Source organism: Procambarus clarkii, chromosome 19, assembly GCF_040958095.1.
Source record: "Procambarus clarkii isolate CNS0578487 chromosome 19, FALCON_Pclarkii_2.0, whole genome shotgun sequence".
In the NCBI taxonomy this organism is placed as follows: Eukaryota; Metazoa; Arthropoda; class Malacostraca; order Decapoda; family Cambaridae; genus Procambarus; species Procambarus clarkii.
In genome coordinates, this window is record NC_091168.1 from 20476208 (window position 1) to 20548296 (window position 72089).

At 44.1% G+C, this 72089-nt stretch overlaps 2 protein-coding genes across 2 annotated transcripts; one reads left to right on the plus strand and one right to left on the minus strand.

The window, feature by feature from the left end:
- Positions 1-1065: 1065 nt before the first annotated feature.
- Positions 1066-22710, minus strand: LOC138366216 (angiotensin-converting enzyme-like). Its single transcript, XM_069327083.1, has 17 exons — positions 22520-22710; positions 20044-20173; positions 17981-18088; positions 14953-15057; positions 13112-13219; positions 12668-12760; positions 12449-12562; positions 12245-12297; positions 11215-11359; positions 10475-10584; positions 9111-9218; positions 8400-8515; positions 5350-5494; positions 4109-4238; positions 3852-3943; positions 3312-3496; positions 1066-1489 (listed from the first exon to the last, which is right to left on the minus strand). Exons 1-17 carry the CDS (start codon positions 22597-22599, stop codon positions 1392-1394), a joined length of 1920 nt encoding a protein of 639 aa, XP_069183184.1. The 5' UTR covers positions 22600-22710; the 3' UTR covers positions 1066-1391.
- A 5885-nt stretch (positions 22711-28595) lies between these two features.
- On the plus strand, positions 28596-53113 carry LOC123757694 (alpha-glucosidase). Its single transcript, XM_069327087.1, is given in 15 exon segments — positions 28596-28735; positions 33257-33406; positions 34641-34756; positions 43065-43244; positions 43521-43681; positions 43993-44118; positions 45957-46035; positions 47404-47548; positions 48730-48889; positions 48891-48938; positions 49213-49333; positions 50493-50627; positions 51449-51644; positions 52207-52362; positions 52614-53113. Coding segments are annotated over 14 exon segments (1788 nt in total). The 5' UTR covers positions 28596-28735; positions 33257-33320; the 3' UTR covers positions 52693-53113.
- Positions 53114-72089: the final 18976 nt, after the last annotated feature.

Here is a 72089-nt window from a genome sequence, read left to right on the forward strand (position 1 = left end):
TGTTTATAATACATCTGAGTGGATATAACGGAGATAACCTAGACCCATGGAAAAAAATCTGGTATAATTGTTAACTGCAGACGATGAGTCGCAATAACGTGACTGAAGATATGATGACCAATCCACACATCAGAAGATGAAGATATGATGAAGATGTCTCTTCATCTTCTGGTGTATGGTTTGGTCGTCATCATTTTTAAATACCTAAGTTAGAAGAGATCATCTTGTACTACCAGCAAGGTGATAATCATCAAATCACAACTTGTTGTTTTTCCAGATTGTTTGAAAGTGCTGTACTGTATATATTAACATTACCAGACAGAATAGCAGCAAAGGGGGTTGCAGGACCCAGCCTTCAAGTTGTGCCAGGAACAGCTTTGCATGTAATGTGTGTGCATGTTACATTGCATGCCTATGTACAGTACTGTACTCAGTCTAAGTTTTTTTTATTATTTGTGTAAAAAAAAGCTTGGGGTACTAACTTTTTAACCTTTTCTTCTAACTTTGCTGTGTGTTTGACTAGATATGGACTCCACACTGGAGCTGCATAGTCCAATATTGGTCTGATATACGAGGTATACAAGAATCCGAATGATTCATTACATAAGTTTCTAAAGGCAGTTCTTATGTTTGCCAGCCTTGCAAACATAAGAAATTGCTGGTCTTGCTTTCCTAATGTCTCTTAGGGTCATTTGTTCCTCAGTAGTATCCTGGGTGCATCAGATACATTTGACATTGATCGCCTCTTGTCCTTTTGTTCTTGTATTGGCATCCTCGGTGATATTTATTGCTCTGAAAATCCTGCAACTCTCAGTTCTAGTGTTTACTGTGATAATGTTCTTTTAATAGTCTATTTCTCTCTTGTTCCTTCCTCGATAAAAATCCTCAGTGGATCTGATATGTTTAGATTTCGCTCGTCTTATGTGCATTAGGTTTCACATTTCCATCTCGAATGATATCCAAGACTAACTGTTTTGTGCCATAGATGGCACTACACAGTCTAACAGGCTTGGAGCTTGTCTTTAATATTTATTTAATGGTGGTAGTGAAAATAAAAAGTAGGAATGGTAGTGGTACTAGTTGTATTAATGGATAGTACACAGAAAAACCATTTTAAGCATATATTCTCAACTGTTTGGCTGAAAGGCCTTTATTAACATGTAACAGTACAGTATTAGTAGTATTTGTAACAAGTCCTAATACTGTACAACTTCGCATTTTGACTCATACTTCACCCAAGGCCAAAAAGCGTCTTGCTAGAAAATGGAAGTGGCTCACAAAATTGACATTGTCCCATTTTGTTTTGGGTCCTCTGGTAGGTTAGGATAAGGACACTTTTGTTCAACAGTTTCCTGACGTTGGGAAACCTTAGGAGGACAGGTTGATTTATGTTAGTAACTTACCAACATGTAATACAGTACTTGTAGTAGTGACAGCAGGAGCAGTAATGGTGTGCACTGTCCCTGGAGCATCCATGTACCAGCTGAACCTGAAATAATGCAGTGTTTAGAAAATAAATGCCATAAATAAGCAGTTACCAAAAATGCATAAAGTCTGGTAAACTGCAGAAATTCTTAACATTATTTTATGAAAGATACGACGCGTTCTATAATTATAACTAAATGTTGTCGATTTATGGAATTGCAATGGAATCTGCAAGAGGATCAGTGACACTATATGCCAGAAAATCAAAACCGTCATAGTGCTGCAGGAGACACTGGCATAAGGTGACTATTCCAATGTTCAATGGTTGTCTGAGGGAAGCAAAAAAATTTAGTAAATTTGTTTAAAATTTTGCCCCGAGGGGCAAGTTTATTGGGCAGCGCCACTCATCTTGTGAGTGGACATACCACCAAAGCAACATGTACAACACTCCCCAAAATAAAGAAAACCCGCTGGGTTGTTCATCCTGTCACTTGTACCCAGACACAGCTGGGACTTGCTTAACTGTCTCAAGTGAACAGCTCCTCAAACAAGAAGATTAACATCTATCAACCCTTAAAAGCTTACGTTATCTGGCGGGTGCAAAATGGGGGAATCTTTTAAGAACAGTATCAATATTTGACAAATAGTGTTTTCCTAACTCAAACAATGTGGGGTTTATATTTCACATATTATATACTACACTTTAGACTACACATATTTCTAATGTCTCTCAGGTGTTCACATTCACGTAGATAGTGATCAAGGCGGCGTCCGTTGTGAGGGGATGGTTCACCAGCTCACTTACAATGGTGCTCTTCTGGCTGTGGAAAGTCAGTACACTTGCTAAGTGCACTTGTTAAGTGCACGGACCTAAGTTTGGTAACCAGTACCCGAAACATCTTTTGTTTGGGCTCATGTGAGAGCCCCAGTCATCAGCATTCCAGGCATGTTACCCTGGTCGGGGTAGCACGTATGTGAACAGAGTTATAGCCAATAGCATCATCTCATTGTAAACTTGGAGGGAGACAAGTTCGTGCGGGAACAGTGAGGCCGCATGCTGGGCGAGCGTGGGCCTCCCGCTAGCTCCAGCACTGTTGTCATTGCAACAGCCGCCATATTAGCAAACATCTGGGGAGTCAGCCATCCTAAAGTTGCCCCAGGGCCATGCTACACCGTCTTTGATTGGTTGAGAGGGGTAGGCCGTTATGTGCCTCCCTCTCATTGGTTCTTTCGAGGAGACGCGGGATCGCCGGCGTGTTTCAAGTCATCATTCTGCTCCAGTCACCACCATAGCCTGACGTCTCTCTCTTGCCCATTCGGCCAAATTAGGCAAGTAAGTAATTATTAAAAGAAGGCACCAAACCGGGAAGGCTATGTAGCACCATCAAATGCGCAAAATAATCAGAGGGCGCTAAATATCACCAAGGATGCCAATACGAGAACAGAAACGCATAAAGAAATGTGTAAATATTTAATGTAAAAGATCTAAGAAATCTTGACAAATCTAAGAAATATCGCGTTTGCTAACCATAGGTGATTTGTAACCTTGCCACACCGCCCTCTGGATGGAGTGATGAACATAAGCAAATAAAATTATGAAAGTTACAGACCAAAAATATAAGTTGCAGAGATTAAATCCTGTACTTACGGTCGTTCTCTAACCCATTACCGATATACAGTAGACCGTATAAGTAGCCTATCGAGACGAACTTGCTTAGCTAAATAAATTTTAAAAGGTTCAGTTCCGATCTCATTGCGCCTCTAAACCTTTTCCATTATCGCCACAAGACGAGTGTCGGGTGCGTAAGAAATTAATTAAATTCATGGCACTCAGTCCTAAGACTCATTATGACAATCTTACTATTGAAGATTGTGGAGGATCTTACTATCGAGGAGGGCCCAGGAGTCACCCCATCCAACTCCATCTCCGTCTTTAATGTTGTCCTCCAACAGCCACTGCTGGAGAGGCTGGAAGTACCGCAGGAGCGGCCGAGGGTTCATGTGTCGCTCTCCCGTCATAACCTCCAGTACATCCTGCCAGGGCTTAGAGGATCCCATCGACAGCATCTTTCTGGAAACAAAAATAATATACTTGTGTTGATATATGGACGAACCTGATTGGGAATTACAACAGCGTGATATCAGCATATGATACGTGATGATGCGTGTGCTCTCATGAACCAGGGCTAGACGACAAAAACCCAATACACCACCTACGTGGAACTAGTGCTAGTGTGTGCAGCTGAAAGTCCCAAGAAGCGAAGTTACTTGTAACAGTAGACAGGAAGGATAGGAACCCCCCCCCTCCCACATTTACCTTGATCTTTCCAGTTCGATTTTAAAAATTAAAAAAAAAAATGGCATTTAACTAACAAATTAACATTTAATATATGCAATACAGTGGATACACAGGAGGTGGGTCTTACGCTAAAAGGTTCCCCGCTTCCTTTGACCCATAGAAGTCACAGGTGTGGAGCGGCCCTTCATGCCCCGCCGCCTCGCACAGCTTCTCAAGGAACTGTGGACGCGCCCTCAGGTCAAAGGTCACAGCCCACGTCACAGACGGAGGTCACGCAATACGTGAAATAGAAATATGGTCAGTGCAGTATGATTTCATGCAGTTGTTTACATGTCAGAACAAATTACTATCTGAAACGTGGTATGAAGTAACATTGTGACCTACCTGGAACTGCAGGATGGTCCTGGTGAAGTAGCGGATCATATCATAGTCGCTAGAGATGTGAAATATGGCAGGAGGATCTAGGTCCTCGTCCGTCCGGTTCACAGGTGCCTCCACCCCCAGGTACTGCTCCCTGTGTGCGAGGAGAAGCTTTCAGTGTTATAATAGTCCCGACCTGAAGTCACTAAAAGTGCCGGGCCACTCGCCTTCTTAGCAACGCTTAATAAAAGAAGGATCCGAGAGAATATGTAACAAAAACCTGACGCACGAAGAATTCATTAACAAAACCTCTGCAGAATATGACTAATTTTCAGAAAACTAAACACAGGCCTTTAGAGTCCTATATATCACTTTAGTATGCAGCACTAGCATGGAATGCAAATGAAACAAATATCTGAAAAATGATAGAGACGTAACTAGACTTTTTCTAAAGCTGAGGGACCGAGAAGGTCGAAAGAGCCCAAGGTTTCTACCTCAGAGAGTAGAAATAGCCTAAGCTACTCTATCCCTTTGAGATGTATTTTATTGTCTCAATAAACGTACTTAAACTTTAGAGATGAAGCTCACCAGGGTGGAGGCAAGGTGAACCAAGGGAGGATATAATAACATGCGTAGCATTAAGAGGAACAGGTAGGCGGGACACACAGGTAATGTTCAAAACGAGAAACGATAAGATCAGAGGAGACGGGTGAAAGCTGGAGATGCAGACGAGCCGCAGCGACGTCAGGAAAAACTTCAGAATAAGAGCCGACAGCAAATGGAACGAGCCACAAGAGGAAATCGTCGAAACAATTTCAATAAACAACTTCAAACGGAAGTTCTACTAGAAACTGATGGAATTAAAGTCATTGTATTATCTGGCTATTTCTAGAGCTTATAAACGCAACTTGGAGAATATATTATAACTATGTTTTTGACCATTAACTCTGCCATATGATAGTGGAGGTCAGAGTAATTATTCCTCTGGAACGCCTGGTATTGCCTCCATTATAGCTGTGCACACGACCCAGGATGTGGGCTTGTTATCGTTTTTTAAAGTAAAGTTGCCAAGACGCAACTAAATTAAACTTTGGCAACTATATTAAAAATTCTAACAAGCTTCACAAGATTGTCCCTTGCTTAGCTAAACGAACCATGAAGTTCAGTTCATGAACCCCATTATATGCCTCTGTAACCCTTTCCACCACCGAACCCCAACTAGTTACTTAAGCAGACACCTTAACCTTAAGCAGAAGAACACGTACTTGAGCTTCCAGTAGTTAGTGTTGTAGTCGCGTAAGTCATACTCGCCCCTGAAGGCCCTCCAGCGCCACAAGTCATTCACAAGGTGGAATGGCAAGGTCGTCACAGATAGCAGCGCCGTCCGCAACAGGAAGTTTATACTTGTCTCTGCAAACATAATTTTCGGGTATTCTACTGCTATAAGACACGTAAACAAATTTACCTTATTTTAAAACACGTGTGAAGATATCTGTCTCAATTAGAGTGGCCTTAGCCCTCCTATGATTAATAGTCCTTAATAATCTTCCTGTACTTGATAAGACTTCAACCTGAATTTGAAGATTAAAACAAACTTCATATCAGTCTCCAACGTATCCTCGTGCGACTCCACTTTACAAGAATGTTAAGCCACTAGTAAGCGCAGCGTTTCGGGTAGATCTTTAATTTAACATATAATTGGGCAGCTCCACTCGTCCTGCGAGTGGACATACTGCCATTGCAGCATGTACAACAACCCCCCCCCCAATAGGAATTAAACCCACTGGGTTGTTCATCCTGTCACTTGTACCCAGACACAGCTGGGACTTGCTTAACTGTCTCAAGTGAACAGCTCTTCAAACAAGAAGATTAACATTTGTCAACCCTTAAAATCTTATGTTATCTTCCGGGTGCAAAAAATGGCGAAAATCTTTTAAGAACAGTATCTATATTTGACAGCATATTCTAAGAATATCTTTGTAACATCTCACAGGAATGCATAAAATAACCAGGAACACAGAATGACAATAATACAGATAACAAGGCACACAGAACAATTTAACATAGTGAAACAAGGAACAATAAAAAGTTACAGTGGAACATACAACAAAAAAAAAAAAAAAAGGCTGCACAACCCAGATGGGCGCGCCAGAAGTGTCAGTAACGACAAAAGCGTACAAAGAAACAATTAAACCAAAGGTAAAAAACTAAACAAAAAAATACATATACATTGGAAACCAAAATACATTGGAACAGGAGCCAGAAACAAACACCCACACCACATACGCGCACACAAAAACACGCACCTGCGCACACAGGCACCGGAGAAAAAAAAACAAAACAAAAAAAACAAGTAAACAAAGACAAACACCCAACCACACGGACTACTCATACTTAACCGGATATTCCTGCTCCGGGAAACTTAAGCAGTAAGCCTCCCAAACAAACTGCTCGTCATCAGAGACTGGACGGCCAGGAGCGGCACAAGGCCGAAGCATTAAATTTGGGACCCCAGTGACAAAACCCCACACCTGCGGAACCCAAATAGACGAAGAGTTCCACGGGAAAGGACACACCAGGTCTTCAAAGCCACACCTCATAGGACGAGTCCCATCATACACTTCCCCGGGCGGGAAAATGACAGGGAAGGGCTTCCTTCGAGGGAGCCGGTCACACGGCTGCGCACGGGGAGGCACACCGGGCAGCGCACAAGGCCGCACATCAGCTTGCACACCAGGTCCCACATCGGGCGCCGCACAGAGCCTCACGCAGGGGGGAACTGTCCCTCGCCACCAGGAACAGGAGCAGAGGCCCCTTGGTGCACATCCTTTGTTAACACCAACACGAGGTCGCGGTCACCAGGGGCAACCGCCCACGGCAGGGAGCCACCAGCAGGAGGCGCCGGATCCAACACACGAGGCAGCACAGGGGCCACCCACAGAATCGTCATCCACATCTTTCGCATTCATCAGCCCACGCACGGGGAGGCGACTCATCCCTATCCTGACGAGAGCGCTTAGGGACAGGCAGCTGATGGTCGGAGCCGTCACCCCCCTGCAGGTGACGCCCGAGAAGAGCCTTCGGCCGGCCGCCCCAAAGCCGAGGGAGCACGACCACACAGAACGTCAGCCTCATCGACGCTGGGGATGAGGCCGCCACCCACCTAGAACACCGGAACAGAACAGGCGCGGCAGGTGGTAGAGGAGGGACCCGCACAGGCGAGGGAGCTCGCGACGACGATGATACGGCCGGAATAGAAGAGGCCCGTATGGGTGAAGAACCCTTCGGAAGCGTAGACGATGACCGTAGGGGCGGGGCCGTACCACCTCGTCCGTCAAGAGCACCACCACTCTTATCCACCGGCCCAGCAGGCGGCGGGGAAACCTCCCCACCCTCACCATCACAAGACGACAGATCCTGCACCACCAACGGAGGGAAACAATCTTCTCTAAATAAATTAACAGGAGCAGTCGCCACCCCATTAACAAGCGGCCACTTGTGCCCCTCAAGGCTACAACGAAAACATTGACGAGGCTGCCCTGCGTAGAACGCTCGCATAGTGTAGCCCGTCAAGTTTTTTTTGGAGGGAATAGGAGACTTGAGCCGCAGGCCGAGAGTCCGGGTCCCACACGAGACTCCACGCCACCTGCCGGAAGAGACAGTTCATCCGGATGGAAACTACAGTCCCAAACCGGCCAAAGCACCGTCGAAGCAAGGCCTCCGTGAACTCAAACGGCACACCATGTAGTGCCACATACGTGACGGAGCAGCACCGGTCAGAGAGTGACAGTACCACCGTCCCCAGGGAGAGGAAAGGAGCGCCCATCGTAACAGGCCAAGAAGTCCTTATAGACAGCAGTAGAGTTAAACTTTCCCATGGGTGGTAAGCAGTTGGAGCCCGTACACATCAACAACACCAACACATAGCATATCTATCAGAACATCTCAAGGGCAAGGCAAGACGCAAGTCCACAAAATTCCAGACCCACGGTCTCAGAGCGGGGAATAGGGGGGAGGGGGGACCCCCTTCAATGGCGCCGACGCAACAACACCCCTCCCACACGGAACGCCTAGCAAAGACTCGAACTGTACTTGTGGTTGGTCTCGAGGCCAGTGTTGATGTGACTATGTGCATTGAATTTTGTAACTAACTCATCAAGACCATAACTTGCTTAGCCAAATTAATTTTGGGGTTCAGTCCGAGTTCATTGTGTACTTCCCACTACCGCCCACAGGATGGGTATGGGGTACATAATAAATGAACTAAACTGGTTAGGGCAGCATTCAGAGCGGTTTTACGTTTAGCAATCCTTACCCGTGTTCTCGGGAACATCCTCCAGAAGACCGACCTTGGCCAAGTGCTTGCGTGTGGACATAGACATGGACATCAGCTCCCCGATGGCTTCGTGGAAGCCATCGTTAGCGCCGCCCCTGTAGGAGATGCGAAGATGAAGTTGGACATGGAGGAGAATTAAGAGAACTGACTGGATGGTGAGAGAGAGAGAGAGAGAGAGAGAGAGAGAGAGAGAGAGAGAGAGAGAGAGAGAGAGAGAGAGAGAGAGAGAGAGAGAGAGAGGAGGAGGAGAGAGGAGAGGAGAGGGGAAAGGGGGGGGGGGCAGAATAAGGGATGAGTAAAGGAGTGGGTGAGGGAAGGAATAGGAGACTGAAGGAGAGGGAGGAAGGAGAACGGGGTGAACAATGATAGCTGTCACAGGCAGCGAGAGATTACCAGTTCTGTCCACATTAAGCTCTGAAACAACTAGGGGAACAACCAATATACCCGATTTGACTATGAAAATTGCATGGGGGAAATCTCTATGAATGGCAATATTTCTTAAAGCATTTCACTTGTGCTCAACCCGACTCGTCTGACACAACCCCTACCCCCATATACACTTCATGTGAGGAAGATTGGCGAGGCTAGCCCTGAGCATCTGGCCTCCAACCTGAACACACACTCTCTTATTGATATAGATGACTTACCGCGTTTTCCTTACCAACTGACGAGAGGTGAGTGAGTAACTACCTGTAAGTGAGAGGCTGGTGAGCGTACTGTATAAAGTACTGAATGTGTCCCAACTCGTGGTGGATAGTGGCCAGGTGGTCAAAATTGACCTCGGTGCACATCTTGATCCTGAGAGAGAGAGCGAGTCGTCAGTCACCGTCTTATCAAGCATTTGGGATCTACTTAAGAGACCTGTAGATCTCACTCATTGTGGCTTTGTTTCCATTGATTAAATTTAGAACGCATTTTAATCACTATAAAGATTAAGTATTTTAAAAGCTCCTAACCCGTTTAATAAATACAAAGTTGCCAAGAAAAAGTATTTGCCAGGGGTCGTTAAGGAATGTAAAGATGAACTTTGTTATGCAAGACGGGGGCTGTTTAATTAATACAGCCAAGGGGGCTTTGATCTTTGTGTTGCAAATGCGGTACCGATTTTCAAGCAAAGGATTAGGTCGCAACAAGGGACTAAACTACAGTGTAGTCAAGAAAGATGGCACCAAGATAAGAGATGGGGGGTGACCGCCAGAGCGCTGGTAAAGGGTCTAACTACTATGGTAATCACTCGGCAGGTCAACTACAATTTGAATTAACCATCCCAGAAAGGCTGCATATGATTACTGGCTTCATAAAATTGCATGCACTTGATACGGTACTCAAATCATTAATGACAAAAAATTGCAGCAAGATAAACATTGTAATTTTACCAGCCGCAGTAACATTCAGCGAGGATCTTGGCTTTACATTACCATTATGATACTTTAATGGACATGGAACTGAACGAAATTGATATACGTGGCCATAGAAGGCAGAGGAGCGACATGCTGTAGTGGAGGAGGAGGATGTAGAGTTGTTAAAAGTATATCAATGCTTGTTAAAGTCTGCACTAGACACTACAATACGCTGGTATAACAATTGCTGGGTACACGAGATTCATGAAAACAGATACTCTCTGGAGACATCACCTGTGAGTGACACATACATAATGGGTGTGGGGGGTGTATGGGTCCAGTGAGAAAGATGGGCGAGTGAGGGACATGGGCGTTGATGGCTGTACCCTACCCCCCCCCCCCCCCCAAATGTTCCAATATTAACACTCATAGTTTTCATTATAAAGAAAAACGGAAGACTTTCCCCCCAAAAGGAAAAAAAAAGTCCATCTAATTCATCGTGATTCCTACGGAATCTACAAAAAATGAAACTTATTAGTAAAAAAATAAAGCCGCATAATATTTACGTTTTCTGATCATCAGCCTCGACAGGTCAAGTGCAATGCACGGGGTTCATACGTGTCTGGTCACGCAAGTGGCGAGAACTGGGATTAGCGACACAGGTCGAGAACGTTTAGAGTAACTAGTATATTAACGGAACGTGAAGGAATGTACCTAAAATCCTTGCCGTCAATGAAATCCCAAGCCGTGGGGTGGCAGGAGACATTGCGGCCATCCTGGGGCCGTTCCAGCATGGATCTCTCCCAGAAGGTGGCTGGAAGAGGCTGTAGAGAGAGAGAGAGAGTAAGGAGATGTCAGGCTCTGGGTGGGGTAAGTGCCTCTGGTGGAAGCCGAGGAAGGAGTACCTCTGGTGGATGAGAAAACTGTGAAAGAGTCAGGTCTTAGCAAGTATATTTGGTGAATTGAAGAGAATTATAGATACCAATCTGAGAATGTGGCACCGTCCGTATTCTTCACATCACACTTTGCACCAGCAAGAATTACCGAGGGCGGGAGAAGACTCATCGAAATTGATCTTAATCTGAAAGTGGATGGCAAGGAGGATGACAGAAGGATGGCCAGTGCTGACGATGGCATTCAAATTCACATCTCCGAAGACTGTGACGTCGGCAATGTACGGGACAGCATCTAAGCGATCAGCAGCACCTTCAGGAGGAACTATGGCAATGCTTGTGCCAGGCCGGTTGGGACGTAATATGACTGTTTGCATCAATTCCATGATGAAACATTGCACGTAAAATTCATTTGATAGGGGTGTTATTGTCACTATAGAAAGATACCTAAATACTTTCACCGTTTAGGTCTTCCAAACAAGAAAATTAAGCAGGGAAAATAAATTGCATATCATATATACCAAATTGAAAAGCTCTACAAATCACCCAGTCGCTCCTTACCTTGAGCCCCATGGACGTAAAGAACTCCTCTCCCATGGTAAACATTCGCTTCACAGTGTAGTTCTGTTTAAGCATGGCGCTGGTTACGTCCATGTCCGCCGCCTCAGAATACGGCGTCACCAGAGGGAATATGCTGGTCCAGAACCTGTTGGGGAAGGGAGGCACCTTTGCACTGTTAGGAGTCATGTGTAGCTGGTCAGGTACACAAACCCTACAACACCTTAACCCTGTCAGGGGGGGCAGAGGCAGCTAGGGATTAACCTACAGGTGGACTACCTAAATTATATCAGGGCAATATTTCTGGGGAGTCCTGTGTAGGAGAAAGTAATCTAATAGGACCTGATGGGAAATATCCATCCCTCAAGGCCTGTCTAGGGATGGATATTTCCTTGACCACACCAAATGAAGGAGCAGAAATGCAAAAACTCCTCATAAGGTTATATGACCATTAATGTCAAGATCCAAACATGAAGTACAGCTCCCCCATAACAATGGGAGTCATGGCCTGGGTGGCAGTTATACCCCGAGCGTCATGACTCCACAATTTGTGTTATATATTTCAAGACCTGATTTTCTTCCGCCAGTCTTTTAACAAGTTGTATTTGGGGGTTTTCTAGAGGCTGCTATATCATTCCTTTTATCAGGGTGTTAGACTTTAAAGAAGTTGTTCATGCACGAGTGTGTTCACGTGCTTATCTAGGAGTTTATTTAACTGTTTTGCTGGACTTGTCGGTTCAAGTTGAAGGGGGACTCGTGTTGGACTAGTCCCCCCTCAACGTCCATCAACACATTTGTACACATGTAAACACAGCTATAAACGTTATATTCAACTACTTAGAACCAATTCTCGAAGCAAATTACAGCCATTGTCATATTCTTAAGCATAACTGAAGTTTCCATTGTCTATTATTAAATTAAATCAGCTGAATATTAAGTTTCAGCTGGTCGCTCACATTGGTCAAGTCAGGAGGTGTGCGCCAAGTCAATGTGGAGGCATTTCACTATCATTAAATTTTAGCTAGACACTGACCTTCCCCACATGTCCCCCAGTACGCAGGCTGGCAGGTGACCTCGAGCCTTTATCTGCAAGAGGTCAAGGGGTCAACCATTAGCTTTATAGTCAAAGAATAACAAACATTTATTCCATCTGACTGCAAAATATAACATATCTTACGCGTACTGACACGCACCCAACCCTCACGATAACAGATCCACATCACACTGGAGGACTTACCTGAGGGTAGACGAGGCGAAGTCTCTTCCTGACAAAGGCGTGGATGAGACGGTAGAGAGGATCCAACTCTTTGTAGAGGTTCAGCATGTCCTCCTCGAACGTTTTCGTCTCGTACTGAAATGGTTGGAGCATGACCCGTCTGTGTGATCCGACTATCAAGGCATTGTCTCTTTACGTTAATAAGGTATTTCTCCCCTCCCCTATATGACCCCACCTTACATGCATACGAAGTTGGTCGCCATAATCGGTGTAATCATTGAGTACAGCCTTCTTGTTGGCAAGCTCCATGTACTGCAGGTAGAGCGGCCGCATCTGGTGAAGACGGTACGTATTGGTGGCTGCACCATACCAAACAGGGCAGGGTTGGGGGAGATAGAGAAAGGGGGGAGGGATAGCGAAGGATAGAGACACGATAGTAAAAAGAGTAAAACGGATAGCCATACATCTGAATCCTCTAATTTGTATGACCATAACATCACAATGCGACCATTGAATTCTTTCTCAGTCTTGCAATTATCAAAGTCATTTTGCTTCCACATCTCCCTGAACGTCATGTAGCGCCTTCAGAGTATCTACATACACCCTCATACACACAATACACAGATAATACTGAACAATACTGGCTTCACCATTATACTCTCCTCCATATTAGGCATTTCATACCTTCCTGGACACATTAGTCCTCCAGCTCTCCCAGATAAATTTGAGTTCGTCATAGTTCCTGGACTCCGCCATCTTCCTGGTCAGGTCAGGATCCAAACTGACGCAGCTCTGAAAATGGAAAAAAAAGGTTAGTGACCTCAATTACTGACTAGAAAGGAACTGGATGAAACTGGGTTATCAACTGTGAGTTAGTCTTTGGCTCTTGATAACTTATGCGGATGGGGAGAGGGAGGTGGGGGGGGGGGTGAGCTTGAAAATGCAATATGTTCATTTTTATTACGTAAAACACACACAAAGCGGGGGTTGAGCTTTGGCTCTTTGGTCCCGCCTCACAACTGCCAAAAGTATGGGTACATTTGGCATAATATGCGTTGTCAAATGCAATAAACTTGTATGTTTATGTTGGTTACAAACATAAAAAAAATTATACAAATGCACACACAAAAGCGAACACAAAAAGCGAACTTTTCTTCTACAAAGTAGAAGAAAACCAAAGCATGTAGTAGACAAAATATACAAGACAGACACAGTATAAAACACGGACATAAAGCACAGAATGAACACAGAAACACAGAACTCGAAGTATTGTAAGAATAACAATGATGTAGTTAAACCCATGGAAAAAAAACTTTATTAAACTGCCGATAATACCCGAGGACACGGGTGATAAAACCCTCCCCCCAACTCCTCCAAGCCACACCCCTCCTCCCATGCCAGCCCCAAAGCTCACAAACTTTCTCCTCTCTCTTCCCCTTCTTGCATTGTTCTTAAATGTTGTAGTTTGTTGATGTGAGCAATGTAGTCATTGTGCAAAAGATAGGGATGGAGGCGGTGCCGTGTTGCTCTCCTGTCTTGGACTACAGCTTGACGCGCACCTTTGCTTCTCCCTCCCTCCCCCTCCCCTTGTGTTGCCTCGGCGTACACCTGTCGAACTAGCTTATGAAAATGGTCCCTATGGCAGTGTCGTTAGCACTACCCTTCAACGTGCGTTCTCCCACACGTCCGGGAGGGGATTTTATAACTGTCGCTGCTGCACAGAATTTTCCTAATTGTGAAACTGGCCGACACACAACCTTTCCTACTACCAAGTTCCCTCCCTGTCCCCATCTCCCCCTTCCTCATGCAGGGAGGTGGGGGGTGCTTCCCTCCTCCCTCCCCCCAAACGAGGCGGACAGCCCACCTGCTTTCATAACTCGGTATTTCCCATTTTTAAATTTTCCCTTCATCTGTGCCTCTCAATCCTCGGTATTAAAAAGGTGGTGGTTGTGGTGTAGTGCCCATTGCCCCTCACTCCCGTACTTGTGGTGGTGCTGTCGAGTGATGATTGTTGCAGACACATATTGGATTAAACAAAATGGTACCACCGTATGGCACAACCAAAGGCAATTATTAAACTGGTACGCAAAAAGAGGGTGTGCCATAAACGCATCCCGGCTCCTGCTACTGTTTATCTTAGCGTGGAGGTTGGTTGAACAGGAGAAGAGGTAACAATATCATCCCCGTTTTTTGTTTGAAAACACGTTATTCTCACCGTTTCCCAAATAGGGGCGTGACACACCGTCAACCAGGTTACACCCACCGTTTACCCGGCTGTTCCCCCGGTTCTCTTGGCATGTACCCACACGACAAACACGTCTTATCGTCTCCTACATTGTCGTCAGCCTGGACCATCCACCACAACCCTCCTGCCCCCCTCTCCACAGTGGTACATCAACACACACTTCACTATACGTCTCGCCTGACGTTAAGCCACTTTTTATTTATTTAGTTATATACAAGACGGTACATTGGGCTGGTGAGGATACATAGCATGATATTTATAATCTTGTAAAGCAACTTGCCTTCGGTGTGAGGCAGACGGTGGCCGTGGAGTAGATGGTGGAGAGAGAGGTCAAGATACTTGTCAGGTTCTTGGAGTCCGCTGGATCTAATTGGACTGAAAATGCCTGGAAAGTAGTAATGATTACTTAGTTTTCATTTGAACATGTGAGCTATCAAATTAAAAATTATACCATTCCCCAACCTTTATTACATTATTCTTTGAAAAGATACTTATCGTATTTAAAAACCACGTAATAGATAGTTTTAATTTTACAACAGATTACTGCAAGTAACGGGTATTTTGATTTAATATAAACTCGAGAACAGATATTATAATTAAATGTTTTTAATTTATAATTGGCATCAAAACCCTTGTTCAGCCCACAGACAGTATGGAGGATCACCCGGTGATAACTATGATTTACCAGGTAGAGCTTCAGCTCTTGGTATCCTGTCTGTCCATCTATTGTGTTTATTTGTGAAAGACTCCAATATTCCCCCCCCCCTCCCCACGGCCTTGATCTGGTGTTACAGCCATCTAGAGGTGTAGCGATTTACCTGAAGGCGGCCTCTAGAGTTTTCCTAGTTTAATACCCCAGCCTAGGGCGAGGCTTATTTGTTACAGCGTGTTTCATCAGGCTCTTACTTGTAGTAGCCCGCACACCCATTACTGCAACCCGGCTGCTCCGGCCAGTCTTGCAGACTCGAATCCCACAGAAGATGGAACGATTGGGCACAGTTTCTACACTTATTACCGATGCAGTAATTCATATGGCAGACGAAGAGCAGTGGCGTCTAACAGACTGGTTGATCTGACCATAATCCAGGAGGCCGGATCAGAGACCGGGCCGTGGAGACATTAATCCACAAAAACCACTCCAAGGTCATGTTACCTTGTAACTTAAGTCTCAGTCCTTTGGTTAATTCACCTGGACACTATCAAAAAGCACAGTGGACGACATATACCCAATATATCATTGGTGCGGTGGTCACGGTACTGTGCACGTTTAGGGGTGATCCTGGACGGCATGGGTTCGAATCCTGGCCGGGTCAAAGAGTTCTTAGTGATATACGACATATGAATGAGGAACTAGTCAGAAATCTTAGTAATTCACTCACATCACACTTGGAAACTATAAGACCGCGGGTCAAATGAAAACTTAATACTAGTACTTAGTATAAACTTAATACTAGTATAAACTTAGTACTAGTCTTGTCCTCCTAATAGCGTGTCGCATTTTAACATACTTTACCCAAGGGCTAAAACTCTCGTACTAGAAAATGACAGCGGCTCGCGAAATTGACATACTGTCCCGTTTTCTGTTTGTGGGTCCTCTGTTAGGTTAGGTTAAAGCACTTTAGTGCAACAGTTCCTTGACGTTGGAGACGCGGGCGAGAACGGGTTGAATAACAGGTTATGGCTGACCTACTCCTGAGGGAGGTGGTCACCCACTGGCCCCCTAAGCCACCATCCTCCTGACGTCACCCCCGTCCAGTACTTTTATTGGCCAACGACGGCGTCAATCGTGACGTCACTGGGCAACGCGTTGTATGGTAGTTTGGGTTGTTCTGGTTTGGGGGATAATTTCCATTTTCAATGGTGAGCGTCTAAATCCAGAGAAAACTTGCAGGGTGGACTATCGTATTCCTGACAGTCCGCGATAGTGACAGGCACAGTTACAGCCCCGCTGCTCCTGTGCCAGATAAGTCCACAACGGGCTCACCGTAGCCCGTGCTACTTCGGAACCTTTGTTCCGAGTAGCTGAATCTAGCACAACAGCGACAGTGACCTAATCCCTGTGCGCTCAGGAGAGATCAGAACATGCTCTTGGGGAAAATAAACGTGGCGCTGGATACGCTTCTGTTCTGCTTCGTCTCCTTAATTTGCATCGCCAGTCAACATTGACATCGAGGATCCTGTAATATTAGTTATGTCGCTGACACTATCAATCCAAGTACTGTAGTACTCTGTTATTTTCCAAAATTTACCTTATTTCACGATTTCCTGGTCATTTACATAAATTTTCCTTCTGGTGAGGCTAGCAGGTTATAGATTACATATTCAACCTTTTCTCTGTTCTAGTTAGGTCGGTCCTCGTCTATACTGCTCTTCCTCCACGTCTTCCGGGCTCTTGTGCTTTTCTTTCTTGCGATGGTGTCGTCAACAGCATCAATGAAAATAGGTTGAGTGTTTTGTTGACCATCAATGTCTCCTCCATCATGGCTGAAGTCGCGGTCAAATCTAGTTGGTCAATCTTCTCCTCTTTGTTGCATTCCCTCTTGTATATGTTGTGTTCGTATCCATTGGTATCTAGCAACCTTGTTTTCCGTGTGTGTGTGTGGTTCCTTGTTTCCCCATTATCGGTGACAGGAAGACAGCTAGATTTATCGAGGTCCCCGCTCCAGGAGGCAACCCACAACAGCTGTCTAACTCCCATGTACCTATTTGCTGCTATGTCAATAAAGGCATCAGGTGTAAGGAAACAGACTCGTTTCTTCCCCATGTGGGAATCTAACCTGGTACCTTCTGATTGTGAATCATCTGTGCTGCACATTGTACAACAGAACGTTCCACACTATGTACTTTAACATGTATTTACTTACTATGTACTTACTCTTATGTAAGGCTTTGACACGGGTTTCTATCATCCCAATCTACTTCCCGCGTGATTTAAATCGCCTATGATTATAAGATTATCGTTATTCCGTGAGCAGCTGTAGCTGTCCCTCGAGTGATGTATATTACTGTTCCGTCAGTATCGTCATATTCCTGCCTGGGTCTTCTGGTAATTACTGGTGGGTTGTGTATATATATAGTTACCACTAGGCCTACTGTCTCTACCTGCACCTATGGGTTCTGTCAGGCTGTATTGGCATTTGTAGTGGTGACTGAAGCGTGACTAATGTAGTTTCGAGCACCTCATCCAGTTCGTTGTTTTCAAACGTTTCTGGTGAGATGGTAAATTAATCTCATTGTGATTCACTGTAACTCAACATCACCATAACTCACCATCACATAACTTATATTAACTCATCACTATAACTCACCATACGCATGGCTCTGGCGGTCTCCGGGCTAAGGTCACTACGCAGAGAGACCTGGACCTTGTTGTTCCACTCCTCCTTGAACTTCCTCACGATCAACGACCCTTCCTCCTGCAAGGTCAGGTAAGGTCAAATGAGGTCGTAAGAGGTCAGGTAAGGTCAAGTATGGTCAGATTATGTAAAAATAAATATATACTTGCCCTGTTCAGGAAAGTCAAAGGAAGGCAAGGAACACACACACACACACACACACACACACACACACACACACACACACACACACACACACACACACGAGGTGATATGACCACGACTTACAAAATATTAACAGGAATCGACCAAATTGACAAAGAAGAATTCCTAAAACCAGCAACTTGAAAAACAAGAGGACACAGATTCAAGCTAAGGAAAATAACAGTGCCGAAAAAAATATTGGAAAGTTTTCTTTTACAAACAGTGTGGTAGAAAGTTGAAACAAGTTAAGTGAGTAGGTGGTGGAGGCCAAAACCGTTTGTAGTTTCAAACTGTTATACGACAAAGAGTGCTGGGAAGACGGGACACCACGAGCGTAGCTCTCATCCTGTAATTACACTTAGGTAATTGTCATCCTGTAATTACACTTAGGTAATTGTCATCCTGTAATTACACTTAGGTAATTGTCATCCTGTAATTACACTTAGGTAATTGTCATCCTGTAATTACACTTAAATAATTACACACATTTTTTCAGTGTTAGTGCTGTCAATAAGTGGAATAGTTTAGACGTAAAAGTCGCAAAAAGACGTAAAAGACGTAAAAAGCAAACATAATTATGGAACAAAAACATTAAATGCAAACTTACACTCACAGAGTGAGTGTAAGTCCTTTGTCACACCCATTGACAAAGTCTCCGTGGCGCAGTGATAAGACACTTGCCCGGCACTTCGCAATTAAGCGATTTGACCTGGCATCGAATCCTGGCCGAGGGAGAATTGATTGGACGCCAATCCTTAACTGTAGCTTCTGTTCACCCAGCTTTAACAAGGTTGTTAAACGATTTGGCGGATCGTATTCCGGGGAAAATTAGGATTAAGGACCTGCCTGAAACGCTATGTTTGCTAGTTAGTGACTTTACAAGAATGCACGAAACAGTATAGAGAGAACTACACCAAGAGAGATTTGCAAACACCAAACATCCTTGAAAGACAAACACTCCAAGACAGGTAAACGAACACAAAAGACATCCAACGAGGAAAAGAAAGACCGAGAGAGAGAAATCGGGCACAGAAAACGGATCGACAAAGAGAAAACTGACCCAATGAGAAATGAACCCAAAGAGAAATCGGCCCCAAAGTAAACACTCACAGATATGCAGGCGATGAGTCACAATAACGAGGCTAAAGTATGATGACCAGACCCCACACTAGAAGGTGAAGGGACGACGACGTTTCGGTCCGTCCTGGACCATTCTCAAGTCGAAACGTCTAGCGTGTGGTCTGTTCATCACACACAGATAACTGCTCCAAGAGAAAACGATCCGAAAGAAAATGGGATCCAAAGAAAAGGATCCAGAAAAAACGGATACAGCGAGACAAAACAAATCAATTCAACAACTTTATTGATAAACGGCAGTACATTTATCATTCGGAAACCTAATTATAAAGTGTGTATAAATACCACATTAACTACTTAAGAGTCACAATAACAGCCTGGAACGTAGACATTGCCATTATCAGAGTCAAGAACTTAATCCAAACAACTTAAACAAATGATTTGCAATACTGACTGCACTAAACCAACCCGCTCAAAACAGTACATATATTACTTATTACTTGTAGTCATTATTTGGCTGATTAATAAGTACATATGTGGTATATGCCAAGTTATATTTTGTTTTTAAGGTAAAAACTCTTCCTATAGATTTGCTAAACATCAGTATATAGCAATCTAAACCAAAATTACATTTTAGAAACCAGGTTAAGTGACATTTAAGCAACAATTTACAAGATGATATATTGTAAAGACAAAGTGAGGTTTAACATATTGTGTTAAAACGAACAAAAAGATATTAAGGGGTCGCATCTTACTTTAATCTTCCTGTTATGGTCGGTAATGTTGGTGTTGAAGGCCCAGGTCTTGAGAATGACAGTGTTGTAGACCTTAGCGGCGGCCTCCTCGAACTCCGCCAGCAGGGCCCGGGCCTCGCCGTCCGTCGCGCTGACGAAGGTCACCTGGCGTTAGTATTGCATGGAGTATTGCACGAGAAATATGGAAGGAACAGAGACGAAGGTCTACGCTAAAAATCTGAAGGTTCGCCCCGGGATTCTTCAAGTATCGATGGAGTCACTTACCTTTTATCTGAACCTTGATTGTGGGTGATTAGTCTGAATGTTAATAAATAGTTTGCGAGCTCCAAAGCGCTACGAGGTCGTCCTTATCATAAGGTTACGAGCTCCGAAGCGCTACGAGGTCGTTCTCATCATAAGGTTACGAGCTCAGAAGCGCTACGAGGTTATTCTTATCATAAGGTTACGAGCTCAGAAGCGCTACGAGGTCGTCCTCATCATAAGGTTACGAGCTCAGAAGCGCTACGAGGTCGTCCTTATCATCAGGTTACGAGCTCAGAAGCGCTACGAGGTCGTCCTTATCATCAGGTTACGAGCTCAGAAGCGCTACGAGGTCGTCCTCATCATAAGGTTACGAGCTCAGAAGCGCTACGAGGTCGTCCTTATCATCAGGTTACGAGCTCAGAAGCGCTACGAGGTCGTCCTCATCATAAGGTTACGAGCTCAGAAGCGCTACGAGGTCGTCCTCATCATAAGGTTACGAGCTCAGAAGCGCTACGAGGTCGTCCTCATCATAAGGTTACGAGCTCAGAAGCGCTACGAGGTCGTCCTCATCATAAGGTTACGAGCTCAGAAGCGCTACGAAGTCGTCCTCATCATAAGGTTACGAGCTCAGAAGCGCTACGAGGTCGTCCTCATCATAAGGTTACGAGCTCAGAAGCGCTACGAGGTCGTCCTCATCATAAGGTTACGAGCTCAGAAGCGCTACGAGGTCGTCCTCATCATAAGGTTACGAGCTCAGAAGCGCTACCAGGTCGTCCTCATCATAAGGTTACGAGCTCAGAAGCGCTACGAGGTCGTCCTCATCATAAGGTTACGAGCTCAGAAGCGCTACCAGGTCGTCCTCATCATAAGGTTACGAGCTCAGAAGCGCTACGAGGTCGTCCTCATCATAAGGTTACGAGCTCAGAAGCGCTACGAGGTCGTCCTCATCATAAGGTTACGAGCTCAGAAGCGCTACCAGGTCGTCCTCATCATAAGGTTACGAGCTCAGAAGCGCTACGAGGTCGTCCTCATCATAAGGCTATTATTGTTGAGGACGACCTCGTATAGCGTCTAGGAATTCGTAAACCTTGTAATATCAGGTAAAACGTACACCTGGCATCTCTTAAGTGGACGCGTAAGAGATACAGATCTCGTAAATGGCCACGTAAGAGGCCCATTAATAAAAGGACATAATTGGCTACACCAAAACTTGGCTACACCAGTGTACACCAAAGCAGCTTGAAACGGTGAAAGTAATTTTCTACAGCTTGCTGGTCCATACTAGCTACTCTCTCGCCCTCATATGGTCAGCAGAATATATGAGTGCATGAATTGGTGTGTGTGTTATGTGTGTATTCACCTAGTTGTGTTTGCGGGGGTTGAGCTTTGCTCTTTCGGCCCGCCTCTCAACTGTCAATCAACTGTTTACTATTTTTTTTTTCACCACACACCCCACACACACACACCAGGAAGCAGCCCGTGACAGCTGACTAACTCCCAGGTACCTATTTACTGCTAGGTAACAGGGGCATTCAGGGTGAAAGAAACTTTGCCCATTTGTTTCTCCTTGGTGCGGGAATCGAACCCGCGCCACAGAATTACGAGTCCTGCGCGCTATCCACCAAGCTAACAGGGTGTGTGTGTGTGTGTGTGTGTGTGCCTACAGGAACGAGCTCCTGCCTCTCAAGTTTACGTAGTAGTCTGCTGAGGAGAAGTGAGTCAAAGTCTTTAGGCACTCCAGAAATACACAATTTGTCCAACCTTCTATGTCTATTGCTATTTTGTTTATGTCATACAACTCCAGAAGGTTCGTTAGGCATGATTTCCCTTCCCTGGACCCATGTTGGTCCTTGTTTACATACCTGATCCTCTCCAGGTGTTTAACTAGTCTTATCATTATGGTCCTTTACTAGTACCTTGCAGGGGCTGCTTGTTAGTCATGCTGGTTCACCCGTCACACTCCCCCCACTTACAGGGGGTTAGTGACCTCCCTCGTGTGGGGTGGGGGTCACCCTCCACACCGCCTCGCCAGTGGCATAGATACGTGACCATACTTAATGATAACCTTACTATACAATCTCATCAACGTACAGCCAAAGGTAAACAGAACATCCTTGTATAACGTTTCCTTGTAAGTCTGCCTGGAGGAAACAAAATCCACGTACAACAATTAGCCAAAACTAATCCACGTTACATTAAGGACTGAAACTCTTTCATGTCTAATAACACTCACCTCTCATAAGCCAGAACCCAGGAACACAACCCCGCCAACACCACCAAACACACCCTCGTCATCGTCCCGCGAGAATACATTTTCCAACCGCTTCAGCAGGACGCGACTGACCACTTGTGAACCACACAATGTACCACCTCTCAATAATAAGAGGCTCCAGCGACACACCCTCACCCTTCCGTTGCCTCGACCTCACTGACTCGTCTGCCAGGCGCCGGGTCTCCTGTCAGGCGACCTGGGTGTTGCCACATTCGTTGTTTTCCGTACTCTGTTAATGCGAAAATGTGGTACAAACTCCATGTATAATAAACCATCCTGCGGTATGTCACATATGCCTAGCTAGCTCTCTAGTCTCTTTTTTTTCCTCATGTGAATAACAATAGAAAGTATGTTGTTTATCCCCTCCCCCCCCCCCACATACACACTATACATGAGGCAGTAAACAGGTTTATCCCGGCCCAAAAGAACAAATGAGAAGCAAGAGAAGAATCCATGGCTTAATAGGGCATATTAAGGCTCAGCATTTGATTTTGAACAATGGAATTCAAAAACCAAATACAATTTTTTTTTTTTTTTTTTTTTTTTTTGAGATATATACAAGAGTTGTTACATTCTTGTACAGCCACTAGTACGCGTAGCATTTCGGGCAAGTCCTTAATCCTATGGACCCTGGAATACGATCCCCTGCCGCGAAGAATCGTTTTTTCATCCAAGTACACATTTTACTGTTGCGTTAAACAGAGGCTACAGTTAAGGAATTGCGCCCAGTAAATCCTCCCCGGCCAGGATACGAACCCATGACATAGCGCTCGCGGAACGCCAGGCGAGTGTCTTACCACTACACCACGGAGACTGCCTACACAGTCTGCCTAAATGCCTAAATAATAAAATACTGCCTGCCTAAATAATATCCAGGACTAAGGCCATAACGCGGAGAACAACGTGTCTATAGTAGAGATGCGACAAATTTCCCAGGTGAGAGTGCAGGAACTCTGTATCATCTCTCTGATTTATATACACAAATGTACATACGTGTGACACGTGAAGAGAGAAAGATACAGGTAGTGACACACCCTTGCACAAGGCCCCCTAATACACACCGTTTCAGGCATGACTTAAGGTAAAGGTTGATCAAAGGTGTGACGCGATAGACACTTAACACTAACAAGAAGGCTGGCGGACATAACAGCTATTGAAGACATTTTGCAAATGATATACGAGCTTTTATGGGACGTATAAATGAAACGAAGAAGGATAAGGTAGACAGATGTTATTAGGGAATACTTAAAATTAAGGGCGATATGGGAACATAACTAAATTGTTGAAAGTTTTGAAAATAATTGATAACTAAACAAGAGGCCGTTTATAAACTACAGCGGCTTTAACAGTACATGTAAAGTTATACATATTTAAATATTTAAATATATATAAAATTCAGACAAGTTGTTTAGGATATCCAGTGTAACTCACATAAAGTACAACAGCCTACAGGTTATCTTGAGGTTATCTTGAGATGATTTCGGGTCTTTTTAGTGTTCCCGCGGCCCGGTCCTCGACCAGGCCTCCACCCCCAGGAAGCAGCCCGTGACAGCTGACTAACACCCAGGTACCTATTTTACTGCTAGGTAACAGGGGCATAGGGTGAAAGAAACTCTGCCCATTGTTTCTCGCCGGCGCCTGGGACCGAACCCAGTACCACAGGATCACAAGTCCAGTGTGCTGTCCGCTCGGCCGACCGGCTAGTCCCTACATGACTAAGGACTGGAATATGAGGACAAAGAGCTGGGATTCAAAGACAAGAAGGGATATGAGAAAAATAAACCACAACAGCTTCAACATTATAATATAGGACAGAAAAGGAGAGAGAGAGAGAGAGAGAGAGACAGAGAGAGAGAGAGAGAGAGAGAGAGATGTTTTTTCACCCAGTAGGTGATAAACCCATTCAATCGTCTATCCACCGAAGCCATAAAAAGCCAAAACAGTACTTCATTTAATTTTAAATTTAAAGTACTTCAGTTAAAAAAATTAGCTACAAACAAAATTCTCAGGAATAATAGGGGGACCTTTGATAAGCCATTGTCCTGTTTCCGTTGATGGCTACTGGAGGTGGCGGCCCTCTGGTAAATTGAGTATAGTTTATCCTAAGATATTTATAGAAAGTGGAATTGAAGGACGTGAGAGAAAACGTTAAATTAAAAGGGTGTCTAAGATAGATTCTACAGTGGCCCGGCGTTGGCAGGGCTCCGCCGGACCCCTCCACTTGGCCAAACAATGTTAACCTCATAGAATGTTACTGTATTATATTGTTAATTTACCCAAGGTATAACTTCCACCAATGTAAGTCCCCAGTGTTAGACTTTCTGGAAGTCACCCATGATTAAATTTACCCTTTTTACCCTTACCAAGTTTAATATACAAGGTTAATCTCACGATGTTAAACTTCAAGTCATTTTAATTCAACAAGTTACAGTACCTTAATCTTGTTTGTTAACTTACAACGTTAATATTACCACAAGTTATTTTACCCAGGGAAAAAAACTTTCACCTAAGTTAATTACCCTTATTATACACTGAAAATTATATCATTTATAATCTAATTTACTAATAATTAAATTTATTTATAAACTTTAGTCGCCATAGCGTATTTAAATCACCGAGTCGAACAAGCAAAAAATATACCCCATAATCAGGCCCTGAACGACCAGTTTGCTTCTACAAACACCTCTAACGACACCATTCTTGACACAGACATTTTTTGTTTGTTTTTAGAGTTTTGTAAATATGTGTTTACGTTTTAAGACTTCCAAGACTCACAGAGCAAAGCTTACGACTCTATGATAGAATTTGGGAGTCTTTCGTCCAAGAAGATTAATGTATTTTCTTGAACTCTATAATTTGGATGCAAAGGTGATTACGAGTAGAAAGGTAAGGTAATTTATCAAGAGAAAGGTAGGATAATTATTAGGAAAAAGGTAAGGGGTAATTATTAAGAGAAAGATACGGTAATTAACACTAGCTAGGGCTGGGATATGATGACAATGAGGTGAGATATAAGGCCAGGAAAAAAAGATAAGGCAAGGTGAGGTAAGTATTAGGAGAATTATAAGGTAACTATTAGGAGAAAGATAAGGTAAGATAATTACAAGGAGAAAGGTAAGGTAAGGTAAAGCATCAACAGAAAGCGTTAAGGTGGTACAACTATATTGCATTTGTAAGGGATATGAGGCCAAGGAGCTGGGATATGAGGCCAAGGAGCTGGGATATGAGGACGAGGAGCTGGGATATGAGGCCAAGGAGCTGGGATATGAGGACGAGGAGCTGGGATATGAGGACAAGGAGCTGGGATATGAGGCCAAGGAGCTGGGATATGAGGCCAAGGAGCTGGGATATGAGGACAAGGAGCTGGGATATGAGGCCAAGGAGCTGGGATATGAGGCCAAGGAGCTGGGATATGAGGCCAAGGAGCTGGGATATGAGGACGAGGAGCTGGGATATGAGGCCAAGGAGCTGGGATATGAGGACGAGGAGCTGGGATATGAGGCCAAGGAGCTGGGATATGAGGACGAGGAGCTGGGATATGAGGCCAAGGAGCTGGGATATGAGGACGAGGAGCTGGGATATGAGGACGAGGAGCTGGGATATGAGGACGAGGAGTTGGGATATGAGGACGAGGAGCTGGGATATGAGGCCAAGGAGCTGGGATATGAGGACGAAGAGCTGGGATATGAGGACGAGGACCTCGGATATGAGGACGAGGACTTCGGATATGAGGACGAGGAGTTGGGATATGAGGCCAAGGAACTGGGATATGAGGCCAAGGAACTGGGATATGAGGCCAAGGAACTGGGATATGAGGCCAAGGAACTGGGATATGAGGACGAGGAGTTGGGATATGAAGACAAGTCCGAAACGCTTTGCGCAATAAAGGCTTCAGGCATTGTATGTACTAGCTCTATCTATAAATCCATCAATGTTTTTTATGTCACCTTGTATGTATGTACTGTACCTGAATAAATGTTTGATTTGATTTGACAAGGAGCTGGGACAGAACATATGGTGCCCAACCGCTTGAACCATCGGGGATCGAACCCTCCCTGACCTGCAAGAACCCTGGCCCTACCAACCAATCCAAGCGGTTCGACTAATTTGGGCGTACTTTTGTCCCAATGATATTGTTAATTGAGTGACTGACACGGATTTTAGCGTTGGGCAATGTGGTGTTCAGTGCAATGACGGCACTCTTGCAATGTTAACAGGACATTAGGGTTGCACAGTCAGGTGTCCGATATGAGTAATTCATCATGATTGCATAATCATTGCCATGATAATGTCTTATACTTGGTATTGGTTAATGCTTGTGATGCAGTTGAGTGAATGGTCACAGGCAGAGAACAAGGCCCTGTAACAAGTGACGACGTTGGGTCTGTCCTGGACCCCTTATGTGACCTTGTGTGACCTTGTGTGACCTTATGTGACCTTGTGTGACCTTGTGTGACCTTATGTGACTATGTGACTATGGTCAATAGTGCGATCTGTCTCAGCTTTGTGACTCTCTCTCAGCTCTCCTTCTACCTCTTTTCTTCCCATCTTCTTATGTCACTTTTTGTTTCTCGTATCCTACTTTTCTTGTCGCATTTCTCCTCCCTTTTCTGCTTGCATTGTCTACCTGTCATCAGGGCTTTTACAGTTCATTTATTTTTATGTTAGCTTCGTTTTCGGGCTTTACAACTCTCCCTCTTACCCCCTCACTTTCCCCTTTCCCTCCCACTTTGTCTCCTCTCTCTCTCCCTCTCACACTCCCACTGGTCAAATTTCAGACGATTCTTCAATCCAATTTTTTTTATATAAACATGGATACAGTTCTAACATATGGAAAAAATAGCGATATTGTTATCAGAATAGAGGATCTGACTTGATACAGTCTCAGAATATCGGTTAGACTGTCTCGGTGAAAATGTCTGTCAATGCACCTCAACCCTAAGTTAGTGTCTCTTAAATTGTGACTCCATCAACTGCTACAATCACACTCCATCAACTGCTACAATCACACTCCATCAACTGCTACAATCACACTCCATCAACTGCTACAATCACACTCTATCAACTGCTACAATCACACTCCATCAACTGCTACAATCACACTCCATCAACTGCTACAATCACACTCCATCAACTGCTACAATCACACTCTATCAACTGCTACAATCACACTCCATCAACTGCTACAATCACACTCTATCAACTGCTACAATCACACTGCATCAACTGCTACAATCACACTCCATCAACTACTACAATCACACTCTATCAACTGCTACAATCACACTCCATCAACTACTACAATCACACTCCATCAACTGCTACAATCACATTGGTTCTGGAACCTATATATACCAGTTGACTAAGGGTTGAGAGGCGGGCCAAACCCCGCCACCATGTAATCCACACCTGGTGCAACAAATGGGGGCTTTGGTTTGAAGCACCAAAATTTAACCAATATAAAAACATTTGCAACAATGTTAGTGCCAGAGCTAAGAGAGTTGAGCTATGAGGACAGGTTAAGGAAACTGGACCTCACAGCCCTGGAAACAGAGGGAATATGATCGTAACATACAAGATACTGAAGGGGGAATTGTCAAGATGAACAAGGACTGCTTTTTTGAAATGGAGACAGTAAATCAAGAGGACACTGATGGAAGCTGAAAAAGCAAATTTTGCCAAAATCAAAGGAAATAATACAGAAAAGTGAAAAAAAATGTAATGCACTGAAAGAAGAAGGTTTGGAAGCCACCTTCATTCTCAATTTTAAAACCAGATTCGACATAAAATTCGCCAGTCAAAACAACTGCATTATAATACAACACAGGTATAACAAGGCTAGTAGGAGAGGCATAAATAACTAGAACTGGCTCTATAGTCACTAACACGTAACCACCACTACCACCACCCACCTCTCTCCCCTCTCTTACACCCCCATCACCATCCCCTGCCACCTCTTCCCCCTCTCCCTCAGCACTGAAAGATGTAATATCATTTCCATATATAAAAGTATAATGAGGAGCCAGAGAACACCCACTCGAGGCAGTTCTAGAAGCAGCCAGTACCTCTCATCCCACACTCACTCTCCGCCAGCCTCACAGGTCTGTGGATCGCTATCACTTCATCTCTCGCTATCCAACTCACGTCGTTACAGCATTCTTCATATCCCCCCATGTGGTGAGTGACCCCTTGACTCATACTGATACATTGGTTCGTTTGGTGTGAGTGGTAGTGGACCCCATACCCATCCTGTGAGTGATAGTGGACCCCATACCCATCCTGTGATTGCTAGTGGATCCCATACCCATCCTGTGAGTGATAATGAATCCAATGTCCATCCTATGAGTAGTAGAGGACACTATAGCCATCCTGTGAGTGGCAGTGGACCCCCATATCCATCCTATGAGTGATAGTGGATCCCATACCCATCCTGTGAGTGGCAGTGGATTCCATACCCATCCTGTGAGTGGCAGTGGACCCCATACCCATCCTGTGAGTGGCAGTGGACCCCATACCCATCCTGTGAGTGGGAGTGGACCCCATACCCATCCTATGAGTGGGAGTGGACTCCCCCCCCCCGCCCTCATAGCGGAAAAATATGTATGGACTTAAACGATTGATTATGTGAACTTAAACAAGTTTGTTTACTCGTAACTGAGAGTTTAAAGCAGTCTGCTCACAATCGACTGGACCCGGATTTGATTTCCGGCCAGACGGAGACGTTTGGGCACGTTTTCTTTCACCTAATGCCTCTGTTAACCTGGCAGTAAATAGGTTCCTGGGAACTAGACAATTGTTGAGGGTTGCGTCCTGGGGAAGTTAAGTCGTCAGCCTAGTCCCAAGAGGGACTTCGATAGGCCGAATAGACTGCTTCTCCTCTGCAATGATAATTCAAAGCCTAGGCCTAGCAACATTTTATCAACAATGCCGCATAGGCCTATAGGATAACGCGAAACAGCTTTTGTTGACCTGTGTGAGGTAGCTCCTATTGGCCCATACGAGGCAGCTCCTATTTATCCTCAAATTCATATATTTGTCTAACCTGCGCACGAAACAACGCAGCAGTTCCAAGTCCGTTATATCACCGTGTAGTATGTTCTATAAAACAACAATCCAGTTTCCAAATTAGTATTTGTCTTGGTATTTTCTGAATCAAAATTTTGTATCCATTATTTTCTGAAACAAAATTTGGTATCCATTGTTATAGTATTTTGTTCTGATATATATTAACTTTATTTTTACGAAACTTATGTCTAATAATCTATTTGTATAATAAACATTTACGCCTTCCCCATTGTTCGTTAAATCCATTCACTGTGCGTTAGAACCGTTCTTTGTTCGTTAAATCCATTCACTGTGCGTTAGAACCGTTCTTTGTTCGTTAAATCCATTCACTGTGCGTTAGAACCGTTCTTTGTTCGTTAAATCCATTCTCCTGTTAGTCTAATCCATTCACTGTTCATGCAATCTATTCACTGTTCGTTAAATTCTTTCAATGTTTGTTAAATCCGTTTGTTGTTCGTTGCATGTGATCACTGTTCACTGAACCGGGTGATGTTGTTCCCTATTATCTTAAGATTTTATTTAATTTATTTTTATTTATATACAATAAGGTCCAATGGGTTGAGAAAGTACATACATTGAGGAGTGAATGTCACAATGTTACAAGAGCAACCAACATGCCTTGTCTCATTTCCGTGCAGTACAACGGACTATAAATTCCTGTTTATTTTAAGTGGTATACATGACGTTCAAAGCACAGCATTAAAAACAGATAAATTGCAAATGCAATATTACCATGTTGCGTGTGCAAGACTAAGCTTGTTTCTGCAACACTGAGAGTGAAACACAGCTTCCCTTGAGAGTGAACTGAGAGTTGCACAAAGGCTAGTAGGTCATGAGTAGGCTATGGGATATGAGGCCAAGGAGCTGGGATATGAGGACGAGGAGCTGGGATATGAGGCCAAGGAGCTGGGATATGAGGACGAGGAGCTGGGATATGAGGCCAAGGAGCTGGGATATGAGGACGAGGAGCTGGGATATGAGGCCAAGGAGCTGGGATATGAGGACGAGGAGCTGGGATGATGGGATTAATGCTGAGAGCAACATTGCAATCAGAACAAGCGAATTATCAACCCCTGTAAGACCATACACAGAGATCACACTAACGTGATGCATCAAATGAACAACAAATACGGGATCCAGTAAGTTCAGTAGAACCTCGGTTTCAATCCTTTTTTAACCCTGTCGTAGCTCAGTCGATTAAGGCAGTGTCTGGGATGCTCCCGGACGCAGGTTCGAATCCTCGTCACGGCCCATGTGGATCTGTTCCTGTAAGACCATAGCTGCCCAGCTCACTAGCTTCACTAACCAGTTCACGCAACGTCATCATATATACAAATCACACCTCATTATCCCAAGATGTCAAGATGTCACCCCTGCGGGGGGGAGGGGGGGAGGAGGTGTTGCAATCGACTGGCGCTCCATACTACAAACTGAGGAACACTGAAAATCGTTTTTTTTAAGAACTGGTTCTGTCTTCAGGTCTCGTAACTCGACTCTTAAGTTACGATGTTGTTCGTGGTTCGTTGTGCGGTAATGCAAATGTAAACAAAGCCGCTATCATTGAGAACAGATCTACGGGTTTCGTAAATGGTTGCGTAAATATTTGATGAATTCTGCCCTGGGTGCGTGACTCATCTACCACACCCACACCTTCCTCTGTGTGAAGAGTGACCAGGTGTGGCTGTGAGTGACCAGGTGTGGCTGTGAGTGACCAGGTGTGGCTGTGAGTGACCAGGTGTGATTGTGAGTGACCAGGTGTGACTGTGAGTGACCAGGTGTGACTGTGAGTGACCAGGTGTGACTGTGAGTGACCAGGTGTGGCTGTGAGTGACCAGGTGTGACTGAGAGTAACCAGGTGTGACTGTGAGTGACCACGTGTGGCTGTGAGTGACCAGGTGCGACTGTGAGTGACCAGGTGCGACTGTGAGTGACCAGGTGCGACTGTGAGTGACCAAGTGTGAGGTGAACACCAATATTGTATTCACCTGCATTGTATTCGTCAACATTGTATTCACAAAGAAATCCTATTAACGTGATGTATCAATGAGAAAATTAGAATCCATGTGGAGGATTCGAACCTGCACACTGGGTACACCCAAGCACACCCCTTAGACCATTTAACCATGACATGGTAAACAGCACTGCAACCTGGGATTCAACTGAATCCTCTAGGGGGTTCCTTAGTCTTCAGTTGAAGCCTCAGGACTCTTAGTGTTCAAGATTTTAAACACCTGATTAAGAGTTCAAAAGTGTTTGAAAACTAGACTAGAGAGTTCAAAAGCGACTTGAACACTCAAGAAGAGTTCAAAAACGCCTCAAACACAAAAATCCACAGCAGATGCATTAACCCAAGCATTTACATCACAATCTGGGGTCATTGATCACGCTGACTGTTGGTGGAAGCATTACACACACACACACACACACACACGTGACGAGTCAAACTAAAGGTAAAACTAACTGGACGATGATGAGGGGGAAATGCTTAAGTATAAGATACAACTCAAGCGGTTTCTGCATCCTGTACTGTCTATCAACAGTACTCGCTTGATTGCTGCTTCTGAGTACTTCCACTGCTATTTGAGTACTTGACTGGGTATTACTTTTGAGTACTTGACTGGCTATTACTTTTGAGTACTTGACTGGCTATTACTTTTGAGTACTTGACTGGCTATTACTTTTGAGTACTTGACTGGCTATTACTTTTGAGTACTTGACTGGGTATTACTTTTGAGTACTTGACTGGCTATTACTTTTGAGTACTTGACTGGCTATTACTTTTGAGTACTTGACTGGCTATTACTTTTGAGTACTTGACTGGCTATTACTTTTGAGTACTTGACTGGGTATTACTTTTGAGTACTTGACTGGCTATTACTTTTGAGGACTTGACTGGCTATTACTTTTGAGTACTTGACTGGGTATTACTTTTGAGTACTTGACTGGCTATTACTTTTGAGTACTTGACTGGCTATTACTTTTGAGTACTTGACTGGCTATTACTTTTGAGTACTTGACTGGCTATTACTTTTGAGTACTTGACTGGGTATTACTTTTGAGTACTTGACTGGGTATTACTTTTGAGTACTTGACTGGCTATTACTTTTGAGTACTTGACTGGGTATTACTTTTGAGAAAATAAATGTAAAAATAACCTAATATATGTATAGATTTTGATTTGATTAAAGTGAGCTGATTTGTTAACATCTTATATAGCTTAAGTAATAGAAGATTTAACATGTGTTAAAAATGTTTATTTAGTTACTATTGTATGACAATTTATTTACTACATTCTTTAAGTACCGACGAAGCTGCAAGTCATTTCATAACATAATTTGCTCAACCGTCTTAGTGGTTGTCACGATATATTTGAGAAATACTTTAAATACTTTATATCAGGTTGAAACTGACCAATGTTAATCCACAGACGCACGGCAGGCATCTCCCATTGGCTGAAATCCCACTTGTTTAGGTCTCATTGGCTCTGCAGATAACAGAGTCTATCCTGATTGGCTGACTGCTGATATTAACGTAGCGACGACGATGATATCTTCTCTCTAATGCATAGTGGGCTACGTCAGGAGTTTTTACTCCCCGAGACATGATTTGCAAGCAGTATTCTCCCCCCACCAGAGAAGGCGAGAGCGGAAGACACCTTCGAGGCTACACAGGTCCCTGAAGGAGGAGTAAGGAAGCCATGGGGAAGGACACGGCGCTGCTCATCTTGGTCCTGCTGCTGCTGGCCGCTATCATCGCTATCATCATTGTCTGCTTCAGGACCACGTAATGTTAATTTTCATCATTTATCTTCGTCTAAGAGATTAATGGCTTGGCGGTTTCCCTTGATAATTCCTTCCTTCCTTCGTCTAAGAGAGAATGTGGCTGTCTGCCTGTTTGTCCAGTAATGGCGGACAGACGCTTGAAGCGCTAGCTTCACTATTTAGGTTTTCAAGATGACACGTGGCTGGGATGGGATTGTCGTAGGCTGATCGGAGTTGGAAACACAGTGGCCCCCCCTTAAGAGACATTTCCATATCATATTAGTTTGATCTGAACCTTATTCGTATGGTTTTTGGAATGGGGTAACACAAATAGTAAGGTAAATTAAATTATTTATTTTCATCTTACGTCTGGCAGTGACTACATCATTTTAGAAATGAAATGTTGAATGTTTGAGGGAGAGATTTTCAGGCGGCAAATGCTGCTTGAAAATCTAAGGCAAAATCAAATGCAGAATGCACTTAACAATTTAATTAAATACTATGTTAACTAAATAAAGATATTATACACAGAGATCACACTAACGTGATGCATCAAATACGGCCCTTGTGGATTTGTTCATTTAAATAAAGATATCTTAATATGGAAAGAAATAATGTTTATATGGTAAGGAAAGCTTATCTTCTGCTGATAGGCCTTAATGGCCTTCCCGCGGGTGATAGGCCTTAATGGCCTTCCCGCGGGTGATAGGCCTTAATGGCCTTCCCGCGGGTGATAGGCCTTAATGGCCTTCCCGCGGGTGATAGGCCTTAATGGTCTTCCCGCGGGTGATAGGCCTTAATGGTCTTCCCGCGGGTGATAGGCCTTAATGGCCTTCCCGCGGGTGATAGGCCTTAATGGCCTTCCCGCGGGTGATAGGCCTTAATGGTCTTCCCGCGGGTGATAGGCCTTAATGGCCTTCCCGCGGGTGATAGGCCTTAATGGTCTTCCCGCGGGTGATAGGCCTTAATGGTCTTCCCGCGGGTGATAGGCCTTAATGGTCTTCCCGCGGGTGATAGGCCTTAATGGCCTTCCCGCGGGTGATAGGCCTTAATGGCCTTCCCGCGGGTGATAGGCCTTAATGGTCTTCCCGCGGGTGATAGGCCTTAATGGTCTTCCCGCGGGTGATAGGCCTTAATGGTCTTCCCGCGGGTGATAGGCCTTAATGGTCTTCCCGCGGGTGATAGGCCTTAGACACGACGTTACATCCTCTTGACTCCCAGTGGCTGGTTGGGTAATGAGAGTCGTGTGCCCACAGGTACGGATTGCGCCCCTTGGAGGAGGAGGAGCCCCTGTGGAAGACCAGCGTTGTCCATCAGGTCCACGCTCGCTCCCTCTACGATGTCCACCCTAATGGAACAGGGGACATTGCCGGTAAGACTAGCATTAATCAAGCAATAATATGTGCACTTACGAAACCTCTGCATTTTCCTCAATCGGGAGGAAGAGATCCTGGGAGACGCTGCGAGATCCTTCACAACCCAAACTTATCATTGTTACAGAAACTTCTAAGCGCTTCCCACCTCGTAAACTATTTATTATATGTAAGCTATAGCCGCCATGAGTGAGGGAAGATGTACAGGTTTCGTAATGATTTTTACCTCAGTTAAATATGTGAATAATTAGTTTCGGTTACGTATAAAGACTCATCTAAAAATCAGTAATCTTCCAAAGATCTGTATAATTGGTCTATAAAATAAGGAATTTCTAGCACACTTCTATTAGTATAAAAAAATACGAATAAATGAAACGGAAGCTCCTATTGGCCCTTGAAAGTCAGCTCCCATTAAACTATACGAGGCAGCTCCTATTGGTCCAAGCGAGGCAGCTCCTATTGGTCCAAGCGAGGCAGCTCCTATTGGTCCAAGCGAGGCAGCTCCTATTGGTCCAAGCGAGGCAGCTCCTATTTATATCCAACAAAACTCATTCAAATACATGTCTAACCTACGCTTGAAACAATACATCAGTCCCACGCCTATATGGAAATTTGTTCCATAAGTCAACACCACTGTTTCCAAGCCAGTATTTACCCAGGGCTTTCCTGAATCTCAACTTAAATTTATATTCATTGTTTCGTGTTCTACTGTGTTCTAATTTTAAATATATTTATAAAGTCAAAATGTACAAGTGTATGTATGTGTGGTATTTCAGCTCTTTGAGTATACACCTTAATGTCATGCCATTCAATTATCAGCTAGGAAATACATTATACATAAAGCTCAAATAAGCTATGAATACTTATGTATATGTTTATAAATAATATAATCTAAAGTCTGAGAAATTAACAAGGCCTATTTACATAGATGCACGAGAGAAATTATATTTTTTTATAAATTATAAGAACATAAGAACAAAGGTAACTGCAGAAGGCCTATTGCCCCATACGAGGCAGCTCCTATCTATAACCACCCAATCCCACTCATACACTTGTCCAACCCGCGCTTGAAACAATAGAGGGACCCCAGTACTTCCTATTCTCAAGAAGTACTCATAATATATAAGAAGTTCCAACTAAATGCATTACTCAAAAACCTACAAAACTGCTTCTAATATTTCCCCTTAAATATTCTATTCTTCTTTTGTGATTTATTCTCTAATCTCAATCACTCAGTTGACTCGAATTGCAGTGTTGTTTACCGCTCCTGTGCCAGGTAAGTCCACTACGGGCTCGCCATAGCCCGTGCTACTTGCAACTTTTTTTTGTTCCGTGTAGCTGAATCTAAAACACCAAGAGCAGTGTTCTTCTCAACTGTTGTGGAAAGAGTCTTCCACACCGGGGGGGGGGAATTAGGAGTTGGAACGACTTAATTACCTGTTGGAGCGACTTAATTACCTGTTGGTACTACTTAATAACCTGTTGGAACTACTTAATTACCTGTTGGTACTACTTAATAACCTGTTGGAACGACTTAATTACCTGTTGGAACGACTTAATTACCTGTTGGAACGACTTAATTACCTGTTGGTACTACTTAATAACCTGTTGGAATGACTTAATTACCTGTTGGTGCTACTTAATAACCTGTTGGAACGACTTAATTACCTGTTGGAACGACTTAATTACCTGTTGGAACGACTTAATTACCTGTTAGAACGACTTAATTACCTGTTGGAACGACTTAATTACCTGTTGGAACGACTTAATTACCTGTTGGAACGACTTAATTACCTGTTAGAACGACTTAATTACCTGTTGGAACGACTTAATTACCTGTTGGAACGACTTAATTACCTGTTGGAACGACTTAATTACCTGTTGGAACGACTCAATTTCCTGTTGGAACTTGTTTGCGATAATAATTTAGTCCCGAACTCTGCTTAGGACTAAAGTATTCTTACCGGTTGGTCAGTAAGCTGTTATGGTGGCTGTTTATAATTGGCTCTTATCACGTCATCACGTGATAAGGTCCAGAACAATATAGTTATTATGAATGAGTTGTGTTCATAGAGTTCAGTCAGGTTGTTGTGACTTGCTCTCTGCCTCTATATATATATATATATATATATATATATATATATATATATATATATATATATATATATATATATATATATATATATATATATATATATATATATATATATATATATATATGTGCATAATCTTGAATTAATTTCTCAGATTATAAATTGTATTAATATTAAACAAATACTTAACGGAAGTACTCGTAGCTCGTTTGTTTACAATGTATGATGTATTTCTTGACAGGTGCTTGAGTGATGAACCTGTGTATACATAGTCAATTACTATGTATACTTAATTACCTGTTGGAACGACTTAATTACCTGTTGGAACGACTCAATTTCCTGTTGGAACTTGTTTGCGATAATAATTTAGTCCCGAACTCTGCTTAGGACTAAAGTATTCTTACCGGTTGGTCAGTAAGCTGTTATGGTGGCTGTTTATAATTGGCTCTTATCACGTCATCACGTGATAAGGTCCAGAACAATATAGTTATTATGAATGAGTTGTGTTCATAGAGTTCAGTCAGGTTGTTGTGACTTGCTCTCTGCCTCTATATATATATATATATATATATATATATATATATATATATATATATATATATATATATATATATATATATATATATATATATATATATATATATATATATATATATATATGTGCATAATCTTGAATTAATTTCTCAGATTATAAATTGTATTAATATTAAACAAATACTTAACGGAAGTACTCGTAGCTCGTTTGTTTACAATGTATGATGTATTTCTTGACAGGTGCTTGAGTGATGAACCTGTGTATACATAGTCAAGATCAAGGCAAGACGCACCTGTGATACATATGTAGCCTTTATGTATATATTGTAAATAAATATAACTTTAGCACCTGTGGAATTATTTTTCACCAACAGGAGGAAGTTAACTATCAGGGGTAAAGCGCCAAGCCATTGTGACTGTAGCACTTGGAAGGGGTCAGGATAAGGATTTGGGATGGGACGGAGGGAAAGGAATGGTGCCCAAACACTTGAACATAAGAACAAAGGCAACTGCAGAAGGCCTATTGGCCCATACGAGGCAGCTCCTATATATAACCACCCAATCCCACTCATATACATGCCCAACCCACGCTTGAAACAATCGGTTGGATGGTTGGGGATTGAACGCCGACTTGCATGAAGCGAGACCGTCGCTCTACCGTCCAGCCCAAGTGGTCGGACACCAACAGAAGGAGAAGAACATTATTACCTCAGTGGAGGAACTAACTATTATCAACCTCTTGTATTCTAAATAGGAACTAACTATTATCTACGTCTTGTCGTTTGAAAAGTTTGCGTATAATCACTGGATAAATAATTCCAATATGCAAATATCTTCAATACATGGTAATGAGAAATGAGTTTTAGGTTACACAGACGTAATTAATTATATATGAGGTTGTGGTAATTAGCGTATGAGGGAGGTTTGGATGACTGGAGCCTCTTGTATTTAAACAAAGGGTAGAATATACCATTACTTAAACAAATGGCATAATATGACCTTACTGAAATCAAGGTAAATTAACTGTTTACATTAAACAAACTAAGATAAATATTGCGTATAGAAAACGGGACGTAACACTATCGGTGGAAAATCCAAAAACTTGTCGCATTTTGAGGTCAAAATCCCCAACGGGCAAAATATGATGTACTATAAACAATAGCTATTCACGAATATCCACGTGTTCTATGTGTTTGTTAAACGGTTAGGTTAGGGTCGAGGAGGTTTTAGTACATGTTTTGTTGGCTGTGACGTCACGAGAGAGGACGGGCTTGGGGGGGGGGGGTTGTCTCCTCCACTTGTAAAACAATGAACTATTTCTTTACAAAAAACAAATGGTTTAAAATATGCCAAACATACAGCAAAGGACGTGTATATATATATATATATATATATATATATATATATATATATATATATATATATATATATATATATATATATATATATATGTTTCATTGAATATGACCGCATATTCTGTATTTATTATTTTCTGGTTTAGGGCTTCTATCCCTCTAACTATTTTCTTAGCATCAGGGCTTAATTGAAATAGGAGTTCTCCAAAACTCATTTTCGTACTTTTAAGGTGAAGAAAAGAAGTGATTTACTATAGAGTGTATTTACACTTATTTGTATAATTTGCACGACGTTTCGAACCTCCATGGTTCATTCTCAAGTGAACAGATCTTACAATATTAGTTGATTTTATACCCGCATTAGGTCAGGTGATAATACAATGAAGGTGAAAAACATGGGGGGATACATAAGTGAGGTGAAACATAGAGGCTGCAGAAGGCGTATTGGCCCATACGAGGCATCTCCTATCCAAACACAAAGATTAATCCAGTGTAATTGGCCTGTTATGTTGGACATTGTCTTCTGTGTTGGCATCGATATGTTCTTGTCTTGTCCTTACTCTCATGGTTGGTAGAGTAAATAGTTCCGTGATTTGGGTGTTCATGGTAGGTCGCTCTATTCTTATGTGAATTGCCTCAAGAATTTGTAATCTTCTTGAATCTTGGGTTTTGTCTATTATGCAAGTATTCTTGTTCAACATTTCTCTTGTTAGAGTAATGTCATGGGCTTGTCTCATGTGATTCCTAGGGGCACCAGATTGAAGATGGCATGTCAAACGCCTCGTCAGCTTGGTCGACGTCATACCTATGTACTTACATTGAAGGTTACATCCTTCGTGGGGGCAAGTGTACATGTATACAACGCTTGACTGCTGTAGAGGGTTCTCCGTCGGCTTCGGGCTGTTTTTGATAAGGAGTTCGGAAGTCTTCTTGGTTTTGTAGAATATTATCAGGTTTATGTTTTGGTTAGGAGTAGTGCTTCTTACTCCTTTACGGATTATTTCTTTCATTATTCTTTCCTCTTTTATATGTTCGCTGTGCATGGTTGATTTGTAATATAATTTTATTGGGGGTGTTGTGGTTTCTGTTCTAGGTTCTGAATTATACCAACGGTCCAAGTGTCTTCTTATAGCAGCGTTTATTTCCGCGTTGCTATATCCGTTGTTCACCAATACCTGAGTTACTCTTTCAAACTCTCTACTCACGTTGCTCCATTCAGAGCAGTGGGTAAGCGCTCGACGAATATAAGCATTGAGAACAAGTAAGTTTAGTCTACAATCATCAGCAGATTTCCTAGAATTGATCAAATCTACCCAGCCCGATGGAATCATCGCTTCCCTGGACGTTGAATCCTTATTTACCAACGTCCCAGTCGACACAACCATAGGAATGATACTGGACAGAGTATACAGAGACGAGAGCACCCCCAAATTAGACATACCTGAGCCACACTTGAAAAGTCTTCTCGAAGCATGTACAAAGGAAGCCCCTTTCATCAGTCCACAAGGAGACATGTATTTACAAATAGACGGAGTAGCAATGGGCTCCCCCTTAGGAGTTTTATTTGCTAATTTTTATATGGGAACCATCGAAGATAGGGTCTTCAGTAGCAGACAAAAACCAACTGTATACTGCCGTTATGTAGATGACATATTCGTAATAGTAAAAGACTCAGATGAACTAATTGACCTAAAAAGACACCTAGAGAGAGAGTCAGTACTCCGATTTACACATGAAAATAGTGAAAATAACAGTCTGCCATTCTTGGATGTACTAATAACAAAAACAGGAACCTCTTTAAGCACCAACGTATATACCAAGCCCACCAACATAGGATTATGCCTGAACGGTAGAAGTGAGTGCCCCCAAAGATACAAAGCCAGTGTTCTCAATGCTTATATTCGTCGAGCGCTTACCCACTGCTCTGAATGGAGCAACGTGAGTAGAGAGTTTGAAAGAGTAACTCAGGTATTGGTGAACAACGGATATAGCAACGCGGAAATAAACGCTGCTATAAGAAGACACTTGGACCGTTGGTATAATTCAGAACCTAGAACAGAAACCACAACACCCCCAATAAAATTATATTACAAATCAACCATGCACAGCGAACATATAAAAGAGGAAAGAATAATGAAAGAAATAATCCGTAAAGGAGTAAGAAGCACTACTCCTAACCAAAACATAAACCTGATAATATTCTACAAAACCAAGAAGACTTCCGAACTCCTTATCAAAAACAGCCCGAAGCCGACGGAGAACCCTCTACAGCAGTCAAGCGTTGTATACATGTACACTTGCCCCCACGAAGGATGTAACCTTCAATGTAAGTACATAGGTATGACGTCGACCAAGCTGACGAGGCGTTTGACATGCCATCTTCAATCTGGTGCCCCTAGGAATCACATGAGACAAGCCCATGACATTACTCTAACAAGAGAAATGTTGAACAAGAATACTTGCATAATAGACAAAACCCAAGATTCAAGAAGATTACAAATTCTTGAGGCAATTCACATAAGAATAGAGCGACCTACCATGAACACCCAAATCACGGAACTATTTACTCTACCAACCATGAGAGTAAGGACAAGACAAGAACATATCGATGCCAACACAGAAGACAATGTCCAACATAACAGGCCAATTACACTGGATTAATCTTTGTGTTTGGATAGGAGATGCCTCGTATGGGCCAATACGCCTTCTGCAGCCTCTATGTTTCACCTCACTTATGTATCCCCCCATGTTTTTCACCTTCATTGTATTATCACCTGACCTAATGCGGGTATAAAATCAACTAATATTGTAAGATCTGTTCACTTGAGAATGAACCATGGAGGTTCGAAACGTCGTGCAAATTATACAAATAAGTGTAAATACACTCTATAGTAAATCACTTCTTTTCTTCACCTTAAAAGTACGAAAATGAGTTTTGGAGAACTCCTATTTCAATTAAGCCCTGATGCTAAGAAAATAGTTAGAGGGATAGAAGCCCTAAACCAGAAAATAATAAATACAGAATATGCGGTCATATTCAATGAAACATGTTTGAAAGAAAACCTGCTGCCAGTATACACCTATATATATATATATATATATATATATATATATATATATATATATATATATATATATACACGTCGAATTACTGCCCCCCCCCCCAGGATACAACCCCACAACAAGCTTGACTATCTCTTTGGTACCTGTTTACCACTAGGTGAACAGTGGCATCAGGTGATAGGAAACGCGCCCATCTATATCTGTCCCGCCCGGGATTCGCGATTGTCAATCGAAGAACGACCCTGACTGTTCTACCGGAACTCTAAAAGTTAATCTGCTTTCATTTAGAATACAATTAGTGGCTTAGCTGGAAAATCTGGGCTGTGAGAAACGTTCCTTCAAGGAGTTGACTAGACCACACACTAGAAGGTGAAGGGACGACGACGTTTCGGTCCGTCCTGGACCATTCTCAAGTCGATTCCTTCAAGGACCTGCTGCCACACGCACGACCACTGCCATTCGATTCACCTGGATTGTGTGTGGGTCTCGAACCGTGGTCCCCACGTGTGTGAGGCGTGGCTATATCGACTGGGCTATGAAGAGTCTTAAAAGGAAAGTTTCCAGAAGCAGCATCCTGCGGCCAAACTGATGTTTTGTTTCCACTGCCATCTTTGAGTCCATGTCCCTCGACGCCTGGCGACGCCTCGGATCGCTTTCAAAAATCCCTGAATATTCCCATCTAACAATACTCTACTTGTAGCAAATATAAAATAATCCACTTTTCACTAACAAAACGTTTTTTATTTATTCTACCGGTTATCCATAATTATTAAATATAGGAAGGTACTACTTAGCTGGGCGGAGGGATAATGACGACCTTCGGTCAGCCAGCACTCAGCTGTCATGGAGGTTCTTTACACAGATAATCAGGCACAGATAATCCTGTATCAGTAACACACACGACACCAAACTGCGCTCTATAATCTTGTTTATCACAAGTCCTTAAGTGTAAAAACTGACGAACTCTGGGGCCAGGTCGACACCCATATAGATGTGTCGTGGGGCTCCTATACTCATGGAGATTCGTCTTCGCGTGTCACTACGCGCGGAGATTAGTCTTGGATCCGTGAATCAATTACGCGCAAGAAACCACAAAATCGCAGCGCTAAAAAAAAGTCTCCTTAAAAATGCGTTAATCCACGAAACTGCTCGGATTTTTCGTCATGTCCGTACCCTTGTGGTTACGAACTGGCTTTCGAGTCCAAAGTTAGAGGAACATTCCCACTGCGTGATGGGACTCCAATCTCCTCCCTCTCCTGCAGGAATCACCTCCAAGGCGGACTACCTGAAGGAGCTGGGTGTTGGCATCGTATGTATCAGTCCGATTTACAAGTCACCCATGAAGGACAGCGGGTTCGATATCTCAAATTTCACAGACATCGATCCTGTCTTCGGTAACATGGCGGAGTTCGATGATCTCATTACCGCATTCCACCAGAGAGGTCAGTTACTATTTATGTCACCTATGTTGCACATACGTTGCTATCTATATTGCTATCTATGTTGCTATCTTGTTACCTAGGGGTTTGTATATTTTGGCCACTCACTATCCTTCAGTCAAATCACTCTATCCACCTACACTTCACCTAACCATTCAGGTGAACAGAAACCTGTACCGCAGATATAATCTTTTCCTTAAGCGCTAGATATAATCCTCTAATCATTCAACTCTCCACTTTCAACTCCCTCTATTCATTCCACCTCTCCATGAACCACAGGCGTGAAGGTAGTGCTGGAGATAGTGCCCAACCACAGCAGTGACCAGCACGAGTGGTTCTTGAGGTCTGTGGAGGGCGAGGCGCCCTACGGTGACTACTACACGTGGGCGGACCCCAAGGGCGTCGACGCCCATGGCAACCCCGTCCCCCCCAACAACTGGGTCAGTAACCACCCCTCTACCGTAACTTGGAATTAAATCAAACCTCAAAAAATGCATTCATTAACGGTTGTACTATAATTGAACTGTTTTACGCATAATTATAGGGCATACACCTAATTATACACATATTACAGATAATCATTTACACATAATTGCATAAGTGACATTGGACTGAAATATTTAAGTAACGGGATCAGCTTGGTGACTCGGTGGAGAGCTGGTCACGAGGCTGTAGCAAGATGATAACACACCCCCTTTGCAATATATCAAGATGGTGTCCTTGTAACAATAACAGCATGGTGGTCTTGCAGATGAGCGTGTACAAGGGCTCAGCATGGCAGTGGAACGAGAAGCGTCGACAGTTCTACCTCCACCAGTTCTTGGCCGAAGAACCTGATCTTAACTACCGCAACCCGCTCCTGAGGGAGGAAATGAAGGTGAGAATGGCATCTGTCGCTTCAAGTATGTTTATTGGGGGCAAGAAAGAAATACATCTCAAAGGGATAGAGTAAGCTTAGGTTATTTCTATCCCCTCCTCTATCGCTTCTGGTCATATTATTCTAACTATCCACTTTGAGTGGTTGGTATAGGACGCTGGCGTCGCTTCTATCAGGGCAGGTGTTCGATCCTCAGCGGTGGAAGCGGTTGGGCACGGCTCCTACTGACTCTTCGTCCTCATATCCCAATTTCTTGTCCTCATTTCTCAGTCTCTTTTCCTCAGTTTTCTGTCCGGAAGATTTTGCACCCGCAAAAGTAACGAATCTTGGCTGCTTTCTCACAAAGATTATCATGTAACCAGTCCAATCTTCCCTTATCTTATTACCTCTTAGTCTTTCTCTCGTGTAACTCCAATATGTTTAGCAGACATGACTTTTGCAACCGAAAATTACAAGACAATCCCAGATAAGGTTGCAACAAGGTTTCACGAAGGCCTTCTTGGATTTAACAACTGTACTCTCATTTGAAGTATATTTAAATGAGCCGAGTGTGTAAAGGACAATAACATTATATATATATATACCTTGACTTTGTAAAAGTCAAGGTATATATACCTTGATATATTTGATATATAAAAATATTGATATATTTTATATATATTTGATTCTTAGGTATTAGTGGGTACATGGTATTAGGAGGTACATGGTATTAGAGTTTATTTTTAAGAGGTTTTAGATGTATTAGAGGTATTAGGGGTGGCTATCCTAAGTTGGATTAGGGCATTTGTATCTGTTAGATAACAGAAGGTTAGCATTAACGGTAATGTTAATTAACAGTAATGTTAATTTAATTAAATAAATTAAATTAAGACGACCTTCTGAGCACAAAAAGGAAAGTTGATATAATGTTTTTTGATTGATTAGTTACTTTTTTAGGCTTCTCAAGAAGCTGCACTTGTCCAAGTTAGTTAACTCATTTAATGCCATTTTGGAACTGTTCTATTACAATTAAACCTTTGACTTACACCTGATGATTCTGTTCACCTAGTAGTAAATAAGTATCAGAGGTTTAGGAAACTGTTGTAGGGCACATTCTGGTGAAGGTCAATAGATATCCTAAGAGGACCTTACGCCTGATACCTCTGTTCACTTTAGCAGCAATTATAGTCATCTGGGAGATAGAGAACTGCTGTGGGGCCTGCATCTTGCAAACCATCAATTTCTATGTTTGCAACAAGGAGGAAGAGGATTCCTTTTCCCCTGATGTTTGGAAACCTCATTAATAAGTTTCGTCATGTCACATTAACGGGCCTGAAATCGAGACACCCCAACCCTAAAGAGCCGACGTTTCGGTCCGTCCTGGACCACTATATATCAAGTGCCAGCGTTTCGGTCCGCCCTGGATCATTATATCAAGTGCCGACGTTTCGGTCCGCCCTGGATCATTATATCAAGTGCCGACGTTTCGGTCCGTCCTGGACCACTATATATCAAGTGCCGACGTTTCGGTCCGTCCTGGACCACTATATATCAAGTGCCGACGTTTCGGTCCGTCCTGGACCACTATATATCAAGTGCCGGCGTTTCGGTCCGTCCTGGACCACTATATATCAAGTGCCGACGTTTCGGTTCGTCCTGGACCACTATATATCAAGTGCCGACGTTTCGGTTCGTCCTGGACCACTATATATCAAGTGCCGACGTTTCGGTTCGTCCTGGACCACTATATATCAAGTGCCGGCGTTTCGGTCCGTCGGAAAATGGAGTGAGGTCTCGTCTATATATCTTGCTGGACCTGGTCTTAACAACTGGACACTTTCTCTCCCTTGTCTGACCAGAAAGTGTTGGTCTTCTGGGTGGAGAAGGGTGTGGACGGCTTTATGGTCCAGACACTCACACACCTGCTCGAGACGGAAGGTAAATGATTGTTGCTACTTCCTGTATTGTTGAGTGTTGGTGATTCCTTGATTGTTGCTGCTGTCCTGATTGTTGATTGTTCCTGCTTTATTGTCTGTTGATTCTTCCTGCTTTATTGTCTGTTGATTGTTGCTGCTTTATTGTCTGTTGATTCTTCCTGCTTTATTGTCTGTTGATTGTTGCTGTTTCATGGATTGTTGACTGTTATTTTTATTACTGATTGATGCTTTCTTGATTGTTATTGTTTCTGTGATTGTTGCTGCTTCCATGATTGTTGATTGTTATCGTTTTCCTAACTTACTTATTCCTGTTTCTCTAAACAAAACAGCTGGACTTTTGTCTCGTTTACTTATTTAAAGAAAACAGTAAAATATCACAGGTTGAAAAAGCACTCCACTGGGCCCACTGACAATAAAATTAAACAGCAAACTCTCTCTATGGTAACTTTATACACATCTTAGTTCCTTGTCCTCATATCCCAGCTCCTTGTCCTCATATCCCAGCACCTTGTCCTCATATTCCAGCTCCTTGTCCTCATATTCCAGCCCCTTGTCCTCATATCCCAGCTCCTTGTCCTCATATCCCGGCTCCTTGTCCTTATAACCCAGCTCCTTGTCCTCATAACCCAGCTCCTTGTCCTCATAACCCAGCTCCTTGTCCTCATAACCCAGCTCCTTGTCCTCATATCCCAGCTCCTTGTCCTCATATCCCAGCTCCTTGTCCTCATATTCCAGCCCCTTGTCCTCATATCCCAGCTCCTTGTCCTCATATCCCAGCTCCTTGTCCTCATATTCCAGCCCCTTGTCCTCATATCCCAGCTCCTTGTCCTCATATCCCAGCTCCTTGTCCTCATATCCCAGCTCCTTGTCCTCATAACCCAGCTCCTTGTCCCCATAACCCAGCCCCTTGTCCTCATATCCCAGTTCCTTGTCCTCATAACCCAGCTCCTTGTCCCCATAACCCAGCTCCTTGTCCTCATATCCCAGTTCCTTGTCCTCATATCCCAGCTCCTTGTCCTCATATCCCAGCTCCTTGTCCTCATATCCCAGCTCCTTGTCCTCATATTCCAGCCCCTTGTCCTCATATCCCAGCTCCTTGTCCTTATAACCCAGCTCCTTGTCCTCATATTCCAGCCCCTTGTCCTCATATTCCAGCCCCTTGTCCTCATATCCCAGCTCCTTGTCCTCATATCCCAGCTCCTTGTCCTCATATTCCAGCCCCTTGTCCTCATATCCCAGCTCCTTGTCCCCATAACCCAGCCCCTTGTCCTTATATTCCTTCTAAGTGCTATATAGCCCCTACTGGCTTAGCGCTTTCTCCAGGTAAATTACCTTACCTTGGCTGTGATCTTTGGACGGCTATTGGCAGATCTGAGCCAAGATGAGCCCACAGCCTCTGGCCCTCACGACCCGCGGGACTACAACTACCTCAACCACACCTTAACTACCAACCATCCTGAGACGCTGGTGGTTCTGAGGGAGTGGCGTTTAGTACTCGATCAGTACCCAAACAAGTGAGTACGTTGCTTGTTCTTATCTTGACCCGTTCCAAGTACTATCTCTCTCTCTCTCTCTCTCTCTCTCTCTCTCTCTCTCTCTCTCTCTCTCTCTCTCTCTCTCTCTCTCTCTCTCTCTCTCTCTATATATATATATATATATATATATATATATATATATATATATATAACAAATTCAGTTGCATATTGTCCTGGGGACCATTCAGGTTTGTTCGCATATATATATATATATATATATATATATATATATATATATATATATATATATATATATATATATATATATATATATATGCAATGTTTACTCTCTGCAACTCCATAAAAAAAAATGCAGCAGTTTTGATTTTTTTTGTAGAGTTCATTTTTTTAATTAAATATAAATATCCCCAAGTCATCTATTAATAAAGGCAGGCAAATTGCTCGTAATAGTTCTTTTTAGTTTGAAACAGAAAGAAGAATTCAATATTAAGAATACAATAATTTTGTCATTGTCAATGAAGTTTTTATATTACTAAAAGAATTTAATATCAATGTAGCATTTTAGAAATCTTGATATCATTAATAAATTCCCCCAGGTAGTTGCAATGGAAGTATGTATAACATTCAGTGTAAAGATTGTAATACAAACAGTTATACAGCTTGACCAGAGAATATAAGAACACATATCTAGTATAAGAACCGGTCAAGAGTCCAATCCATTATCTGTTCATTTAAGGGATTGTAATCATCCCATTGACTGGACTAATTCATGAAAAACTGTGGATTGTAAATCAGTTACTGAAAGAAATATTATTGAATCTTCGTTTACAAAATAGGCTGAGAAATATTTTAATATTTAGGCCCAATTTTTAACCTGAGAAATTTGAAAGGTCAAATCCTTAAGATGTCTGATCCGTATAGAATGTATTACAATCTTTACGAGGTATTTTGTAAATGACACAATTATCACTACGAGGGCTGTTTCTAACTAATAATTTACCAATTTGATTTTCATAATTAAACACATCATGTATATACAAATTTTTTTTAAAGTCTTGAATAATGAAAAATAATAAAACTATGCTCATTATTTTTAAAATATAAAATCCCCCCATTTTATATATTTGTTTACTGTTACTAAATAATATATCCCATCACATATATATATATAGCATATTACATATACTTCACACACACAGGGTGTTGATGGTGAGTCCAACAGGGGAAAATAGTGAGTCAGTAATGAGTTACTACGGTAACTCTACTCACCCCTTGGCCGACATCCCACTCAACTCCTTGCTGATCAACAGTCTAACGGATCGCAGCCACGTGACTGGCCCAACTCTACGGTCCATTATAGGACCTTGGTCTTGACAAGCTACCCAAGGGAAAGTGGGCCAACTGGTTGGTGAGTTGGTCTCGGTATTCACATGTTTGACAATTAAACATTTGACAGGTTAAAGTTTTCGCTTTGAATTATGGGAGTTGATCTAACATTCATCCACCTGTCCCACACATTCGTCAACCTGTCAATCATACATTCACCAGTACCACATACAGCCACTTCAACGTCACGTATGAATACACTCTCCATACACATCTGACGCCACAAAAATAGTCTACCATTAAAAAACACAGAAAACGGTACAAAAATTCAATGATAAACTAACATATTTGCCCAGTTAGGCAACGCGGACCAGAGACGGACGGCGACGCGCGTGGGCACCGACCTGGTAGATGCCCTCAACATGATGACCCTTCTACTGCCCGGTACCCCAGTTGTCTACTACGGCGAGGAGATAGGTAGGTGATGCCCTCTGCTCGCGCCCCTCCTGTAGGCAGCGAGCTGAGGTAATTATGAGGAGAAATGTGGCCTTGGAAGGGATATATGAGGATAAGGAGCTGGGATATGAGGACAAGGAGCTGGGATATGAGAATAAGGAACAGGGATATGAGAACAAGGAGCTGGGATATGAGAACAAAGAGCTGGGATATGAGAATAAGGAACAGGGATATGAGAACAAGGAACAGGGATATGAGAACAAGGAGCTGGGATATGAGAACAAGGAGCTGGGATATGAGAATAAGGAACAGGGATATGAGAACAAGGAACAGGGATATGAGAACAAGGAGCTGGGATATGAGAACAAGGAGCTGGGATATGAGAACAAGGAGCTGGGATATGAGAATAAGGAACAGGGATATGAGAACAAGGAGCTGGGATATGAGGACAAGGAGCTGGGATATGAGAACAAGGGGCTGGGATATGAGGACAAGGAACAGGGATATGAGGACAAGGAGTTGGGATATGAGAACAAAGAGCTGGGATATGAGAACAAGGAGCTGGGATATGAGAACAAGGAGCTGGGATATGAAAACAAGGAGCTGGAATATGAGGACAAGGCGCTGGAATATGAGGACAAGGAGCTGGGATATGAAAACAAGGAGCTGGAATATGAGGACAAGGAGCTGGGATATGAGAACAAGGAGCTGGGATATGAGAACAAGGAGCTGGGATATGAGTACAAGGAGCTGGGATATGAGTACAAGGAGCTGGGATATGAGAACAAGGAGCTGGGATATGAAAACAAGGAGCTAGAATATGAGGACAAGGAGCTGGAATATGAGTACAAGGAGCTGGGATATGAGAACAAGGAGCTGGGATATGAGAACAAGGAGCTGGGATATGAGGACAAGGAGCTGGGATATGAGGACGAGGAACAGGGATATGAGAACAAGGAGCTGGGATATAAGCACAATGAGCTGGAAGACCCCAAGCACTATAGTCAATCAGGAAAACATACAGCTACTTTCCTGTTTAATATAGGGACCATATTGTAATAGTGACGAATGTGATGATGGCCATCTAGTTATGTATCCAGACTGTAACAGTGACCTGGTTATCTACCCCTCACGTCGTTGTAGCAACCTGTGTACATAGGACTTGTGGTAATACCTGCAGGTATGGAGGACACGGAGATCACCTGGAATGAGACGAGGGACTCCCTGGGACTCCGCTGGGGACCCGACCACTACCGGGACCATAGCAGGGACCCCGCCAGGACACCAATGCAATGGGACGACTCTAAACTGGCCGGTGGGTGACGTGGTTTTAAAGAAGTTGTTAAGAAATTTTAAAGAAACCCAACTTCTGGGTATGCTCGGCCAAGCTACGGTCGACCCCTAGAGACAACCTCTCTATTCACAATTGGTATTTTCTCACAGATAAATTAATATCTATATCTATTAAATATAAGTGTTTTGTATGCCTGACCGAGCATGGAGGCCAAACCCCCATAAGGCGTAGCCCCACCTAACTTTCCAAGATGAATCATAGGGGGTATGGGAATGTCATAGGCTAGTAGGGGCTAACACCAGTGTCACATATTAAGAAATATCAGCATGTATAGCAAACCCCATAAAGTCTGAAATAGAGGTTGTGCTTTCCATGGAGTTATTTAGCAATTCCAGTGTTTCGTATTGTTAAATGTTCTGAGAAATGGGATAGAAAGATTTGAAAAAGGGAATAGGCTAGAGAGGGGGAAAAGGAAGTAGGTGGATGTGGAGAGAGTGGGAGGAGAGGTGAAAGAGGGGAAGTTGGAAGCTGTTGGGGAGAGGGGGGGGGGATAAATGAATAGAGGAGTAAATTATCAGGGGAAAGCGCCAAGCCATTAAGACTATATGGCACTTAGAAGGGGTCAGGATAAGGATTTGATATGGGACGGGGGTGGGAAAGGAATGGCGACCAATCACTTATGGACGGTCGGGGAATTGAAACACCGACCTGCATGAGGCTCTACCGTCGCTCTACCGTCCACCCCCCCAAGTGATCGGGGGCTGAGAAGAGGGAGGAAACATGGCTCTTTATAGTTTGTTGCCCGTCTAAACTACCGTCCCCTCCTCCCCCCCCCCGTCCAGGCTTCACTACAAGCAACAGCACGTGGCTTCCCGTCAACCCCAATTACAAGACGCTCAACGTGAAGGGCCAATCAGAGGCCCCTCAGAGCCACCTGAAGATCTTCAAGGAACTGACGGTGTTGCGGGGACAGGAAGCCTTCAGGGACGGTTATCTGCAATTTCCTGTGGTCACTAAAAACATTTTTACGTTCATCAGGTTAGTTTTTAAAATATTTGTGCTAATTAAATTCTCATTTGAATTTACGAGACATAAAATGCTTTTCTTCCTGCAGTATTATAAAGACTTGATACTTTAAAAACTGTAATTAATTTAAAAAAATTAATTTAGGCCACCACAAATTAATTTAGGATCTTTAGCTATTGTGTGGCACCCCTATTGTGTGGCACCCCTATTGTGTGGCACCCCTATTGTGTGGCACCCCTATTGTGTGGCACCCCTATTGTGTGGCACCCTATTGTGTGGCACCCTATTGTGTGGCACCCCTATTGTGTGGCACCCCTATTGTGTGGCACCCTATTGTGTGGCACCCTATTGTGTGGCACCCCTATTGTGTGGCACCCCTATTGTGTGGCACCCCTATTGTGTGGCACCCCTATTGTGTGGCACCCTATTGTGTGGCACCCTATTGTGTGGCACCCTATTGTGTGGCACCCTAAACAAAAACCCTCCAGCGGGTGACGAGGCTCGAACTTACCACCACCAACCGAAACCTTTAACTCGACTTGAGAGTGACTGACAGACTGTTCGTACCCCCCAGGTACGTGGAACGTGCCGACTCGTACATGCTGGTCATCAACACGTCGGTGGATGATGTTGTCGTCAACCTGCGCCTCAACTCCACTGTTCAACTCCCTCAATCTGGCACTGTGGTCCTCCGTTCCTCGTCTGACACGTCCGCTGACACGCTGCCTGGGTGAGTGGCAGCATATTCGTGTCAGCTTCTTATGACGTCAGACGCCAGTGATGTCAGGTTCCTTTTGATGTCAGGTACCATTTGATGTCAGGTTCCTTTGATGTCAGATTCATTTAATGTCAGGTTCATTTGATGTCAGGTTCATTTAATGTCAGGTTCATTTGATGTCAGGTATTTGATGTCAGGTTCCTTCAGCTCTTCTGAAGAGATATATGTGACATAATTTTTAACACACATATGCCTCCCTACAGGTCAGAGGTGCTCTTGGACGAGGTGCATCTGGTAGCTGGCGAAGGACTGCTTCTCAAACTCTCCTTACAGTCTCCATAGCTCCTGTCAACCCACACGTGTCATTCACACACACACCTGTAAACACAAGTGTCAAAACACTGGTCCATACACCTGCCAACACTCATGTCAATAACCATATTAAAACACCTGTCAACACACCTGTCAACTCCCCTCCCAGCGAGTGCTCACATGCTTTACTCCCCCACATCAAAGTTATGTTCAACTAATTATTTTGAACAGTGAAATGAAAGTAGTTAAGAGTCAGCAGGGGACTGTTCTCCCCCCCTTTCTCTTCACTCTCAACCTGATCTATTCTGTCTTCCTTCTCCTTCTGCTCCCCTCTTTATCCTTCTCCTCTTCTTCTTTCTCCTAATCCTCCTCCTCCTGTTCTTCCGGGTTGCATCGCTTCCCTTTACTCTACAACTTTGATGTCAACAATAAAGCAGCTGTTCAGAATTATTGTACAGGACATGTTATTTTCCTACTGATTATACTAACAAATATATTAACGTTTTAAGCAGCTGTATATGCACAATTGCAGTTAAAAAAAACAGCGTTAATAGATATATATACCGGTACAAAAATTAATTAATGTGATTTATTAGATTTATTCGGATAATCAGATCAAGACTGGTTACAAAATATGATGGTGAATTTAACAAGATTATTACAAAATTGACCTTGTGTAGACCTAAACATGGCATTTTTTTCAAAAGGCTATGTTTATTAATGAGCTAAATATTTTAACTTACTGAAAATATATTCGGGATATACAAGAAGAAATAAACAGTCTCCGTGGTGTAGTGGTAAGACACTCGCCTGGCGTTCCGCGAGCGCTATGTCATGGGTTCGTATCCTGGCCGGGGAGGATTTACTGGGCGCAATTCCTTAACTGTAGCCTCTGTTTAAATTAACAGTAAAATGTGTACTTGGATGAAAAAACGATTCTTCGCGGCAGGGGATCGTATTCCAGGGACCATAGGATTAAGGACTTGCCCGAAACGCTACGCGTACTAGTGGCTGTACAAGAATGTAACAACTCTTGTATATATCTCAAAAAAAAAAAAAAAAAAACATGAAATAATGTTGGTTTACATTGGTTAGCCAATAATTTTAACAATATGTCCGTTTTCTGTGTCTGAATGGTACAAAATTATTAGAAAATGGTGTTTATTCAGTTGATTAACTTAAGCATTTGTACTTTTCTCATTGGCGTGATTACAACGTCTAATAGATGAGTTCCCACTGTCGAATGAGATGGTTGGCATACACGAATGACTGCAAGCGGCCGTGGTCCATAGCCAGGCACAGCCGGGTTCGTTCCCTACAAGGTGGAACCATATAAGGTGGAACTACTGACCCTCTGCAGGATACAACCCTACAACAGTTGCCTAACTCCCGGGCACCTATTTACTGCCAGGTGAACAGCCACATCAGGTGAAAGGAAAAGTGCCCTAACCATCTCACTCCCGGCCGGGAATAGAACCCGGGATCCTTAATTATGAGTCGATAACAAAGTCAAGCATACTACGAGGACACTCAGAGCTTTAGGATCGTCCTGTTCATGACTTCGGAGAGAGCGCCCCTCTAGTGGGTGGAGAGAGCGCCCCTCTAGTGGGTGGAGAGAGCGCCCCTCTAGTGGGTGGAGAGAGCGCCCCTCTAGTGGGTGGAGAGAGCGCCCCTCTAGTGGGTGGAGAGAGCGCCCCTCTAGTGGGTGGAGAGAGCGCCCCTCTAGTGGGTGGAGAGAGCGCCCCTCTAGTGGGTGGAGAGAGCGCCCCTCTAGTGGGTGGAGAGAGCGCCCCTCTAGTGGGCGGAGAGAGCGCCCCTCTAGTGGGTGGAGACAACTCAAACAAACTGAATTTTGATGTCATAAAAACTGAATTTTCAAAATGCAGTTAAAACAGAGGATTGGAGACATACATTTGGTACACTTAACTCAACAATGGCCGCGATAGCGTATGAAAACAGAGTATGAGGACAGAGTATGAGGACAGAGTATGAGGACAGAGTATGAGGACAGAGTATGAGGACAGAGTATGAGGACAGAGTATGAGGACAGAGTATGAGGACAGAGTATGAGGACAGAATATGAGGACAGAGTATGAGGACAGAGTATGAGGACAGACTAAGAGATGAAATGTCACGAAATTAAATAGCGGAAAACAGCCATTTTGACAACCGGAGATCGAACGCCAACAATTCCCCCCCCCAAAAAAAAAACCGAGGCCAGAGCTCTCTTATGACACTTGAAGAGTGCCTCCAGATTGTCTGAGGTGTTTAGGTTTTTAAAAAATATAGCACAACAATCATCTTGTCCTGCTTCCTTGGCCAAGGAAATTGTTCCAGAGGTGTGCTTGTCTCTCTCCCTGAAAGACGAACATCCTGCTGTAAGTGGTGCAGGGTGACGGCCACGCTAAACTCATATTATGTCTGCCATTTAAAGTTTTTTACAAGTTTCATATTATCATTCGTTATATGAAGCGTGCATTTTTCCCCCCTGACACACTTTATCTAAAGTGTATATCTTCTCTGCTATACTTTATCTAACGTGTATATCTACCCATCCATACCCATCTAAAATGTATATCTGCCCCTTTCATCCCTTCTATAAAATATACAAGTGCAGAAGTATATATATATATATCCATCAAGTGAATAAAAAATGCATCGCTATTTAGGTATTCAGGACATCCTGTCAAAGCATCTATCTTGGTGGATACTCACACCTCTGGAGCGCCGGGTGGCCTCCTGTCCAAGACAGCATTTCCATGCTTGGCTGCAGCTGTCAAGGTGAGGCCGTCAAGCAGGGGATAATCTTCTTGTAATTTTCTTCAGACACGGTTTTTGTCTAGTATTGAGCCCTCAGTATCTGTGAGTCTGTGAGTTCAAGAACTGTGGGCTCACAGCTCTCTAGCCCTGCTCATGGAGGACAGAAGTATATATATAAGCTGGTTAGCACTATATAAATATATAGCGACGTAGCGAACTATAATATATAGCGAAAATGAACCAATAAGGCATTGATCTCTGAGAGAGAGAGAGAGAGAGAGAGAGAGAGAGAGAGAGAGAGAGAGAGAGAGAGAGAGAGAGAGAGAGAGAGAGAGAGAGAGAGAGAGAGAGAGAGAGAGAGAGAGAGAGAGAGAGTGTCAGGTTTGAGGGATGACATCACCATGGATACAGGGCTTTCATGACGTCATCGCCACGTCATACATGCGTCACCGTGGATAGAGGTTCCGGCATGACGTCATCGATGCGTCACGTTCCCTGGAAGAGATGATTGGAAGGTGTAGCAACAGTTGCCAGCAACCACCATTAAACATTGTGCATAACAAGTATAATTTGCTCGTACTTGTAATTACCATCTTACTTCTACAAGAAAAAACTCATTGGTTGTACATGGTGGTGTTTGGCGATGACAGAACTCGTAATGAACCGGTTTTACTAGACGGGTGACGATTGGTAGTTTATGCTGAGAGTGGCCATCCTTGTTTTGATGCTGGACATGTTGGATGCTTACTTGGTCTCTCTCTCTCCCTCTCTCTCTCTCTCTCTCTCTCTCTCTCTCTCTCTCTCTCTCTCTCTCTCTCTCTCTCTCTCTCTCTCTCTCTCCCCTTCTCTCTCTCACCTTCCAGTGACCAAACTAACCAAGTTTTTCCAGTGGCACTCACCAGAGGTCAGTCCGGTGACCTCCAGAGGTCAGTCTGATGACCTCTTGGTCGTTCGAGCACATTCAGGGTTCTCCTCTAACGCTTGGCATTGTCTAACGAACAATTCGTTAAAAATAAGACGTGTTAGTAACAATTAAAGCCCCGTAATATCGGCGTATAGACATTCCTCTTTAAGTACCAGTGTCTGATATGTAGATTACACTGTGAACTTACGTAACTGATAATTTCTGGCAATGTTACTGTGTCAGTTCTTTGTACAGTTCAATTGAACAATTCTTTCTTTGATTCTTTGTCTAAAGAATCGAACCCCAAGCTTGAAAAGGTTCAGAGGTATGGAACGAGGCTCGAACCAGACCTGCGAGGGTAGTAACTACAGGAGAAAGTCAAAGACACCTCAACCTCACTACATTTACAAAAAAAAAAAATGAAACGAGGAGACATGATAACGACATTTAAGATTCTGATTGAAATTAATGTGGTTCATTAAGGGAAGATGTTCTATATATAGAAGAGGAGAAGACGGGGATAGGCACTTGTGGCACAGAGCCACAGAAAGGTTAGAGAGAACTTCGTTAGCAAAAAGAGAGTGAACAAACGGAATGAACAAAAGAAGGAGAGATAACGGAAACTAATAGATAAATACTTTATGAAGATGAGATAAGAATCAGGAGGTAATTGGTCAATACACAACAAGCAACTGTTAAGGCGGGGTTCAGGAGTTAACGCCCGACCCCCACAAACACACACACACACACACACACACACACACACACACACACACACACACACACACACACACACACACACACACCACGCGAGTAAATTCCTCGTACGAATGTTTGGCAAGGCCACGCAGTCACTAAAAGAGAGGGGGTAGAGGGGGGAGGAGTGGAGGGGGGTATGGAAGGGGCAGGAGAGAGGGGGGTGTGGAGGGGTCATGAACCCCCTTCCCCCCCCCCCCACCAGCATGACTCGTCCAGTCCCTCCTTCAGGTGACCACAAAAACAGGATGTGAGCCAGCTCCTGTTCCTGGAATCTTGACCTTCAGGAACTGAGTGGAATAATGGCTGCGTCTGGAGGCTTGTGTGAAGGACTTGTGACACACCTCTCTCTCTCACACTCAAGCACCAGTGTGTACCCTTCTCTCTCTCTCACTCAAGCGCCAGTGAGTACCCCTCTCTCTCACACTCAAATACCAGTGTGTACCCCTCTCTCACACTCAAGCACCAGTGTGTACCCCTCTCTCTCACACTCAAGCACCAGTGTGTACCCCTCTCTCTCTCTCACTCAAGCGCCAGTGTGTACCCCTCTCTCTCTCACACTCAAACACCAGTGTGTACCCCTCTCTCTCACTCAAGCACCAGTGTGTACCCCTCTCTCACACTCAAGCACCAGTGTGTACCCCTCTCTCTCACTCAAGCACCAGTGTGTACCCCTCTCTCACACTCAAACACCAGTGTGTACCCCTCTCTCTCACTCAAGCACCAGTGTGTACCCCTCTCTCACACTCAAACACCAGTGTGTACCCCTCTCTCTCACTCAAGCACCAGTGTGTACCCCTCTCTCACACTCAAGCACCAGTGTGTACCCCTCTCTCACACTCAAGCACCAGTGTGTACCCCTCTCTCACATTCAAGCACCAGTGTGTACCCCTCTCTCTCACTCAAGCGCCAGTGTGTACCCCTCTCTCACACTCAAGCACCAGTGTGTACCCCTCTCTCACACTCAAGCACCAGTGTGTACCCCTCTCTCTCTCACACTCAAACACCAGTGTGTACCCCTCTCTCTCACTCAAGCACCAGTGTGTACCTCTCTCTCTCTCACTCAAGCACTAGTGCACTCCTCTCTTCACAATAAATATACCATTAAATTACCACTGTACCAAATCACCCCAGACACTGCGATAGTGGTGGTTGTGGTAGGTACTAGTGGTAGTGTGGTGGTGGTGCTTGGAGTAGGTGTAGGCAGTGGGGATAGCCACAGTGGTCTATATCGCGGCCCATTACAATAATCAGAGTAATGACATAATTGGCAATTAGCAAGTAGAATTTGGTACTACTGAATTTGGGCAAAACCGGACAGGATTTTCTATGTATTTTGCTTATAAAACATTATCTAACGTTTCTATGTCAAATACACGCTATCTGAGTTCTATTATAATATATATATATATATATATATATATATATATATATATATATATATATATATATATATATATATATATCGGGTTCAAGGTGTTGGGATACTGAGAGGCTGAGTCAGGAATTTCCTGACATTCACATCTTATAGTGAGATTACTGAAGCTGCTCTCTCTCTGGGAATCTTTCTCCATACCTGGCCAGCCAGAGGGGGTGTTGCACCACCTGGCCACACTAACCTAACCTGGCCAGGTGTTGCACCACCTGGCCAGCCATAGGTGAAGAACACACTGCTTCGGTGTAGAAGGTCTTTAGAGTCTGCACAGCTGTCAACAGTCGGTAGTCGATGATTTCTGGCAAAGACTCACGATCCCAGGAAAGCGGTGAAGACCAGGGGCCAGATTCTCGAAGCAGTTACGCAAGTATGTTGACCAGACCACACACTAGAAGGTGAAGGGACGACGACGTTTCGGTCCGTCCTGGACCATTCTCATACTTGAGAATGGTCCAGGACGGACCGAAACGTCGTCGTCCCTTCACCTTCTAGTGTGTGGTCTGGTCAACATACTTTAGCCACGTTATTGTGACTTATCGCCTGCAGTTACGCAAGTACTTACGAACGTGTACATCTTTCGTCAATCTTTGACGGCTTTGGTTACATTTATTAAACACTTTACAAACATGAAAACTTGCCAATCAACTGTTGATATTGTTATAAACAGCCTCCTGGTGCTTCGGAGCTCATTAACTGTTTAATAATTGTAAACAAAGCCCCCAAAGATTGAGAAAAGATGTACAGGTTCGTAAGTGCTTGCGTAACTGCTTCGTGAATCTGGCTTCAGCACTTTGCACAAATTTGGGCGGTCTTAAGCGCTAAAACTCGATCCCGCAGCAACAAATAGGCTAGCAGAAATAGGTGAATACGCTCACATCAACCCATCCTCCAAAATTGGTAGTACATACATCAACTATCTCACGAACGTACACAAATATACGACTGTTTCCCCTTCTAAAAATTGTATTTTTAGAAAACTCGAAATTGTATTATTAAAATTGGGAACAATAATTATGAAACCTAACCTAATCTGTCCTATATAAACCATCCTTGGCCTAATGCATGATTTCTTAGGCCTAATTTAATACAAATATGCACTCCAGTATGGTTATCTTGAGATGATTTCGGGGCTTTTTAGTGTCCCCGCGGCCCGGTCCTCGACCAGGCCTCCACCCCCAGGAAGCAGCCCGTGACAGCTGACTAACACCCACGTACCTATTTTACTACTAGGTAACAGGGCCATAAGGTGAAAGAAACTCTGCCCAATGTTTCTCGCCGGCGCCTGGGATCGAACCCAGGACCACCGGATCACAAGTCCAGTGTGCTGTCCGCTCGGCTGACCGGCTCCCTTAGGGAACTTTGCTTAGGGAACTTTGCTTAGGGAACTTTGCTTAGGGAACTTTGCTTAGGGAACTTTTGATTTGCTTGTTGCCCCTCTTGCCCTTGCACATTACAAATTACTGGTGCTAATCACGTGCCTATTTTGGATACAGCAGTCTATTTGTGTACGCCCGAGACATAGGTGGTTAGACGTTCAATCATTTTTGGATGTCAGGTTAGTGGATGGGGGGGAGGGTGTCTGGCCAGGGGTGGGGGTGGTGGGGGGGGAGGGTGTCTGGCCAGGGGTGGGGGTGGTGGGGGGGGGAGGGTGTCTGGCCAGGGGTGGTAGTGATGGGGGGGAGGGGTAGAGAAGGTGATGGGGCGTGAGGGGATAATGGGAAGAGGCGTGAGCTGGGGGGCAGGGGGGGAATAGGGGTGCATAGTAGGGGGTGAAGATGCGTTTTAAAAAAAAGGAGGGAAGGTGGGGGGGGGGGGGACCTCGAGGACAATGGTGTTGACAGGTGAGTCTCAAAATAGATTAATTATCTTCACAGATGAGGCAAAGAAGATTGGTGGTAAGGGGGGAGGGGTAGAGAGGGGGGGGGGAAGAGTCTATGTCTCCCGTCTAGGTTCCCCAACCAATCTTCCCCCCAACAGTCCCCCCTCCTCCAATCCTCCTAATCCCCCCTCCTCCAATCCTCCTAACCCCCCCTTCACCCCCTCTCCGTTCCTCATAACCCAAGTTGACCTCACCGTTTGACCTCCTCCCACTGCCCACCTACCAACTTACCACAAGAATTTGAACCTTACTGACAGTAGGGAGAAAGGCTATGTTTGTTACGATTCGAAGAAAAACTCCGATCTGAGGTTTGACCTTCCTTGTAAGGTCACACCGACGAAGTAGTTAGGTCGTCAGGCTGGTGATTGGAGACTTGAGACGTAAAGACCAGGTCACTCCCACTTAGCCTTCCTATATGCACCTATAACACGTATATGGGTCTTGAAGAGGGATTTTGAAGGGGGATTTTGGAGGCAGTTGGAATATGTTTAGGTAATTATGAAGCGTAAACGCTAAGCTAGTTTTGTTAAATAGCACTTGAAAAAGATATGAGGATAAGGAGCTGGGATATGAGGACAATGAACTGGGATATGAGGATAAGGAGCTGGGATATGAGGACAAGGAGCTGGGATATGAGAACAATGAGCTGGAATATGAGGACAAGAAGCTGGGATATGAGAACAATGAAATGGGATATGAGAATAAGGAGCTGGGATATGAGGACAATGAACTGGGATATGAGAATAAGGAGCTGGGATATGAGGACAATGAACTGGGATATGAGGACAATGAGCTGGAATATGAGGACAAGAAGCTGGGATATGAGAACAATGAGCTGGGACATGAGCACAATGAGCTGGGATATCAGAACAGAGTATAGGAACGATGCCCCCAGCCACCTGCACCACTGGGGATCGAACACCAGCCCCTGGAAGAAGCAGCCGCTGCATGAACCAGACCCAAATACTCGACCTAATTAACCCAATACCGGTCCGTCTAATTACCACAAGCTACCACAAACTACACAAACTTCAGAAAGCTTCCTGGCAATACGTTAGTAATGAATAAATATGATATATTTACTCATTATAATGTTGGCGCTGAATGAACAACACGAAAAAACATAATTTTAATCTGAAAAAGTATCTTTTTATAAAGAAATTAGACGAAAATAAAAAGCTGGTGACGCCAAATCAAGTCGACGATCCAAGCTTCGGTTAGGTTAGGTTAGGTTTGGTTAGGTTAGGTTGGGATAGGTTAGGTTAGGTTAGGTTAGGTTAGGTCAGCCTAACTTAATATATCATATTTATTCATTACTAACGTATTGCCAGGAAGCTTTCTGAAGTTTGTGGTAGCTTGTGGTAATTAGACGGACCCACCCAATACTGCTAGTAGTCCATCAGGGGCTACTAGCAGCTAGTGGTAACAGTTAACACGACGCTCGTTATCTCTAATGTAGCCATCTTATTCTTGCTAGTATTCCTCCTAGTTCCCATGAGAGTGTTACTGGTCATTCATTGTTATTATTCAATGAGTTATTATTGTTCAATCCTCATTCATTGTAAGTGGCGGGACTTTGACTTCCTCAATGGCCAAGTCGAAGCTGTTCGTAATACAGGCTGATGAGTGACACGTGGATACGTGAGTTCATTATACATGTATCGCCATATGTATACATGTACATGTATTGTTCACAATGTTTGACTCTTCGAGTTTGTTATCATATTTATAAGGCTAGATGTTATTGTGTTCAAAGGTCTAGCAGGGAGGTACTTTCTGGACCAGTGGACCAGAAACACATGGACCCTCTATAGCAACACAAGAGCCGTCTATAGCAACACAAGGACCCTCTACAGCAACACCTGACATTGCAAACACACACATACAGGACAAGTATAAAATAAAACACAAAACATACACTACAAGCATACATCTTGCAAGCCAAAAAATTGCAAACCAGTTTTTTGCCCCACCTGAGTGAGAGGAAGTTGCAATGATGCAGCAAGTAACGAGGAACCGTTACCTGCGCAAGTATTGCAATTATATATGCTTCCGTTGCTACGAGCTCAGGGACACGTCGCCACCCACAACAACCTGATGGAAGTAGTTATGGATAGATGGGTTTTCTATCCACGTTTAGTGTGTGAGGAGGATGACAACTCGACTGTGGCTGTGTAGTGTCGATCTTGCCTGGTCCTGGGGGAGTCGACCCCTGTTTCCCCCCCTCGTCATTGTGTCGACTTGCCGTGTGGTCCAACCCCCTTACCCCCCCCCTCCATCCTGATTGCACCTTGCATCATTCTGCAAGTAATCCATCCTAAACCATGAGACACTAATGTTGCAACAGTCAACTTCATCCGAAGAAGCAGTCACCTTGCAGAAATAAAATACCCTATACGCACCACTGAGCTCTGAACGATACAGGGAGACGCTATACGCACCACTGGGCTCTCAACGATACACTCCAAAGGCGTATATATATATATATATATATATATATATATATATATATATATATATATATATATATATATATATATATATACACACACACAATATAACTTAATACAATTTCAGACAAATGTATCCGCTTGGCTCCAGCCATAATCAAGTGCCTTCAATTTTCACTTCATACGCAATTGGTGCGTATAATAGACGCATCATAATATACGCATCAAAGGGACATGCGTAACACGGCGAGGAGGTTAAGGAGAGAAGCTTCGTGAGTCGTTCGTTGTCACGGAAATAATGTCACGTGATTGTTATACTCTTTTTGTGAGGCTGTTATATGAGCCTGTAATGGGGGGTGGTATGATTGGTATACCTTGGTATACCTTGAGTGGAGAGAAGGGATGATGTTCCACATGGGCGGTGAGGTATATTCCACTGGTATACTTCAAGGTATGTCCGGCTGCCTTATCTACTCAACTTGTAGGTCTTTCTGCTTAAGACTTTTTGTTTGTAGAATTTATGCTCAAAGTCGTCTTTGTGTGCTTCAGTTTAAGCTCTTACTAGTTACTAGTATACTTAAAGCTGGCGTTCAAAGTGCTTTAGTATACTAGTAACTAGTACTAGTATACTAAACTAGTACTAGCGTCCAAGCGTGCTGTAGTGCGTATATGTTGCAAGGTTGCACTAGAGACAACAGGATGCGAGGAATGAAAGATGACATCAGTAGAAATTAACCCCTTACCAGATAATGGCCAGGTACAGGTTACAATCCTCTCTCCCTCCCCCCCACCACCCTACTTCCCTAATCCCTGAGCCCTGGGCTTGGGTAATGGGTTCGAGTAGGAGGCACCCACAACTCCTTCACGCCCTGCATGGCCCTGGGTTATGGGTATGGATGACACCTTGGGTCTTGGGCTTACTTAATGGGTTTGTGTAGATGACAGCCTCCTCCTCCTCCTCACGCCCTGGGCTTATGTTAGGGCTTGGGTAGATGACATCCCTCCTTTACTCCTTGGGTAAGCTGAATGCCGCCTCGCGTTCTGGTTAGATAAAACAGTTGCATTTTTTTCTTACGGAATGACAAATCGAGAGAAAGTGCTGATACACGAAGAAACTGTCTAAATGGACAACCTTCCGGCCTTAGAACTAGATTTAGACACAGAGGCATCGACAGACCGTCCAATTATTTACACTGAAGCAATCGAAAAAAAAACGAGATTGAGAAATGATAATTAACGCTAAGAAAAGAGCAAGAAGAAGAAAGTTCTCTTGCGTGGTCGTGCTTCTAAAATTATAGTTACTCTCTCCTCGTGAAATTAAGAGTGCTCTTCTCTCTTGAAATAACGCGGTTGGAGCCCTAGGGATGCTGAGGAGATTACTGAGAGGAGAAGAGAAAGTTTGTTGGAGGTCACACAGAGACTCAGCAGCAAAGAGGAGATCAGCTCTTATCTTCCCCTTCTTCTTTATGTGTTTTGCCTCCCTTGTTCTGTTTCTTTAAGGGGGGTTCTGTAGTACAGTAGTCTACGTCCTCGAGTCACACTTGAGGAACCCCCGAGTTCAACTCTCGGTCAGAGGAGATATGTGTGTACCACATTTCCTGTCACCTGATATAACTCTGTTGACCTAGCTGAAACTAGGCACACCCCCCTGGAGTTAAGCAACTGTTGTGGCCTGCATCCTGAGAAACGGTATTAGCCTAAGTGCAGGCTTCCAGCCCTCCCCCCCCCCAACAGCGGGTTTTCTTCCTATTGGGGAGTGTTGTACATTCTGCTATGGCGGTATGTTCACTCACAAGATGAGTGGCGCTGCCCAATAAACTCGCCCCTCGGGGCAAAATTTAAATTTAAATTAAACAGTTATATCGCAAGGATCCTCTCAATAGAGTGCTAATGATTGTCAGCATTACAATGATTAGTAGTAGTAGTGTAATTGTTTAAGCGTCGTGAACCACCGTGAGGGAAACTACATTGTTCCATGAACCCCACAGGAAGGAGTGTGTGTGTGGGGGGGGGGGGGACATCTGTGAACAATGGTACTGGAACCACAGAAAGGGAAGAAAAGTCCATTGATCTAGAGGATTTTCTCCTTTCAGTTATGGCATTATTTCTCTTTTCTTTCATGTCTCCACGTAACAAGAGCTGCTGCTTCCTTTCCAGAGAGAGAGAGAGAGAGAGAGAGAGAGAGAGAGAGAGAGAGAGAGAGAGAGAGAGAGAGAGAGAGAGGTGCTGTCGGCCTCAGGGTGGGCCCAAAAGAATTATCTTTAGGCTCTGAGGATCACTCTCTGACTGTCACGTTGAAATCTCTCGTCTTTCCCTCTCAACAATTTAAGCACATAAGTATCTCTCTGAAAATTTATTCAAGTTAATCACCTTCCTGAAAATTTCATCTTCAAAATCTCCCTGAAAATTTATTCACTTAAAAACATCATAAGAATTTATTCATAAAATCTTCCGGAATATTATTTTTCACTTTAAAATACGTACATTTTCAGAAAGATGTTTAACATCTTCCTAAAAACATTTATGAATTAAAACAACGTCCAGAAAACTTGCCCATTTGAACATCTTAATGAAAATGTTATACTACTTTGTAAGTAAGAATTATGGGGATACAACTTACTGTTAGTTGGTCTGTTGCTTCCTCCAACAGGAGGAGAGCCAGTCTGTTGCTTCCTCCAACAGGAGGAGAGGCAGTCTGTTGCTTCCTCCAACAGGAGGAGAGCCAGTCTGTTGCTTCCTTCAACAGGAGGAGAGGCAGTCTATTGCTTCCTTCAACAGGAGGAGAGGCAGTCTATTGCTTCCTTCAACAGGAGGAGAGGCAGTCTGTTGCTTCCTTCAACAGGAGGAGAGGCAGTCTATTGCTTCCTCCAACAGGAGGAGAGGCAGTCTATTGCTTCCTTCAACAGGAGGAGAGGCAGTCTGTTGCTTCCTCCAACAGGAGGAAAAGTGATGCTGTTCACTCGACTCAAAAGTGTACCAAGTTGCGTAAACTTATTACAAATAAATCCCCCAATTCTGGTTTTGTGTCGCCAGTGACATGCCACTTTAAGACCTCAAGTGCCACTCCCATGACTTGACGAGTGACTCAAGAAATCACGGGGCATGAGTCTTGTCAGGTGGGGGCCAAACACTCCCGTGACTTGACGAGTGACTCAAGAAATCATGGGGCATGAGTCTTGTCAGGTGGGGGCCAAATGGGGCCACCTCGTGAGTGACCTTCGACCTTGGCCCTGAGTTGTGTTTCCCAACGACCCATTGTGGACGAGGGTAGCCCCCTTTTAACACAATAGAGGAAGAGGGGGTGATAGAGAGGGAGGGGGATGGAGAGGGGAAGGGGTAGAGAGGGAACGGGTAGAGAAGGAAAGAGGTAGACAGAGAAAGAGGTAGAGAAATAGAAGTAGAGAAGAAAGGGGGGTAGATAGGAAAGAGGCATAAAGTGGGCGACGATAGAGAAGTAGGTGAGAAAATAAAGGGGGATAGAGAAGGAGAGAGAATAGAGAGGAATAAGACTAACGAGAGGGAGATAGAGGAGGAATAGAGGTAAACAGAGACAACATCAAGTTCAAGGGGAGGAGGGAGAAAGTTCACAATCTCAAGTTCGCCAGTAAATCGGAAGTCAACAGTCAGAAGTCAAGACGAGGCTTCCCACGGCATTATCTGGCACCATCACACCCTGTTCCAGATCCGCAGGAAAGAGGAAGCCCGAGGGAGAGAGGAAGCCCGAGGGAGAGAGGAAGCCCGAGGGAAAGAGGAAGCCCCCACCAAGCTCACCTGAACAATGAATGCTACAATTATCGTGACACCTTTTTGCAAAGGTAAATAATTGTATCGCTTGATTATTTCCTCCTTTTCCTTCCGTGTCTCGATAATTATCATCAATTATTGCTTTCTTTCTGCTTTTTCCTAATCGACTTTGAACAGGTATTTTGAACATATATTTTTTTTGCCTGAATGTCACCCAACTTGCCCTTAGTTCGTCGCATTTTTTACGGAATTGAGTGAACTATTTAGAACGCTACTCTAATATTGAAGTTTTCAACGTATCTGCCTCAATTGGTTGAGAGAGAGAGAGAGAGAGAGAGAGAGAGAGAGAGAGAGAGAGAGAGAGAGAGAGAGAGAGAGAGAGAGAGAGAGAGAGAGAGAGAGAGAGAGAGAGAGAGAGAGAGAGAGAGAGAGAGGTGGTAGTGAGGGAGAAGGCCCCTCAGAAAACCACCCAGGAACCGTGACGATCAGAAGCAGTCAGGCGTCCCGAAACACCTCCCGCCTGGCCATTGACACCAGAAGATGAGAGAGAGAGAGAGAGAGAGAGAGAGAGAGAGAGAGAGAGAGAGAGAGAGAGAGAGAGAGAGAGAGAGAGAGAGAGAGAGAGAGAGACACAGACAGACAGATAGACATATACAGACACAGCGTCTAAGTTGTCTGAAGTAGATATTCATCAGGATATAAAGTCCACCATCTCGTGAAATCACTGGACCTTGGTGAAAGACTGGGTAAGGTCAGCCCAAGACTGCTACACCGCTGTGCGGATCTACTGGCTTCGCCTCGGACACGTCTCTGCCAACCTCAAGGCACTTAGCCCGCCCTATGAAGAAAGGTAGATGTAGTTCTAGTCTATTAATAGCAAGAGTCGTTTATTAATCGGTATCTACAGACAAGTGTCACATTTCAATTAATGAAAAAAAACACAAGTTATGACATTAATCTCATCAAATGACATCATTTTCTTAGCCATGATTGGTTACTTTGTGGCCAATAGTTTGGTTTTTAGTAGAGGTCGTTCTGCTGTTGACCTCTTACTAAATCTCTCTACTAACTGATATCAGACCACACACACTAGAAGGTGAAGGGACGACGACGTTTCGGTCCGTCCTGGACCATTCTCAAGTCGATTGACTTGAGAATGGTCCAGAGAGACAGGCTGATACACAGAGACAGCGAAAAATAATTAAAAATTTATATATTAAAAACAAAAATTAATATTTACACGTTACTGGAGAGGATGGAGGTGAATACAACCAAGACGGTGTATGACGACTGTGACGACGACAACTATGAATGTTTATGTCACCGTCGACGACAACTATGAATGTTTATGTCACCGTCGACGACAACTATGAATGTTTATGTCACCGTCGACGACAACTATGAATGTTTATGTCACCGTCGACGACAACTATGAATGTTTATGTCACCGTCGACGACAACTATGAATGTTTATGTCACCGTCGACGACAACTATGAATGTTTACGTCACCGTCGACGACAACTATGAATGTTTATGTCACCGTCGACGACAACTATGAATGTTTATGTCACCGTCGACGACAACTATGAATGTTTACGTCACCGTCGACGACAACTATGAATGTTTACGTCACCGTCGACGACAACTATGAATGTTTATGTCACCGTCGACGACAACTATGAATGTTTACGTCACCGTCGACGACAACTATGAATGTTTATGTCACCGTCGACGACAACTATGAATGTTTATGTCACCGTCGACGACAACTATGAATGTTTATGTCACCGTCGACGACAACTATGAATGTTTACGTCACCGTCGACGACAACTATGAATGTTTACGTCACCGTCGACGACAACTATGAATGTTTACGTCACCGTCGACGACAACTATGAATGTTTACGTCACCGTCGACGACAACTATGAATGTTTACGTCACCGTCGACGACAACTATGAATGTTTACGTCACCGTCGACGACAACTATGAATGTTTACGTCACCGTCGACGACAACTATGAATGTTTACGTCACCGTCGACGACAACTATGAATGTTTATGTCACCGTCGACGACAACTATGAATGTTTATGTCACCGTCGACGACAACTATGAATGTTTGTCACCGTCGACGACAACTATGAATGTTTATGTCACCGTCGACGACAACTATGAATGTTTATGTCACCGTCGACGACAACTATGAATGTTCATGTCTCCGTCGACGACATCCATGACACTGTTCATGTCACCGTCGACGACAACCACGCCACTGTTCATGTCACCGTCGACGACAACCACGCCACTGTTCATGTCACCGTCGACGACAACCACGCCACTGTTCATGTCACCGTCGACGACAGTGGCGGTAATGAAGAGGATGTGAACTAACAATGACCAACAAGAACAAACTCTGCCATAAACAACGACAGCGCCACATTAAGGTGGCGGGAGTGTCAGGAACTATTAGCTCAAATAACGGCTCTGTCGGCGGCCTCGTCATTTGACAACTATCCAATTTGAAGTGTTTTTTCCCCCTAACCAGAAGCGTACGGTCCTTGACAAGCCACTTGAGGCTAATGGTCATTAGTCTCAAATAGAACCCCTAGTAATAATACCCGTTGTCCGGGACAGGAAGCCTGTGTGTATATATATATATATATACATTTTTTCAGCTGGTTTCAAGGTCCCAAGTAGGTCGAAGTGCTGACGCTGATTAGGCTGCAACCCCCAATCTGTAATCTAACTTCAAATAGTCTAAGTCAGTAGGGTATCTTTAGGGAACCATTAAAATGCTGCCGGCAAAACGTTTCTCTAGCTACAAAACCGGACAGGTGCTCCACACGAACGTTTGGACGCGGTGACGAACGTTCCTCTGTAAGGAAGCAACGTTCGGGTACGGGCGTGTGGGCGTGGACACGGGCGCGCCTGTGGGCGTGGACACGGGCGCGCCTGTGGGCGTGGACACGGGCGCGCCTGTGGGCGTGGGTTTACACGAATTACGCCCACCCATCAACAGCAAGAAAGAAAACCAACAACAATTACAACATCACCAATAACGACAACAAAAATCCCAACAATAACAACAGTGCAGTATGCCAATTAGCGCGCGCGTTAACGAGGGGGGATGGGGGGGGGGGGAAGGATCTACTCACTATCTGTCTCTTATCGTAACTAACTTTGGGCGCCGGAGGGAGATATGGGTCACGTGGACTGAACCTGAGAGAGAGAGAGAGAGAGAGAGAGAGAGAGAGAGAGAGAGAGAGAGAGAGAGAGAGAGAGAGAGAGAGAGAGAGAGAGAGAGAGAGAGACTGGAGAAGGGACACAATGCATTAACATTCACATATCAAAGAATTAAAACAAAGAGGAAGGGGAAAAGGGATCAAACCGGAAGGGAGGAGCTCAGTGGCAAGGGGAAGCAGGAAGAAGGAAGAGGAACAACGAATGATAGACCAGTTTCCCTTCCCCCTCCCCCCCAACCTCGATTATATCTATCCTAGCTTCCTTATCTTCCTGCAACATCCTTATCCTCTCCTGATTCATCATTCTTTATCCAGCCTCATCCTTCCAATCACGCTTCTGTCCCCACCTCGCTATTCCCCATTCACCTACTACCTCAACCCTCTCCCTATACACTTCATCACCCTAATCTCCCTATCATCACCCTAATCTCCCTATCATCACCCCTTTCCCTTGATAATTCCCTACCCCTTGGTGTGATTAGAGGAGGGGGCTGCGGCTCTTGGGTCCCGTCTCTCAACTCGAAGACTCCTTCAGCCTACGGCAGAATCCTTTGTGGATTCCAATCCTTTGTGGGGGATTCCTAAACCGAATCGCGTCGTGATACAAGCAGGGATAGCAGGAGAGTAAAGAGAGAAGATAGAGGAGAATGAGAGTAAAGAGAAGAGGTGGAGGAGGGGGAAGGAGTAGAGGGAGAGGGAGAGGGAGAGAGAGAGAGAGAGAGAGAGAGAGAGAGAGAGAGAGAGAGAGAGAGAGAGAGAGAGAGAGAGAGAGAGAGAGAGAGAGAGAGAGAGAGAGAGAGGTAGTGATGAGAGATGCATGGCAAGACTTGACGACTGGATGCTGTAGTCAGGAATGGCGCTCCCCTGCAGGGCAGACGCCGCTGTCAGCGCACACCACACTCCCACTGGCTAGGTTGGCTGCCCATACACACACACACACGCACACACACACGCACACACGCACGCACACACACACGCACACACGCACACACAGTAGCAACCCCACTACAATTTTCATGATTTCCGCGCCTTAGGCGATGCATTGTGGAGAGAGAGAGAGAGAGAGAGAGAGAGAGAGAGAGAGAGAGAGAGAGAGAGAGAGAGAGAGAGAGAGAGAGAGAGAGAGAGAGAGAGAGAGAGAGGACGAGAGAGGAATGCAATTACAGAGATCGCAATCCAAGGACCCGAGTTCAATCCCCAGAAGGGACATAAACAGCTGGGCCATTTTCTTTTTACCTGATACCTCTGTTCACCACAATAGATATCAGAGAGTTGTGTGTTGTTAAGGGGACATCAAAATGCCTAGATGCAGGCTTAAGCAGGGTTGTGTACTGGGGCAACTGGGAGGCGGGGCCCTAGAGCTAAATACCAATTTCCTGCGGAAACAGCAAGGTAAGCACAGTCGGGAGTCACACCCGAAAGGTCCCGAGTTCCATTCTCGCGGCAGGACGCAGATGCATGGGTGTGTTTTCTTTCACCTGATGCGTCTATTCGCCCTAGAATTAAATGGGTGCCCGGGTGTTAAGCAACGGTTGGTGATTATCATGACCACAAGCACCACATCACCACAATCACTATCCTCTCCATAGTGAGGATAGTGGAGCCACTATTCACAGCCCCTACCCCCCCCCCACCCCACCCTCTCACCCCCTCTCTCCCCCACCTCTAAACACCAACATTTTGCCTCCCCCCAACCCAAGAGAACCCCAACCTTCCCCTCCCCCCACACCCCCAACACCAGCCGAGGTGACCCCAAAACCGAGTGGGGGTTCAGGACCAGCTCATCTGCGGAGCCTGCGGCACTGGTAAGGCATCTCTCCCGCAGGTCACACTGCCGCAGGCGGCGCAGACACACACACACACACCCCAGCGGACCTGGTTGATAGCCAGCGGCCAGGGTGATGGTGGGGGGAGAGAGAGAGAGAGAGAGAGAGAGAGAGAGAGAGAGAGAGAGAGAGAGAGAGAGAGAGAGAGAGAGAGAGAGAGAGAGAGAGAGAGAGAGAGAGAGAGAGAGAGAGAGGGAGAGAGACGCCAAGATGCCCTGCGGTTCCTCACTGGCCTGCAGGAGATGCTGGACAGGACGGGATGCTGGAGATGCCTGGCTATCTGGCCTCATCTCAACCCTTTGTTGTTAAATCTCATCCCCCCAGGTTCCTTATGTGTCCTTTCTTCTCCCTCATCATCATGCTCCCTCCCTCCTACCTCCCTCCTACCTTCCTACCTACCTACCCACTCCCTCACCCCCCTCCAGTGCC

What these genes read in the sequence shown, in the direction of transcription:
- LOC138366216 (XM_069327083.1), bottom strand. Translation starts at nt 22,599, where the DNA reads ATGTATTCTCGCGGGACGATGACGAGGGTGTGTTTGGTGGTGTTGGCG. An exon ending in CTGGGGGACATGTGGGGAAG is followed by an intron (nt 11,360 to 12,244) that starts GTCAGTGTCTAG and finishes CTTCCCCAACAG; the next exon opens with GTTCTGGACCAGCATATTCC. An exon ending in GGATGTTCCCGAGAACACGG is followed by an intron (nt 5,495 to 8,399) that starts GTAAGGATTGCT and finishes TTATGTTTGCAG; the next exon opens with AGACAAGTATAAACTTCCTG.